General features: G+C 44.2%; 1 protein-coding gene across 1 annotated transcript; it reads left to right on the top strand.

The window, feature by feature from the left end:
• Positions 1-12,470: 12,470 nt before the first annotated feature.
• Positions 12,471-68,584, top strand: PYM1 (PYM homolog 1, exon junction complex associated factor). Its single transcript, XM_040425606.1, has 3 exons — positions 12,471-12,650; positions 61,046-61,139; positions 66,953-68,584. Exons 1-3 carry the CDS (start codon positions 12,518-12,520, stop codon positions 67,404-67,406), a joined length of 681 nt encoding a protein of 226 aa, XP_040281540.1. The 5' UTR covers positions 12,471-12,517; the 3' UTR covers positions 67,407-68,584.
• Positions 68,585-72,089: the final 3,505 nt, after the last annotated feature.

The following is a 72,089-nucleotide window of genomic DNA, read 5'->3' as shown; positions in this document are numbered from 1 at the left end:
GTCCTCTTGGGGGCCAGTACCAAAGGTGGATATGGCCATTTCCAAGCTTTCCAAGAGGACCATAGTACCATCGTACGACGGATCAAGTCTTCAGGATCCGATGGACCGCAAGGCTGATTGCGCCTTTAGGCACATTTATTCCTCTGCTTCGGCTTCTGCCTCGGTCGCAATAGCGTCCTCTGAAGTGGCGAACTTTCTCAAGACCAGGTTCGCACAAATTCAGTCTGACCTAGACCAGGGGGTCTCTAGGGATGACATCTTGGCCTCTTGTAAGACGGCCGATCTGGTCATTGATTTTTTTTGTGTGACGCTGCTCCACAACTAAAATTGGCTTTCAAGACCATGGCGCTCTCAGCCGCAGGCAGGCGTCCGCTCTGGCTAAAACCCTGGAAGGCTGATGCAACTTCCAAGCATAATCTCTGCGCCATGGCATATGAACCCGGCAGACTTTTTGGGACAGAGCTTGACCATATTATGGAGGGACTGTCGGATAAGAAGGGAAAGTCCCTCCCCCAACAGCCCTTTCATGGTCGGGGCAAAAGGTATAGGTCAAGGTGTGGACCTCAGCCCAAAGCCCAGAGAGATTGGAGCTCCCGTAGGGGGGGAAATCTTCCAGGGTCTCTAAGCCCCCCAAGAAATCTTCAACGCTCTGATTGCGAACCTCCTTGAGGCCCTTGGTACCATGCCGGTCTGACTGGATTCTCAGAGCTCCCCATATTCCCATAGGCGGTCGCCTGCAACACTTTCTAGAATCTTGGCAGACCCTTGGGTGCTCTCTATTATATCTCGGCGATATCTGGTAGACTTGGACAGTCCCCCATCGGACAAATTTGTTCTAACAAGACTGCTTCCGTCCAGCAAACAGAAGATTCTAGAGGACTATCTCCTGGAGTATCTTCGGAAAGGAGCCTTAGAGGAGGTGCCTCTTCAGGATCAGGGAGCAGGTATCTATTCCCCAGTTTTCCTGGTACCCAAGGTAACTGGAGACTGGAGGATGATCATAGATTTGAGATATTTCAATCAGTTCATCAAACGCAAACATTTCCAGATGGAAACTATCCAGTCAGTGACCAATCTTCTATTGCCAGGAGATTTCCTGGCAACCTTGGATCTCAAGGATGCTTACCTCCATATTCCCATCCATCCTGGGTCCAGAAGACTCTTAAAGATCGTGGTGCAAGTCAGGGGAGTCCTTAAACACTTTCAGTTTGTGGCCCTCCCATTTGGAATTTCTTTGGCCCCACACACATTTACTAAAGTGGTGGTTTCCGTGGTGGCAGCTCTAAGACTTCAGGGTCTGAGCATCATTCCATACCTGGACGACTGGCTCTTCAGAGCTCCTTCCCAAGCGATCCTGTCCCAACACAATCAGCGGGCTGTAGCCTTCCTCCACCAGCTAGGATGGATAATCAACTGGGACAAGTCCCAGCTCCTGCCAGCTACCTCAGTGAAGTTCCTGGGATTCGTGGTGGGCTCAGTGGAAATGACTATTCATCTTACTCCCTAAAGAAGGCTATCTGTTCAAGAGACAGCCCGCTCTCTCTTAGTACCTCGGAAGGCAACCATTCGTACTTTGATGAGAATGTTGGGACTAATGTCATCAACCACAGAGGCTGTTCCTTGGGCATTGTGGCACCTACGTCTACTACAATCGGAAGTACTAGCCAAGTGGAATCACAGTCCGGTGGGAGTAAATTCCGTGCACTCCCTGTCTTATCGTGCCCGGTCCTCCCTAAGATGGTGGACCCATCTGGAGGACAGCAGGTCCCTGATCCAACCCTCTTGGATAATACTTACCACAGATGCATCCCTAGTAGGCTGGGGAGCACATATTCTGAACAAAACAGTTCAAGGAACCTGGACATCTCAGGAGAAGTTATTGTCATCGAATCTCCTAGAAATCAGGGCGATCAAACTAGCCCTTATTAATTTCGCTCCCTGCATTCAAGGCAAAGGGGTGAAGGTACAATCAGACAGCATGACCGCTGTAATGTACATCAATAAGCAGGGAGGCATGAAGTCACAAAGTCTCCTGAGAGAGATAGGTGTGATATTAGATTGGGCAGAATTGAACCTCACCCATTTATTAGCCGTCCACATACGTGGCGTCCACAATATGATTGCAGATCGTCTGAGCCGAGGTATTCCAACCGGATAATGGTCTCTCCATCCAGACGTCTTCAAGGATATAACACTCAGGTGGGGCATGCCAGAGATCGATCTCATAGCAACAAGGTTCAACACCAAGGTGGAGAGGTATTGCTCCCTTTACAGGGAGGACAACCCGGTGGCAATAGATGCACTGTCCATCCCATGGAGGTTGGGGCTGGCCTATATCTTCCCTCCAATTTCCTTGATTCCAAGGGTATTGATGAAAATCAGGCAGGACCAAGGATCAGTCATCGCCATCCTTCCATACTGGTCAAAAAGAGCTTGGTTTACCCAACTCATTCAAATGAGTCGGGTTCAATTTTGGAGGCTTCCCCCAGAGAGAGTACTGGTGTCGGGGGACAATCAGATCTCAAATCTTCAAATGTTCAACCTGACAGCCTGGAGGTTGATCCGTCCCTTCCTAGAATAGAAGGGCTATCGGGGTCTGTCTTGAGAACCCTACAGCACTCTAGATCTGAGACTACTAACAGATCTTATTCAAGAATTTTGAAGATTTTTTCAAAGTGGTGTTCCAGTCGTCAACTTTTATCAACAGACGCTTCCGTGTCTACCATCCTACAGTTCCTGCAGGATGATCTGGACAAGGGGTTGTCACCGTCTACCCTCAGAGTGCAAACTTCTGCTATCTCGGCCTGTCTCAATAGGTCCATTTCTCAAGAACCCTTTATCCTGAATGGAGCTTTAAGGTTAAAGCCTACATTAATCAGACCTATCCCAATATGGGATTTAACGGTCGTGCTAGGGGGGTTATCATCCCCCCCCCCCCTTCGAGCCTTTAGAGGAGGTAGAATTCAAATTTCTTGCCTGGAAAATTACTTTTTTATTGGCTATCACTTCTGCAAAGCGAGTTGGGGAACTGCAAGCTTTTTCTGCTTTTGAGCCGTACACCAAATTCCTGCAAGACCGGGTGCTGCTCAAGTTCTTGCCTACCTTTTTTCCAAAGGTGCCTTCATTCAGCAACATCAACCAGGTAATTTCTCTTCCAATTTTGTCTCCACTCCCCTCCTCAGAAGAAAGAGGGCTTAATACCCTCGATGTCTCAGGATTTACCTGGAGCGGTCCAAGATATTTAGGAAAGATGAAAATCTCCTTATTCTTTTTTCCGGTACCCACAAGGGTAGGAAGGCCTCTAAGCCCTACATCAGTCGATGGATTAAAGAGGCAATTTGGGAGTCTTATGTGTCTCTGGGTTCTGAGCCACCTGAGTTTGTAATGGCCCACTCTACTCGAGCGGTGGCTACTTCCTTTGCAGAAAGAAGCTCGATTCCACTGGATGTCATCTGTAAACGAGCTTCCTGAAGTTCTCACTCCACATTTATCTCACACTATAGAGTGGATTCTAGAATAGATAGCAATTCCTCATTTGGCTGGACAGTGTTATCCTCCGCCAGGCATGAGGGCCCTCCCTTGGGGGTTTCTACTTGCTAAATCCCCATCTGTTAGGACGTAAGGGAATCGTTCATTTCTAACGATAATTTTTTTCCCTTAGTCCTAACAGTGGCACACAAATATCCCCCCTTAGTTATTTGCTGTTAAATTGTTTTACACTATTGTTGCTTATTTCTTCTTCTAACTACACAAGAGGACTGGGGGTGATCCCCCTCTTTATTGGAGGTGGGAGGATCTAGGTAATTATTTAATTATTAAGTGTCAATAAAATTTCCACCTGTCCTACCAGTCCACGGGGGGCGAAATACCCTATCTGTGCCACTGTTAGGACTAAGGGAAAACAAATTATCATTAGAAATTAACGATTCTTGTCCGCAATTGTAGACAAAAATAAGACATGCTCTATGCGGACCCATTCATGCGGTTGTGTGAATGAGCCTTTATGGTAAGGTCTCTACTGGAAGTTCTCTCAATGTACTTCAGGGCCAGTTTGTAGGCACACAGCTGGAATGAAGCTGAGAATCCAGATACAAATTTGCATTCTGGAGTCAGCGGTAGCAGTACTATTCATGTAGCGCTGCACTTAAAGGGGTTATCCCACAAAAAAATATTCTACAGTTTTAAAACCAGCTCCTGGAATAACCCCTTTAATAGAACTTGCAGGAGGTGACAGAATCACTTGAAGATGGCCAGAAGTAGGAGATATTTCTCTACCAATTCTTGATATATCCAGTGTACTTGATAGTGCACATACACAGTACATGTATGTCAGCCAAACCAGAAAATTTCAGTGGCTATCTAATGTGTATGGGGGTGTCCCGAACTTTCATGATGGCAGATGTCCTGATCCTTTGTTCCTGTTCGAGATATCCTGATGCCAGAGGTATATGTCAGGCATCTTATTTTCCTCTCCTCATTGAAAACACATGCATGTTTGGCTGAGTTTAGCTTGCACGCATATGGTGAATTCAGGACGAATAGCTGATACATATACTGTACCTCTATGGGCAGCTTTAGAATCGGTAGATGTCAGTTGTCCAAACCTAACAATTTTGACAGCTCTGATCAACTAATCAATCTAATGGCAGATTTAGAGGAAAGAATTAATGAGAATGGAGGCGCCTCCCACTGAGATGAATATGAGGGAAGTTTGGGGGAATAGCTGCTAACCAAACAAGTGTGACTGCCATCTGCCAACAAGTTTTAGACACAATTCTGAAATTTTATTACAAAAGTTTTTATTTGCTGTTGTTACATTTCTTGATAGTCTCTGAGCGCAACGTCCCATAATGAGCACTATTCCTACTAGAACAAACTGTCTTTTTATTGTAACCTATTACACTTTGAAGCCCTCTCCGCTATTTTCCATATATCATTAAAGGGGATGTCCCACGAAAAACATTCTCGTTTTCAAAGCAGCACCTGGATCTGAATACATTTGTAACTGCATGTAATTAAAGAATATGTAAAGCTACTGAGTTATTCAATACAATGTATCCGTATAGTGCCACTTCTTCTTTGACCTGCTCATTAAGAGGGCCGCACATGCTCAGTTTCATCCTTCAGCTGCCTCCTGAGCTGTGATAGGGAGAACATGGACACGCCCCCTTAGGTGCAGCAGAAAAGACACTCCCCTTGCGCTGCCAGTTTCATATAAATCTAGCGGAGCAATGAATGGGAAACTCTCTGGATCCATGTGAGGTACAGGTTTGTTACAAAGGTATTGTTGTGGCCTATATGATCTCTGATTTTCATTTTTTACATTATTCATGGGATAACCCCTTTAAATCTCTTAAAAGGATTTTCCGGGATTTTTATATTCATGGTGCATCCTTAGGATAAGTCAGCAATATGTGATTGCCGAAGGCTTAACCCTTAGGATACCAGCGCAGTACAGCTACAGCGCTCTGATCGGGCTGCAGGGGTCCTGCTGTATGCGCCGGCATCGGTGAAAACACTGATGCCGGCGCATTAACCATTTCACTGTCGTGGTCAGCGATGAACACAGCACGTGCGATATCCTGCCCGGTGCGGGCTGTCCATCGGGTCCCCGCGCTGCTGTGACGAGGAACCGATGGCTTGGACGGCAGCCCGATGCCTTCCTTAGGCATCGTGGCTGCCACTTGTGTCAACCTGTGAGATCCAGCCCCCTGGATCTCACAGGCAGGAAGCTGCAAGTGTATTACAGTGTGTAATATACTTACAGCCAATGCATTACAATACAAAAGTATTGTAATGCATTGTAAAGGGGATCAGACCCCCAAAAGTTGAAGTCCCAGAGTGGAACAAAAAATAAAGTTAAAAAAGAAGTAATAAAAATAAAGTTTTACAAAAAAATTTAGTTTAAAAAAAAACCATCCTTTTCCCAAAATAAAGTTAAAAAAATGGTACAAAAATAAGGGAAAAAGAGAAAAGTATACATATTAGGTATCGCCGCGTCCGTATTGACTGGCTCTATAAAACCATCACACGATCCACCCCGTCAGGTGAACGCCATAAAAAAAATATAAATAAAAAATAAATAAATAAAAACAGCCATTTTCTGGTCACCTTGCCTCACAAAAAGTGTAATACCAAGTGATCAAAAAAGCGTATTTAACCCAATCAAACTGTCATCTCATCCCGCAAAAAATGAGACCCTACCTAGGGTTGGACGATATCAAAAATATTCAGACGATAACGATATTAAAAAATTTATTGCGATAACGATATATATCGCGATAAATACCCGTTTTAAAGAAAAAAACACAAGGAGACGTTATACTGTATGGGGGGCCACAAGGAGACATTATACTGTATGGGGGCAGCCACAAGGAGACGTTACACTGTATGGGGGGCCACAAGGAGACGTTATACTGTATGGGGGCAGCCACAAGGAGACGTTATACTGTATGGGGGGCCACAAGGAGACGTTATACTGTATGGGGGCAGCCACAAGGAGACGTTATACTGTATGGGGGGGCCACAAGGAGACGTTATACTGTATGGGGGCAGCCACAAGGAGACGTTATACTGTATGGGGGGGCCACATGGAGACGTTACACTGTATGGGGGCAGCCTCAAGGAGACGTTACACTGTATGGGGGGCCACAAGGAGACGTTATACTGTATGGGGTCAGCCACAAGGAGACGTTATACTGTATGGGGGCAGCCACAAGGAGACGTTATACTGTATGGGGGGCCTCAAGGAGACATTATACTGTATGGGGGCAGCCACAAGGAGACACTATACTGTATGGGGGCAGCTACAAGGAGACGTTATACTGTATGGGGGGCCACAAGGAGACGTTATACTGTATGGGGGGCCACAAGGAGACGTTATACTGTATGGGGTCAGCCACAAAGAGACGTTATACTGTATGGGGGCAGCCACAAGGAGACGTTACACTGTATGGGGGGCCACAAGGAGACGTTATACTGTATGGGGGCAGCCACAAGAAGACGTTACACTGTATGGGGTAGCCACAAGGAGACGTTATACTGTATGGGGGCAGCCACAAGGAGACGTTATACTGTATGGTGGCAGCCACAAGGAGACATTATACTGTATGGGGCAGCCACAAGGAGATGTTATACTGTATGGGGGCAGTCACAAGGAGACGTTATACTGTATGGGGGGGCCACAAGGAGACGTTATACTGTATGGGGGGCAACAAGGAGACGTTATACTGTATGGGGGGCAACAAGGAGACGTTATACTGTATGGGGGCCACAAGGAGATGTTATACTGTATGGGGGCCACAAGGAGCGCAGCCGCAAGGAGACATTACATACAGTATGGGGGCAGCTGCGCCTGCAGCAGCCACAAAAGGTGACATTACTTAGTTAGAGTATGGGGCTGGGCAGCTGCCCCCCCCATGTCTTGTGGCCACATGTGTGATTGTGACTTGTCACCTGCCTGCTAGGCTGCCACCACCATAATTCCTTCTTGTTGGTCATGCTCATCATGTCATGGGGGAGCCGGGAGGTACTGGAGGGAGTCGAGGGACTCATGATGGCTCACTGCGGAACATGCAGCCACTAGCAGGCATGAAGGACTGAGTGGGCTGTGGGCCAAGACATATAACTGGGGTAATAGGCAGAGTGGACTGGAGTGACATTACAAACCTTTTACCACTCGCTGCTGTAGTATGTATGTACTGCGCTGCTCTAGTCTCAGCCTGGGGGCGTCACCTGATTCCGACGTTAGACGTCGGTCGGTGGGCGGAGACAGTCACAGCACATTCAGAGCAAGCAGGAGGAGCCGCTGGTAGATATAGATAATGATGGGGGAGGGCAGCGGCGCCGCGGACTCAGTTTTTAAAGCTATGACGTCACAAAATATACCGCGGTATTAGGAAACGGCGATATCGCCGTTTTTTTAATATCGCGGTATATCGAAAAACCGGTATATCGCCCAACCCTAACCCTACCTAAGACAATCGGCCAAAAAAAAAAAATGTCTCTCAGTAAATGACAACACAAAAACAAGATTTTATTCTGTTCAAAAAGGCTTTCACTGTGTAAAACAAAAAAAAAAATTAGACATATTGTCTGTAACAACCTGCTCTATAAAAATATCACATGATATGCCCCCTTAGGTGAATGCTGTAAAAAATAAATAGAAAAAACTATGTCAAAAATGTCTTATGAACACCAAAATGGTACCAATGGAAACATCACTTCATGCCGCAAAAAAATTAGACCCCACATATGACAATCACTTAAAAAATAAAACCAATGGCACACGCAAACCAATCCATCAAAAGCCATATGGCGCTCCTTCCCTTGGAGTCCTGCCATGTGCCCCCACAAGAGTTTACCACCACATATTCAGGAGAAAATGGTTAACTAATTATGAGGTGCTTTTTCTCCTGTTATCCCTTGTGAAAATGAAAAATTTAGGGCTAAAGCAACATTTTCTTGGAAGAAATGAAACTTTTCATTTTCATAGCCAAGTGTTTCCAAATTCTGTAAAACGCTTAGGGGTTCAAAGTGCTCAGTACCTCCTTTAATATATTCTTTAAGGGGTGTAGTTTCCAAAATGGGGGTCACTTTTTGAGGGTTTCCACTGTAGAGGTACATCAGGGTTTTTTCAAATATAAAATGGTGCCTAAAAACCATTCTAGCAAAATTTGCCTCCAAAATCCATATGGCGCTCCTTTCCTTCTGACCACTGCCACGTGCCCATAGGGCAGTTTACCGCCACATATGGGGTATTTCTGTAAACTGCAGAATCAGAGTAATGTATATTGAGGTTTATTTAGCTGTTAACCCTTGCTGTGTTGCAAGAAAAAAATGATTAACAAAAAATCTACCAAAAACGTGAAATTTTGAAATTTCACCTCCATTTTCCTTTAATTCTTGTGGAACACCTCAAGGGTTAACAAAGTTTGTAACATCAGTTTTAAATAATTTGAGGGGTGTAGTTTCTAAAATGGGGTCCCTCAAAATCACTTTATAACTGAATTAGTGCTTAAAAAAATGGTTTGGGAAATGTTGTTGAAAATGTGAAAAATAGCTTCTAAACTTCTAAGCCTTCAAACGTCTTAAAAAAATATGACATTTACAAAATGATGCCAACATAAAGCAGACATATGGGGAATGATTTGATATAGAAGAAAGACAGCTCACCACCTTGTAAATTCGCTTGCATGGGAAGGGATCGCTCCCACAATAAAATCAAAATAAATCCCAGCAGGCATATCGATCTTTTCTTCAATGCTTTATTCCATACACAGATTGATCCATACACAGGACACTTTTCGGCCCGTCCAGCCTTCCTCAACTGTTGAGGAAGGCTGGACGGGCCGAAACGCGTCCTGTGTATGGAATAAAGCATTGAAGAAAAGATCGATACGCCTGCTGGGATTTATTTTGATTTTATATGGGGAATGATGACTGATAACTATTTTATGAGGCATTACTATCTGTTTTAAAAGTAGAAAAATTCTAATTTAGAAAATTGTGAATTTTTCAAAATTTTTGGTAGATTTTGGATTATTATTTTATAAATAAAGGTGAAATATATCAAATCAAATTTACCACTGTCATGAAGTACAATGTGTCACGAGAAAATAATCTCAGAATGGAAAAATTTCAAGATTTGCTTCTAAACTTATAACGGCCCCAAAAAATAAAATGGCATTCACAAAATGATCCAAACATGAAGTAGACATATGGGGAATGTAAAGTAATAACTATTTTAGGAGGTATCAGTATCTGTTTTAAAAGCAGAGAAATTGAAATTTGTAAAGTTGCGAATTTTTCAAAATTTTTGGTAAATATTTTTAATTTTTTTAAATGAAATATTTTTGATTCAAATTTACCACTGTCATGAAGTACAATATGTGACGAGAAAACAATCTCAGAATGGCCTGGATAAGTAAAAGCGTTCTAGTTACTACCACATAAAGTGACACATGTCAGATTTGCAAAAATCAGCCTGGGATAAAAGTGGCTCGGTACTGAAAGGGTTAATACCGGCACCCTGCTAATCGGGGGTTCTGCAGTAGTTCATAACTACACTGCTCTGTCCACTGTATCGTCCGATCTGTTTGTTCTTATGGCCATGTGTTCCGAGAATGATCTGCCTGTGAAAGGCGCCCAGGATTCTACTGTGATAATGTATCTGCTATAGGCAGCTTGTACTTGGTAGAAGGGACTTTTGATCCTCTGTAATCTGGGAAAATTTGGCAGCAAGTCTTCAATTCTCCTGTAGCACTGAATCAGCAAAAATTAAGTATTACACATCGCCCATTCAAATTAATAGGGTCGTTCTGGAATAGTGACTAATGTCCATGGTGCTGAATGGTGTCAAATAAAAAACAAAACACTCACCTGGTCAAAGTGTTCCCGATCCAGCTCTGTTCTGCCGTCTCCGCCACTTCCGATCCCTGCCAGAATAGAAATGTTCCCTGCCAGCCAATCAATAACCTCTACAATGACCACTGAGGCTCACCTGGGTCACGTGCTGTCCCTGGCGCATCACCAAGGTCACTGATTGGCTGGCAGCAATGACATGCTCGTTGACGCACATCACAATTCCAGTCCAGTGGGGACTGAAAGCAGTGGAAAAGGGAGCTCAGCGAGGTGTCGGGAACACTTTTTTATTTTATTTTACACCACGTCTAGCCACATGGACATTAGTTCCCACTTGTGGTCATCAACTTCTTTATATGGTTGTCTGTATAAGGGCTCATGCACAGAAACGTATTTTCTTTCCGTGTCCGTCAGTTTTTTTTGGGGACCGTATGCGGAACCACTCATTTCAATGGGTCCGCAAAAGAAATGGAAGCTACTCCGTGCATTCTGTTTGTTTGTTCCACAAAAAAATAGAACATGTCCTATTACTGTCCACGTTACGGACAAGGATAGGACTGTTCTATCAGGGGCCAGCTGTTCCGTTCTGCAAAATACGGAATGCAAACGGACGTCATCCGTATTTTTTGCGAACCGCAAAATAGATACGGTCGTGTGCATGAGGCCTAAAGGTGGGTTCACACGTGGATTTTTAATGGCGTTTTTGTGCACTTTTTGGATGCATTTTTTTGAGTGTAAAAAATGGCAGCTCCAGATGTTAGCTGAAAGTCTAGTGCAGGGATGGCCAACCTGCGGCTCTCCAGCTGTTGCAAAACTACAACTCCCAGCATGCCCAGTCTGCCTACAGCTATCAACCTACAGCAGGGCATGGTGGGAGTTGTAGTTTTACAACAGCTGGAGAGCCACAGGTTGGCCAGCCCTGCTCTAGTGCATTATTATTATTTTGCTGCTGGTGCTTTCATTAATTAGGTGGCATTTTTTTTTTTGTTTCTTGTTTTTTGTGTTTTTCTAAAATATGCAGGACGCATTTTAACAGCTAGTCTATATGGAAAAAAATTCTCAAAAAAACATGTTATTAGATTAAAATGGCGCCAAAAAAGTGCATGATGTATGAAAAAAAAAGCATGAGTGATTTCTATAGTTTTTTTTTGTGGTGAAAAAGTCATGTGTGTGGGGGCCCTAATGCAGGCCAGGTCCTACAAAGAGACACAATCTATGTAACCGCTCTCCGGACCCTCAGTGCAGGACCCCCTATTAACACCCAAATAGGGTATATGACAGTGGGTTTTCTGAACCGGACAAGCTCTTTATGGAATACTTTTGAAGGATGTGGTGTACAGAAGAGAAAACTGGGCATTTTGTTAAGAGAGCATTCACCCGTCCGTATCCGTTTTGCAGTCCACAAATCGCAGATCTGCAAAATACCGTCACAGTCCATGTGCATCTCTTTTTGCCCAAAAAAATTAATAAATGCCTATTTTTGGCTGTAAAACGGACAAGAATATTACATGTTCTATAGTTTATGTCAAGGCCGCACAGAAGCGGACACCAGACGGATGACATCCGCATACAAATGAATGGGTCCCCGTGCGATCTGCATTTATGCGGACTGAAAATACGGTTGTGTGAATGCACCATTAATCTGGTACAATTTGAGCAATTTTCGACAACGCATTTTGCAGCATCCATGATAAAGGTTGCGTTATTTTATGTGACTGCCAAATGACAAAAGAGAACAGCGTCAGGCGATTTAGCTTTTTTCTGCATTTCTCTTCTGCCAAAAAATCTGACGCTAGTTGATATGTACCCAAAAATGAATGAAAACAGGCAGGAAAAAAAATAAGAAAAATCAATTTGAGCTCTTAAGGGGTTAATAACAGAGTGCCAAGAGGCGTAGACCGCCGTACCAAAGGAAAAATTAAAAAATAAAAATTGCCCAGTTCTCCATCTGATAAAGCAAAATGGCAGCACACTTCTACTTCTTGGTCCGCGCCCGTCTCCGTACCAGTGGGCGGGGCGCCGCCAGGCCACGTGATGTAAACAGCCGGTTTCTAGGTCGCGGCTGCGCACATTCCTGTTGTGCTCCAGTCGTCGCGTTTCCTCCGCAGTCTCATCCGAGCTCCTGAGAACAAGCCGCCGTTCTTCACTCACCGCCATGTCAGCGTATCGGGTTTCTCCTCCTCCTCCTTCTTTGACTCGACCCACCAATGACGTAATCGGCGCGGGTGTAGGAAGGAAACGTGGTGAGAGGACCAAGATGGCGACTCCCTATGTGACCGACGACTCCGGTGAGTGTAGCACCGCGAGAGGAAAGTCGTGCACGGCTGGCCCTCCGGTATGGTCTTCCGCCGGTAGCGCTGCGGCGTGTGATGAATGGTGTGAATGGGCGCGCATAGTGAGAGAGCATCCAGGCGGAGGATCATGTCCGGCAGTCGTGCTTCATATATAGTCCCTGCTCACTTCCAGCAATAGATGAGGCTGACAGCAGGACCCGCATGAGACGCTCATTGTAGCGTAAACATCGCGCTGTGACTCCGGACTAGAAGTCTGCAGCAGATCGGGCGATGAGATCAGCGGGTGGGATGTGGATTGTTGGTTCTGCTGTGGGATTTGGCAATAGATCTGCAGTGAGAACCTGCACCATTCCTACCGCAGACAGCACATGCTGGGGGACCGAACCCAACTGTGTGTTCTGCTGGGAGTAAGTGGGGGGTTGTGTAAATCCACATGTAAACACTTAGCATAAACCATGTTCACCAAATAACGGAATACCGGATCCACACTATTTATCCTAGTGATTTTTCCCCGTCAGGAAGGCTGGCCATTTACTATATAACAAAGAAAAAATGTGGGGGATTGGGTCAGCACAACCCGTATGTAGGTGCACATCACTATGGCAAAATACATATACAAACGGAAAATGCAAATGTGATCGCACACTACATCCAGCATTCTGCCCTGCCTCCATGCTGGTTGAGACATTGGTGTACATTTTGGCCAAAGCGTAATAAGCCACTCACCACGTCAAGGTCGTCTCATTTGAGTGGTCCCTAACACTAGTTCCCACCTGTTCATGGGCCAAGACAGCCACACAAAGTCCAGGGAATGCAGGTCAGCATGCAAGCCAAGCACACTCTGCTTTTAACCCCGTCTGGTGCCATTACAGCTTTCATCGGATCCAGGGATGCAAGTACCAACATGCACGCTGAGCCCACCATATACTTCTCCTGGAGCCAAATGGCTACTGGTAGGTTCTATATAAGCAGACTCAGTTTTATACTGACTTTAAAACCAGCCTATAAAATCTCACATGAACTCACCATACCCCTCACGGAATCCAAATGCGTAAAATTTATAAAACTGAGTCTGCTTATATAGAACCTACCAGTAGCCATTTGGCTCCAGGAGAAGTATATGGTGGGCTCAGCGTGCTTGTTGGTACTTGCATCCCTGGATCCGATGAAAGCTGTAATGGCACCGGACGGGGTTAAAAGCAGAGTGTGCTTGGCTTGCATGCTGACCTGCATTCCCTGGACTTTGTGTGGCTGTCATGGCCCATGAACAGGTAGGAACTACTGTTAGGGACCACTCAAATGAGGCGACCTTGACGTGGTGAGTGGCTTATTACGCTTTGGCCAAAATGTACACCAATGTCTCATCCAGCATGGAGGCAGGGCAGAATGCTGGATGTAGAGTGCGATCACATTTGCATTTTCCGTTTGTATATGTATTTCGCCATAGTGATGTGCACCTACATACGGGTTGTGCTGACCCAATCCCCCACATTTTTTCTTTGTAGTATATATTGGAGGCGTGGCGATCTCCTTGGAGTCATGCACACCTGACCAGTCAATCTGTCCTGGAGGGTGGTTTTAAAGTCAGTATAAAACTGAGTCTGCTTATATAGAACCTACCAGTAGCCATTTGGCTCCAGGAGAAGTATATGGTGGGCTCAGCATGCATGTTGGTACTTGCATCCCTGGATCCGATAAAAGCTGTAATAGCACTGGACGGGGTTAAAAGCAGAGTGTGCTTGGCTTGCATGCTGACCTGCATTTCCTGGACTTTGTGTGGCTGTCATGGCCCATGAACAGGTAGGAACTAGTGTTAGGGACCACTCATAGAGGCGACCTTGACGTGGTGAGTGGCTTACTACGCTTTGGCCAAAATGTACAGTCGTGGCCAAAAGTTTTGAGAATGACAAAAATATTAGTTTTCACAAAGTTTTCTGCTAAACTGCTTTTAGATCTTTGTTTCAGTTGTTTCTGTGATGTAGTGAAATATAATTACACGCACTTCATAAGTTTCAAAGGCTTTTATCGACAATTACATGACATTTATGCAAAGAGTCAGTATTTGCAGTGTTGGTCCTTCTTTTTCAGGACCTCTGCAATTCGACTGGGCATGCTCTCAATCAACTTCTGGGCCAATTCCTGACTGATAGCAACCCATTCTTTCATAATCACTTCTTGGAGTTTGTCAGAATTAGTGGGTTTTTGTTTGTCCACCCGCCTCTTGAGGATTGACCACAAGTTCTCAATGGGATTAAGATCTGGGGAGTTTCCAGGCCATGGACTCAAAATGTCAACGTTTTGGTCCCCGAGCCACTTAGTTATCACTTTTGCCTTATGGCACGGTGCTTCATCGTGCTGGAAAATGCATTGTTCTGCACCAAACTGTTGCATTGTTGGAAGAAGTTGCTGTTGGAGGGTGTTTTGGTACCATTCTTTATTCATGGCTGTGTTTTTGGGCAAAATTGTGAGTGAGCCCACTCCCTTGGATGAGAAGCAACCCCACACATGAATGGTCTCAGGATGCTTTACTGTTGACATGACACAGGACTGATGGTAGCGCTCACCTTTTCTTCTCCGGACAAGCCTTTATCCAGATGCCCCAAACAATCGGAAAGAGGCTTCATCAGAGAATATGACTTTTCCCCAGTCCTCAGCAGTCCATTCACCATACTTTCTGCAGAAGATCAATCTGTCCCTGATGTTTTTTTTGGGAGAGAAGTGGCTTCTTTGCTGCCCTTCTTGACACCAGGCCATCTTCCAAAAGTCTTCGCCTCACTGTGCGTGCAGATGCGCTCACACCTGCCTGCTGCCATTCCTGAGCAAGCTCTGCACTGGTGGCACTCCAATCCTGCAGCTGAATCCTCTTTATGAGACGATCCTGGCGCTTGCTGGACTTTCTTGGATGCCCTGAAGCCTTCTTAACAAGAATTGAACCTCTTTCCTTGAAGTTCTTGATGATCCTATAAATTGTTGATTGAGGTGCAATCTTAGTAGCCACAATACCCTTGCCTGTGAAGCCATTTTTATGCAACGCAATGATGGCTGCAAGCGTTTCTTTGCAGGTCACCATGGTTAACAATGGAAGAACAATGATTTCAAGCATGACCCTCCTTTTAACATGTCAAGTCTGCCATTTTAACCCAATCAGCCCGACATAATGATCTCCAGCCTTGTGCTCGTTAACAAGACGATTACTGAAATGATCTCAGCAGGTCCTTTAATGACAGCAATGAAATGCAGTGGAAAGTTTTTTTTAGGGGATTAAGTTTAATTTTCATGGCAAAGAATGACTATGCAATTCATCGGATCACTCTTCATAACATTCTGGAGTATTTGCAAATTTGCTATTATAAAAACTTAAGCACCAACTTTTCCAATTTCCAATATTTATGTAATTCTCAAAACTTTTGGCCACGACTGTACACTGTCTCATCCAGCATGGAGGCAGGGCAGAGTGCTGGATGTAGAGTGCGATCACATTTGCATTTTCCATTTACTATATAAAATGCCACATTTTTGGCAGCGTTTGCAATGGAAGCTCCTGATGTTTGAGCTACTTTCACACTAGTGTTTTTCTTTGCCGGCGCTGAGTTCCGTCCTAGGGGCTCAATACCGGAAAAGAACTGATCAGTTTTATCCTCATGCATTCTGAATGGGGAGCAATCCGTTCAGGATGCATCAGTTCAGTCTTTTTGACTGATCAGGACTGAGATAATACTGCAGCATGCTATGGTTTTTGTCTCTGGCCAAAAAAACTGAAGACTTTCCTAGGAATGTATTAGTGCCGGATCTGGCATTCAAAATACCGGAATGCCGAATCCGTCCAAAAAAAAGGGTAAAAATAAATAAATGCCGGAGCCATTTTTCCGGATGACACCGGAAAGACTGATCTGGCATTTCATTGCATTTTTAAGACTAATCAGGATCCTGATCAGTCTGATAAATGCAATCAGTTGGCATACGTTTTACCGGATCCGGCAGGCAGTTCCGGCAAAAGAACTGCTTGCCGGATCACTCTGCCGCACAATAGATTTGGAAAGCACATGTTTTGGGGGCTCTATAATTCAATGCAAATCTGCATGTGGTAAAACGTGCCAAAATCACTCAAAACTCAGTGTAAATGGGCCCTAAAACTTGTCTCATCAGAAGCAACCCATTTCTTGGAGCCCCATGTCAGGCAGACATTTACAGTGCAGTACATGGCGGGCGGCTCTCCGCTTTGGCTCATAGAAGGTTCCTGAGCATAGGCACCTGACATGTCCACGTGGCAGACCTAACAGCACGGGAGCGTGCACAGTCATTCGCAGAACTGGAGGTTCCCTGTACTGTAGATTTTGGAGTGGCAGGCAGGTCACACTGAGGTGTCCTCTTGAGCTCCTTGGACTTTATCAGCTTCCTTTGGCTTGTGATTATTTTAAAGACATACCATTGTAGTAGTACAGCACACGAGAGAGCTGATGACTGAATAAGGCCTCGTTTACAGTTCCGTTTTTCCACAGACAGCACACACACCCAGAGATTTAAATGTCTGTTCACACATCAGTATTTTTTTTAATGAGACATGCACTACTTTGGCCCGCATCACACAGACCAAACGCACCCATTGAAGTCCAGATGGCATTAGTTTTTCAAGGAATCATTGTGGATGATAGGTACGTGTCACCGAGGTTCCTGGCCTCGGTGGAGTAAGAGCAGGTTTTTATGTGTCTGCAGCAGTTGCTGTTTGACACCTTTAATACTTAGTATGGCTGTATAGCTGATCCGGGACAGTTCTTACTGGGAGTAGTCAAAGTGCTGGGTGGGTGACTACTCCCCATGTCCGAGGCTGGGTTTTGCCAGGCTTAAAAACCAGCCAGCACTGCCAGGTGGAGAGGATTACCTCCGTCTGGCAGTGGAGCTCAGGAGGTCTCTGTGTTGGGATCTGAGGTTTTGTGCCGGACTGGAGGGCTTAGACTCGTGTGCAGGGGGGACAGGCCCCCTAAAGCCTCCTGGGGACTACTGGAGGCAGAACTGCCAACAAGGTGACTTGTGCAATATGAACTTTGCAGTCTTTGGTGTTAATTCACACACAATGGAAAGTTACCTGCTGTTTTATGCAAGTGTGAAAAAACCCAGAATTTTGAGTTAAGAACTTGTATTTTACCTCTGTACTGCGCCCGCTTACCCTATCTACCAGAGCGAAACCCCACAGTAGACAGATAGGAAATGCTCTTGAAATTCAGCTGAGTGACATCCGTGGATTACTGATGACACACGGAGGGTAAAAACAGACACGGGCCATCCATGAATCCTTCACGGATATCTTCGCATGTTATATAAGGACACTTTTTTTCACGTATGTAATATTGAATCGGAAATATGAATGAGGCCTCCTCCATAAACGTACAGCTGAGAGGGGCTCTTTTATAAACCTGGTTTTACAAAAAGTTGCAAACTGCACATCTTTGTGCAAATGATGTTTTTACGCCCATTTCAGAAAAGGGGGATGGTCCATCAGATTTATCATCATTTATGCCAATTTCCTGGAGTAAATGATGACTGAAATCTACGCCAACTACGAACTCTCATATATTTCATTCTAGGCGCACAGACTCCTGGGGATATAAAGACCAGATATTAACACGTCATAAATTAAAGGGAACCTGTCGCCTACAAAACGCACATTAAACGGCCAGCAGTACCTCACAGATGATTTCATCTCGTTTCTAAAGGTGCTTTTGTCTTTCCTGATGCTGCGAATCCCTGGAAAAATAGGGCGTCACTGAGAATTGAAATGTAATCAAGTAGGCAATAGTAAACAATTATCACTGAGCAAGAAGGGTCTACTGTTTAAAACGTAACTTTTAATACTTAAAAAATAAAGTGGTCCCACTGGACACACAACATTAAATGTCAATAGTAATAATAATGTTTGCTACATTAGATCAGAGGGACATATAAATAAGGCCATTAGTGGAAGTATTCAGCTCCCATTGGTGTAATCCCTCACGGTTTATTGTATCGATCCGAAGGTGGAGCTGGTCACTCAAGTGTTTTGTCAGTCCTTTCCTCCTTTTCAGTACAGCATCTTCTTGAAGACCATATTCATTAAAGCTGAAGCTGCTTTTCCAAACGCCTCCACAACGGCACGATTCATAGGAGGATTACCCCGCCTCCCTCAGGGACAGGAAACAATGTGGAGATCTTTAAATAGCCCCCCCTTCCCCCCCCTTACCTGCTCCAGTTGTTTCCTGTCCCTCTGGGGATATGTGGAGATCCTCCTGCTGGAAAGGCTCCGGCAGGAATTTTCTTTATTAAAATTGACGCCCGGCTGAAGATACAGGTCTGCGACTAAAAAGCTGATTATTTTTATTTAATTTCCATGTATTTTGGTGTGCTGAAAACAAATAAAATATTAAACTCCTAGATGTCATGATTTGACACAAAATGCTAAATTGTCTTCAAATTATTATTATAATTTTTTTTATATTATGGGTTTTTAACCAAATTTAAAGTCCAAATTACTATTAATTCACATAGGTTGTCCGAGTTATATAAAAAAATATATAGCACTGTAAATCTGATGGTCAGCAATGTATACATAAGCTAAGCAAGTTTTAGGGAAAAAATTTTTTATTTCCTCATTTCCCTAGTTCTCTCCTTGGCCCTTTTTGTTATTTGCAGGTGAACAATCTCTGCCCCCCCCCCCCACCCCCCAATACAAGTGCTGCTCTGAGTGACATGTCTGACTACTGGGATACTCATGGTAGAAGGGGTTAATCTTTCCTGAAAAATCTGACTTTGAAGATGATACAAGACCAAAATTGTTTTCTTAGGAGGAGATGAATGATTTGGTAAGAGACTTGAATCTTCCCAAAGATGCCGCTGAGTTACTCGGATCAAGGCTGAAAAGCAGGAATTTATTGTTGCCAGGAGTGTCATCTTCATGGTTCAGACATCGTGAAAAGGAGTTCGTTCCTTACTTCGCCCAGGAAGACAAGTTGGTTTATTGCATCAATGTCGAAGGTCTGATGGGTCAATTTAAAATTCAATATGATTCAGAGCAATTGCGTCTTTTTATAGATTCTTCAAAATTAAGTCTCAAAGCAGTTTTACTCAAACAGTGTTTTTGAAGGAAACCTACGAGAACTTGGAATTGGTACTTCGTAAACTTAAATATGAAGACCATTGTTGGCTAGTGTGTGGTCTACTGCATGCCGCTCGGGCAACAAGCTGGGTATACCAAATACCCTTGTTTTCTGTGTCTATGGGACAGTCTAGACCGACAAAATCGCTGGACCAAGAAGAGTTGGCAGCCAAGGGGGCTAACAGTCGTTGAAACAAATGTCCTCCGAGAAACTTTGGTACCTTCCCATAAAGTTCTTCTACCACCTCTCCACATAAAATTGGTATTGATGAAGCAATTCGTAAAATCACTTACAAAAGATGGAGAATGCTTCAAATACTTGGTCACTAAGTTTCCAGGCCCGTCAGGCAAAATTGAAGGAAGGCGTGTTCGTCGGACCAGACATTAGAAGTCTTATCATTGATCAAGAGTTTGTCATGACGGATCCTCCAAAAAGAAGGGTGGATTGCATTTAAAGAAGTCGTACAGACATTTTTAGGCAATAATAAAGATCCTCACTACAAAAAGATCGCCGGACTAATGCTAAAACCATTTCAAGCTTTAGGTTGCCTGATGAGTTTGAAAGTGCATTTCCTCCTGTCCCACCTTGACTACTTTTCTGAAAATTTGGGAGCTGTGAGTGAGGAACAAGGTGAACGATTCCACCAAGACATTAAAGAGATGAAAAGGAGATACCAGGGAAAATGGAGTATTACAATGATGGCAGACTGTTGGATGCTTCAGAGAGACATTCCAGATGCTACTTACAAGCGTAGCCTCACAGGGAAGAAGAATTGAGATTAGTGTGTAGGTGAGCTCAGTTTAAAAAAGAATTTTCATGAAAAAATGTTATTTTTAGAAGTCTATTTCCATTTATTTTGAGGTATTGCCTTATTTAACATAGTTACCTAAATTGTCAAGAAACGTGATGTCCTATGACAAAATGGAGGTCCATTTTCGGATTCAGCGCACCAAAAAACATAAAGATTACGTGGAATAACCAAAACGGCTCTTGAAAACCTTTTTTTTTTTTTTTTTTTTTTGCAGACCTGTGAGATCGAAAAGTAAGGTGTGCTGGGCGGAGATCAGGGTCGCGGGACTCGCTGTGCGGTCCTTCCTGTATCTCTGGCACAAGACCTCCGGAGGAGGCAGCCCCGGGCAGCGTCCGTGCGTGGTATCGCGTTAGGACGAGCGGGTCACGTGTGCAAGCGAGATCTCTGAGCAAAAGCCGAGACTTCACAGGATGCCGATCTATGACGTACTTCCCCCTTAGGCAACGAGCGGTTTGTTTAAAAAGGGTTAAGTGATTTTCCAGCGTCCTTGCTAGAGGAGCAGCGCTGGTAACATGTCTGCACCAGGAGAATCTGGCAGCATCCGGAAGTCTGCAGACCCGATAAAATCCATCAGCCCGGTAAGCTCTCCTCCCCTGTGGGAGTTATATGAAGTTTCTTCTTTCTGTGGCTCACTGTGTGGTAGAACCAATCCTTTTTTCACCATGGGTAAGGGACTATTTAGAACAATTCTTTTTATGACCAAAGTCTGCCCTCTTCTAAATGCGCCTTTTTTCTAATATATTACCTAGATCAGGGAGTCGCAAAAGTCGGCTGAATCTTCTTAGCGTGTCAAAAAGTGTTCTATTTGTAAAAAAGGACTGCCTTCCGGTCATAAAAAACCCCTCTGTGTGAGATGTCTGGAGAAGATTGTAACTGAAGAATCTCCTTCCCTTCGGGATAATATTAGAAACATTATCAAAGAGGAAGTGAGCAGCGCTGTGGACCTTAATTTGGCATCCACATCTCAAAAACCATCCACCTCCATGTCTGTCAGGTCTGCCCCTTCATCAAAATCTTTCAATTTCAGAAGTGGAGTTACCTTCTGAGTCCGACTCTGAATCCTCTGAGGACGAGTCTGGTCATCCACTTTGTTCTATAGAGGACACTGATACCCTATTAAAAACTATAAGGGGGCGACCTTAAATTTTAGAAGACTCTATAAACAACCAAAATCCATTCAGGACCTTTTATGTTAAGAGGGTTGGGAGAAAAAAAACTGAATTAGTACTCACCAGTAATTCTTTTTCCATGAGATCACCACGACGGCAACACAAGGAGACTGACCCCCTGACCTCTGTAGGGGCAGGAAGCAGAGAAAGGTTTAAATACCCCCCTCCCACCACCAACACCAGTGATTCCAAAATACAAGAGTAGAAAGTTGGTGGAAACCCTGTGATTTTAGAACATCAGAATAAAACCAAAACAAAGGTAAAGTATTACTCCATAACAATCCCAAAAAGAACATAATGGGAGGAATTTATATGCCGTCGTGGTAATCTCATGGAAAAAGAATTACCGGTGAGCACTAATTCCGGTTTTCCATAGCATCACCACGGCGGCAACACAAGGAGATATACAAAATATGAACATGTGGGGTGGGGGGGGGGTTTGTGTGTAACAGCCTGAAGGACTTTTTGTCCAAAAGACATGTCTGATTCTTTGAAAAGGTCTAGTCTATAGTATTTAATAAAGGTATGGATACTAGACCAAGTAGCGGCTTTACAAATTTCCTCTAAGGAAACACCCGCTCTCTCCGCTTGGGAGGAAGACATCGCTCTGGTAGAGTGAGCCTTCAGATTACCTGGGCAAGAGAGATTCTGAATAGTATAGCAAGTAGTGATAGCGTTCTTAATCCATCTAGCGATTTGAGGATTTGGAAATTTTCTGTCCTGTTTTTGCCCCCAAACTGAACAGAGACAGTCGGACCTCCTAATCTCTTTTGTAGAGTCTATGTAGTCCAGTACAGCTCGTCTAGGGAATGGAAGGATAATTCTGTCGTCGGAAGGGTTATCATAGAAGGAGGGGAGCGTAATTTCCTGATCTTTGTGGAATTTAGACACTACCTTTGGCATGAATTCTGGGTCTAGCCTCAGGATTAATCTATCGTTTTTGACCTGTAGGTAAGGTTCCCTCATGGATAACGCTTCTAGTTCACTAATTCTTCTGGCGGAAGTGATGGCCACTAGGAAAGCCTGTCTTGAACTATTTTAGTTTCAGAGAGCAATGCATTTACTCAACGCTTCGAAGGGGGGACGTGATAATCCCGTGAGAACTAGGTTTTAGGTCCCAAGTAGGGATACGAGATTTTAACGTTGGACGTATTCTGGTAACCGCTCTCGTAAATTTTTTGATTTCATTTATGGTTCGCTAATTCAGTATCATAGAAACAACTTAAAGCAGATATTTGAACCCTGAGGGTAGCAGGTCTTGACCCCATATCAAAACCATTTTGTAAGAAATCTAGAATTGATTGTACATTAGGAGCGGATTTGTTAGGAGATGGTGATCCTGGCCAAGAACAACATTTCTTCCAGATCTTTAAATAAATGGCGAAGGTGACTTTCTTCCTGCAGGCCTTTAGAGTAGAGATTACTGGATCCGAAAGACCCTGTGATTTCAGGATCCAAGCTGTCAAATTTAGAAAGACCGGGTCCAGATGAAGAATTGGACCTTGATGTAGAAGGTCCCTCCTCTTTGGAAGGGGCTAAGGACCTTCGATGGCCATCTTCAGAATAACGGGAAACCAGCTCTTTTTCGGCCAACAAGGTGTTTTCTCCATCCTGATGGCTCTTCTGTACCACTTTTGGTATTATCGGAAGTGGCGGGAAGGGATAGTACAGCGCTTGGTCCCACGTGAAGGAGAAGGTGTCTAGGATCCACAGATTGTCCCTGGGGTCTAGGGAACAAAATGTTGGGACTTTTGAATTTTTCCGAGAGGCGAACAGGTCCACTTCCGGTGTGCCCCATTTGTCTATTATCATCTGGAAGATTTCTTCGTTCAAGGACCATTCCGATTGGTCTATCTTTTTCCTGCTTAAGTAGTCGGCTTCTATATTCAGGGATCCTTTTAGGTGAACCGCTGAAATGGATTTTATGTTTATTTCTGCCCAACTGAATATTTCCGAGGATAGTTTTAGCAGACTCATAGATTTTGTACCTCCTTGATGGTTTAGGTATTGTGTTGTCTAATAGTATTTTTAAATGATGACCCCGGAGCGGTCATTCTGCAATTCTTAGTTTCCCAAACCGCTCCCAGCCTCCCTGCTCTCGGTAATTCGACGAGTGACCCCTGATTGAACTGGGCCAAGGTCCCTGGTAATTTTTCTGACTTTCGACCCCCAGCCCCACTGGCCTGCATCTGTGGTGATTTGAGTGTGGGGTATCTTCTTCCATGTTACCCCTCTGGTCAAGTTTTCCTGGATCCTCCACCACTGAAGTGAGGATTTTATCCTCTGAGGTATGGTAACCATGTGATCTAACGAGAATTTTTTTTTTTTTGTCCGATACTCTGAGTACCCACATTTTGAAGAGGTCTGAAGTGAATTTGACACCATTGAACTGCTGGGATGCAGGAAGTGAGGACACCTAGGATATCTTGTCCCGAGGTAGACTGGTCAGCTGTTTCTGAGAGTCCAGGATAACTCCTAGGAACCTGATCTTGGTTGATGGTACAAGGTTCTATTTATTTTTAGAATTTTTTTTTTTTCCTGTTGACCATCCATCCCAGTCTGTCCAATGTTAGTAGAAACACTTCCAGGTCTTTCTGTAGTTGGGAAGGAGAATTGTTGGTTATTAAGAAATCGTCCAGATACGGAAAGATTGTTAATCCTTTTTCCCTCAGATATGCTACAACTTCTTCTATTATCAGTTTTGTGAACACCTAAGGTGCTGAGGATATGCCTAAAGGGAGAGAGGTAAATTGGTAGTGGAGAACAACTCCCCTGTGATCCTTTATTGCAAACCTCAGAAATTGCTGGGAATTGGGGTGTATCGGGACATGGTAGTAAGCGTCGCTTAATTCCACCGTGCACATCACTGATTCTCTCTGTAAGAGGGGAATGATTGAGTTTAATGTCTCCATACGAAACTTCTGATAAGAAATAAATTTGTTTAGGAGCTTCGTTTATGATGGTTCGAAAGGAACCCTCTTTCTTTTTCACCAGAAAGCGAGTCGAATAGAAACCTATCCCTCTATCCAATGGGGGTACCTCTGTTATTACGTGTTTGGATAATAATTCCTGAACCCCTTTGAAAATTGGACTTGGATATGTTGGAGTAGGGAGTATTGAGACTACAAATCTTTTTGGGGGGAGGAAAGAAAAGTGAATTCTGTAGCCTGTTTTGATGATCTTTAGCGCCCATGGGTTTGAAGAGATTTCCTCCCAGAAGGGAAACAATTCCTTCAATCTCCCCCCCCCCCCCCCCACTCTGGCGTCACAGATTTTTGTTATCTTTCTGGGATGGGGCGAGGAACCCTCTTCCTCCTTTGGGGTAACTATAACGCCCTGTTTTTCCTTTACCACTGTAAGGTCTGCTCTGATTAGAGGGGGCACAAAAGGAGTATTTCCTTTTGTAGGACTTTTCTTCTGGGAAACCCTTCTTTTTAGCCAAAGCTTTTTCAAGTATTTTATCCAACTCGGACCCAAATTATATAGATAGATAGATAGATAGATAGATATCTCTCCCCCCAAGAAAGGTATAGAACAAAGTCTCGATTTAGAGACCTTGTCTCCAGACCAACATTTGACCCATAGGGCTCCCCGAGCCGCATTTGAGAGTCCTGCGTCCTTAGCCACAACCCGAACAGACTCTGCGGAGGCATCAGCAAGAAATGCTGTGGCAGATTTTGAAAGTGGAAGCGCACCTAGGAGCTCCTCGTTATCGGACGCACGATTTCCTAACTCTGAAAGCCATACAAACATGGGTCTGGCTACAGAGGTAGCCGCTATGTTAGATTTTAAATTGTACATAGCCGCCTCCCAGGACCTGCGTAATAGACCATCAGCCTTCCTGTCCATAGGGTCTCTTAGTTGTGATGCGTCTTCAAAGGGTAGAGGTGTTTTTTTTTTTGTTTTGTTTTTTTTTGTTTTTTTTACTTTCGCTACCTGAGCATCTATTTTAGGAATCATATTAAATAGTTTGGCCTCCTCTTGATCAGAGTAGACACTGATATGCTCTGGAGATTCCTAGGCGTTTTTTCGGATCAGACCATCTAATATCAAACCTTTAATGTTTTCATTAATTGGGAAGACTTTAGTTTTTTTTCACACGCAGTCCACTGAACATTTCCTCCTGAACAGAAGGGGTTGGTAAGATTTCTTCTACCCCCATCGGTGCCCTGACTTCTTTGAGCAATTCTGGCATAACCTCTGAAGAAAAATAAAATCTTTTTCTACCTTCATGGATATCCCGTTCGGATTGTTTGTCCTCCCCCTCCTCCCATGCTTTGGAGGAAGAGGCACCGTCGAATTCATCTGACTCAGATCAAAAAGAATCCCCTGTTCTCTGGTGCTTGTGTGGGGGCTAAGCCTGAGGAGGGGTATCTTTGTGAAATCCGAACAGGGATGCCAAAGATGATTTGATTTCCTCCTGCATCATGGTTCTGAACTCATCCATTAAGGACGGTTGTTCGTCTCGTATAATCTTGGTAATACAATCACTGCATAACTTTCAGATAGTCGTCAGGCAGACGTTTAGGGCAGGAGATGCATTTTGTGGATTTTTTGGGCTTCCTCTGCGCTGCTTTAGAAATCTAAGGGCAGAGGAAAAGCCCCATTAGAAAGATAAAGAAACCCAAAAGGCCAGAACCAGAAAAAAATAACAGGATTAAATCTCCTTCACAGGGGGACTTATGGAAGGCGGCGCAGGGGCTTCTGTGTGCTCCGGTGCGGACATTCTGGAGGGATAGAGAACACACAACTCACCGCAACCAGGAACGCTAATGGAAGTAGAGAAATTCAAATTCGCTTCCGGTCCCGCCGAATATGCGCCGCCTTCGTCACTTTCGGTGATGTCATCCCGGCGCCGGAAGTGACCTAACTTTTATATAGCGCCCGCTGGCGCTGGGCGTGCAACCCAGCTGGAACTACTGGAGCCCAGGCGGGAGACAGCAGGCCCCAGATAAGACCGGAGCGAGGCCTCCCAATCCGCTCCCTGCCCAGCGTTAGTACGGGGACCGCGGGAGGGCAGGGAGCCACCATGTGGAAATGGTGTTCCAGGTGCGCATTATCTTCATCTCCCCGGCACGAGGCATACAAGGAGACCTTTCTCTGCCCCTGTCCTCTGTAGGGACAGAAAACACTGGTGTTGGTGGTGGGAGGGGGGTATTTAAACCTTTCTCTGCTTTCTGCCCCTCCAGAGGTCAGGGGTCAATCTCCTTGTGTTGCCATCGTGGTGATGCAGGGCTCCAGATGGCGACCAAAACGGTCGCCAATGCGCCTTAAAATTTGCAGATGGCGACAAGACTTTTTAGTCTTGTCGCCATTTGCGACTGTACCGCCGCGATCCTGCGCAGCCTACGTTCTCTTCACTAGCACACTGCACAGTGGAGAAGGAAGGAGTCCCTCCCTCTCCACTGTGACGCGGCCGCCACTACCACCAATGGGGATATAGCAGGGAGGAGGAGGGGAGGAGCTGTCGCCACTGCGCCACCAATGAATGTAAAACATAAGTATAGGCAGCGGTATCACAGACCCGGCACGCAGGGCATGCGATACGCGGCAATTAACCCCTCAGGTGCCCCAGATCGCATGCCCTGTTATTGAGGCCGGGTGCCGGGTCTGTGATACCGCTGCAGACAATTGTATAAAGGAGTTAGAGGACCTTTCGTGGGTCCAAAGAATATGAACTTATCAGCAGGCTGCATTGAGCGGCGCCCAGGGATCTAAGTGCACTTACTATTATTCCTGGGCGCCGCTCCGTTCGTCCGCTGTGGCCCCCGGTATTTTCAGCATTCAGAGGAAGGAGGAGGAGACGCCAGTGTGTCTCCGTCTCCCTGACAGCAGCGCTGTCCAATCACAGCTCAGAGCTCAGAGCCAGGGAGAAAAAAACCTCCCTGGCTCTGAGCTCTGCGCTGTGATTGGACAGCGCTGCTGTCAGGGAGAAGGAGAGACACTGGCGTCTCCTCCTCCTTCCTCTGAATGCTGAAAATACCGGGGGCCACAGCGGACGAACGGAGCGGCGCCCAGGAATAATAGTAAGTGCACTTAGATCCCTGGGCGCCGCTCTATGCAGCCTGCTACTAAGTACATATTCTTTGGACCCATGAAAGGTCCTCTTTAAACATTCATTGGTGGTGCAGTGCGCTCTCCCAAAGCCTCCCCCCCCCCCCCCCATTATCACTGGCCACAAGTCGTCCGTGTCCCCCCCCCATTGTTATCTGGTGGCCACAGGGTCCCATCCCCTTCATTGGTGGCAGTGGCAGATTACACTGCTGGGGCTCAGATCGTTACCATGGCAGCCAGGACGCTATTAAAGGCCTGGCTCCCATGTTCAGCTCCCTGCTGCTGTGTGCACAGAGCCCGGGGCAGCAGGGAGATGTGAGATCCTATTCACCCTCATAAATCTCTATCAGGGTGAGATCCTATTCACCCTGATAGATCTCTATCAGGGTGAATAGCACAAGGGCTGAAAAGATCCAGGTTCTAGTCCCTAAGGGAAGAAATGGTTATTAAATAAAAAGTACAAAAAAAAAAAAAAAAGGAAACCCCAAAATACTAAAGGTTTAAATGGCCCCCTTCCCAGTTTTACATATAAAATTTACAAACAATAAAGAATAAACATATTACATATCGCCACGTCCCAAAAAGTGTGAGCTATTAAGATATAAAAAAATATTTCCGCTCGGTGAAGGCCGTAACAGAAAAAAAAAACTCTAAACCACGCAATTCGCCATTTTTAGTCACCTTGTCCCCCAGAAAATGTCCCTGGATGTGAGAGGTATGTGGTGCTGTTTTTTCCTATATGTAGTGCTGGCTCACTACTGTCACCTGCGTCTCATCTTCTCAAAGTCCTTTTTTTGAAAATTATATACATTTAAAATTTGGCGACTAATTAATAAATGTAATTTGGCTCCTAAATTTTTTAGTTTAGGAGCCAATGGCTCCTGGTCATTTTTTGTTGTCTGGAGCACTGTGATGCTATGGAAAGAGAGAATTTTCCCCCTACATTTAAAGAGGACCTTTCACAGATTATGACAATGTAAACTAAGTAAAACAGACATGGAGAGCGGCGCCGGGGGATCTCACTGCACTTACTATTATCCCTGGGCGCCGCTCAGTTCTCCCGGTATAGGCTCCGGTATCTTCATATGTTCGGCTCAACTGGGTGGAGCCTGCCGGTGTCTCCTTCTCCCAGGCTGTATTGCTGGCCAATCGCAGCGCTCAGCTCATAGCCTGAGTTTTTTTTTTCTCTTGGGCTATGAGCTGAGCGCTGCGATTGGCCAGCAATACAGCCTGGGAGAAGGAGACACCGGCAGGCTCCACCCAGTTGAGCCGAACATATGAAGATACCGGAGCCTATACCGGGAGAACGGAGCTGCGCCCAGGGATAATAGTAAGTGCAGGGAGATCCCTGGGCGCCGCTCTCCATGTCTGTATGCTTAGTTTAGATTTTTTTATTCTAGTGAAAGGTCCTCTTTAAGACCAAGCGTAGCTGGCACTTACATGGCCAGATCCATTGGCCAGCACCTGAAACTACGGATACTGGAAGCCTGTGCTAGCATTTCTCCTGCGTTGTTGCTATCCGTGTGTGAAGAGTGGGAGAAGAGAGTTGCATTGACAATCCAACACAATGGGCAGCACATTGAACACATTTTATAAGTTGTCAGAAACTTGTAAATAACTCATGAAAGAATAAAGCTATGTTAAAACCAAGCACACCATTGTTTTTCTTGTGAAATTCCCAATGAGTTTGATGTGTCACATGACCCTCTTCCTATTGAAAAAACAAAAGTTGGATTCAAAATGGCCGACTTCCAAAGTATTTTTGGGCATGTTGTTGGACTCAAATCTTATGAAGACCTTTCTCCCAGAAGAAAAACTATCAAAGATCAACCAGGAAATTTCTCTATTTCGCAGCAGGAAAAAAAAGTGACTGTTCGAATGGTAATGAAGGTGCTGGGACTTGTCGTCTTCAATTCCAGCTGTAAAATGGGCACAAGCGCATTCTAAGACGCTGCAGGCATTCATGTTAAAGAATTGGGACAAAAGCATATCCTCCTTGGAAAAGAAGGTAAGAGTACCCCAGTATGTAAAAGACTCCTTAAATTGGTGGCAAAACAGAGGAAACCTTTGCAAGGGAGTATCTTGGCGACAAACAGGCACTATAACAATTACAACAGACGCCAGCAGATCTGGATGAGGGGCTCATTCAAACCTAAGTCAGTCCTCCTTGAATCTAAGAGAGCTATCTGCAGTTTGGGAGGCCTTAAGAGCACTTCTATCAGAAATAAAAGGAAAAGAAATAAACATTTTATCAGACAACATCACTGCGGTAACTTTCCTGAACAAACAGGGAGGTACAAAAAGTCAGTCCTTGGCGAAAGTATCAGAAATATTTCGATGGGCAGAAAAGAATAGACGTTCAATTACGGCAGTCCATATAAAAGAAAAGGACAACCAAGTCGCAGACTATCTAAGCTGAGATATCTTGAAGGAAGGGGAGTGGACTTTAAATCGACAGGTCTTTCTTCAGATAACAGAAAAGTGGTCTCTTCCAGACTTGGACCTATTTGCAACAAGACAAAACAGACAGATGGAGTAATTTGGTTTCCTATCCTACAAAGATAGCCCTTTATTCGTGGATGCACTCTCCCACCCTTGGCCAAACGAGACCCTGTATGTGTTTCCTCCGTTTGCCTTAATTCCCAACGTTCTGCAAAAAGTGTTACAGGAAAAATCCTGGCTAATCCTAGTAGCGCCGTACTGGCCGAGAAGGTCGTGGTTTCCCCTACTCTTCAACATGTCAGCAGGAGACTTCTGGATTCTACCGGATCTTCCAGACCTCCTTCATCAGGGCCTGGTTTTACACCCCAGGTCAACACATCTTCGACTGGCAGCTTGGAACCTGAGCGTGAATTGTTAAGAAAAGGCCTATCAGAGGCGGTAATTTCTACTATTCTATGCAGCCGGAAAACTATCACATCAAAAATTTACCATAGCGTCTGGAAAGCTTTTTTTTAAAGTTTGCAAAAAATAAGACTTCTGGCCCTTTTAATAATTCTATTTTAGATTTTCTGAAGGCCGGTTTAAACAAAGGTTTAAAAGTCAGCACCATTAAAGTCCAGATATCTGCCCTGAATGCTTTTCTACATACAAAGCTTAGCAGGTGTAGATCTCCTTAAAAGGGGCCCGGAGAAATGAACCGATGGTTAGATCCACGGTTCCTCCGTGGGATTTAAATTTTGTTTCATCTGCTCTAATAGCGTCCCCTTTTGAGCCGCTATCTGAAATCTCTTTGAAGTTACTATCATTTAAAAAAAATATAATCTTGTGGCAATCACTACAGCTAGGAGAGTGGGTGAATTACAGGCGTTCTCATGTAGGCCCCACTATCTAACTGTTAAAGATGCTAGTATTAAAACACTCTCCCTCTTTTTTGCGCAAGGTTGTCTCGAAATTCCACTGTCTTCAGGAAATCTCTCTACCATCATTCGGTTCTCCAACAGGTTGTCCAGAAGAGAAACGTTTTCATAATCTGGACATTCGGAGGGCGGTGTTAGCTTATCTTAAAGCAACATAAAATTTTAGGAGGATAGATAGACTTTTCATTCAATTTGCCGGGCCAAAGAAAGGACAGGCGGCAAGAAAGACAACCATTGGTAGATGGATCAGATCAGCAATTTTGTTCTGTTACAAATTGAATGATGTCTCTCCTCCAAAAGGACTTAAAAGCTCATTCAACGCGGTCAATCGCGGCTTCCTGGGCCGAGTCAGCAGATATGCCAGGCAGCCACCTGGTCTTTACCTTCCACCTTTTTCAAACATTATCAACTCTTTCCCCCCGAACACCCCCCCCCCCCCCCCGTTTATGTAATATCTTCTGGAGTCTGTTATTTTCTGACATTTTGTTCTAATTTTAATAAATACTATGTTGCATCCATTTCAGAGTTTCTCGGTTATTTTATAAGGGGTGGGGGCTATTTAAAGATCTCCACGTTGTTTCCTGTCCCTGGGGGATGCGGGGTAATTCTCCTATGAATCGTGCCGCTGTGGAGGCTGGAGGAAAAAACCAATTACTGGTAAGTAATTGCAATCTTTAGGCATATCAAGTATATCTGGGACTCTCGCCCTAACATACTAATGGTCCCTGCCTAAAAGTGGTTCATCGGGGGTCTCCTCTATTGAGAGCCATTGTGCTCAGCAGGATGTAGCCAGTAGATGCTCGCAGCCTCTCATTTCTAAATAAGCCATAGCTTTATATCCCCTGCCGATATTTATTTAGACTGGTGTGCATGTGAAAGCTCTGCACTGTCTGTCACGGGTAGTATTCGATCCCCGCTGTCAGTAGGCGTCTGCAGATATAGGAAGTTCCCCCTATTCCCAAAATAAAGATGCGGTACTAGGTGTCAAAGGTCGGGTGATTCAATTTACTGAAAAAAATATTTGTATTGCCCTGCAGGTGGTTAGTAAATTAGGGTCTTTAAATCAAGGGGGCTTCTGCTTTCTCATGTGCCTTTGTTTTCTTGTCATGTCAGATTCCAGACTGAAATCTCAAGTGTGCGCTGTGTCCTTGTCATTACCGAGCATGCGCATTGAGCCACTGAAAACAAGCTCACAGCAGCGGGGAACAGTGCGCAGGCATGCGTGAGATGTCAAGCCGCAATCTGACATGACAAAACAAAGAGCCATCAAACAAACACTCCGGGGCGGGAAAGATGCCACAGCGAGCTTGACCTCAAGCAAGAAAGGCGCTCTCCCCTTGACTTAAAGGCCCTACTTTACATACCGCCTGGGGGGCAATAAGTATTTTTTTTCGGCAGTTAGGGCTCATACATACGAGCACCGACCGTGGGGCAGCCGCATGCGGATCACGGACCCATTCACTTGAATGGTGTCTGCGATCCGCATCCGACAGTCCACACCGCAAAAAAAAAAGTGCGTGCACTAGGATTGTTTCGATATCAAAATTTTAATTCAGTTTCGATACCATAAACAAAGTATTGCATTATTCGATACCACGCAAAAAAAATAAAACTCCAAAAAAAGCTGAGTGCATTCCGCATTTTATGCATTGTCCGGCCCATAATCGAGCAGTCCTATCCTATTTTTGGGGGGGGACAAGGTGACAAAAAGGCGCGGGTTTTTATTAAAAATTTTTTACTCCGTTCACCGCATAGATTTTCGCATTTTGCAGAACGGCTGGCCCATGATAAAACAGTTCTATCCTTTTTCGTAATGCGGACAATAATGAGACACTTTATTTTTTGCAGAAAGGATGTGTACAAGGAAAGCACACAGTAATTTCAGTTTTTTTTGTGGCCCTATTGAAGTGAATAGCTCTGCATATGGGCTGCACAAAAAATGGATCGGACACAGACAAAAAATACGTTTGTGTGCAAAAGCATTCTCTGTTGGTGCTGGAGAGAGAGAGAGACCGCCGTAGAAAACGCTTGTCTTGATAAATGTCCCCTAGTGTCTTTATTTCAGTGGGGAGAGTGTATTGCCTGTGGAAACAAAGGATATCCGCTGTCACATTTCTGGGAGGGCTGGGAAAGGTCCGGGTCTACAACACTGTAACGGGACCTATCCATGGCAGCGTAAGTCTGTCCTGCTTCCTGCCTCCTCCCAAGCCTCATTGGGGAGCTGCTGTGGCCGGTCCATAGTAGTGCGGTGGCTGGCGTCCCACTTCAAAAGTGCCGGAGCGTGCTCCCGATGCGCGCCAGGGCGGCTTCTTCCGGCGCATTGAAGCTGTTTCCGGCAGTGCTGACCGGAAGGGGGAGGGCTCACCTGCCTCATGGATCAGGAGTTTTTTGGACCTGGTGTTAAAAGGAGCCGAGGCGCGTAATAAGTCGGCAGCAAGAGGGCACAGCCAGCCTTGGTGCGCACACAGTGCTGTGCAGGATCTGGAGCCTCCACGAAACATGTTGGAACCAGGTGACGCCGGACGCGCCGATCCCTTGGAGCACTCGAGGCCTTCAAGCCCGGTATTGGACTTGAGTGGGGAAGCTTGATTCTACGAATTGGTGAGATTGATCCTCTACTAATTAATTTGTATGTTTGTGTTTTTTTTTGTTTGTTTTTTTTGTAGGTAGCAAAAACACCTAAGAAATCTTCCGGCAAAACTAAACATAAAGAATGTGGAGGATGTAGAGTAGCGTTGTCAGCTTCATATGCTAAACCATTATGTCAAGCTTGTATAGCTAAGTTAGTCATGGAAGAATCCCATAGCTTATCTAAAACCATTAAGGCCTTGCTACGATCTGAAGTTAAGTCTTCCTTTAAATCCTTCAGTCGGGGCAGTTCAAAATCACCAGAAAGGCATACCTATAACGTGGACTCTGATTCTGATCTTTCTGGGGTAGATGAAGACCTAGAATCAGGTCAGGAATTATCTTCTGATTTTATGTCTTCAGATGAGGATTCAGCGGGGAAAGGGCTATTTACACCTGAAGATACTGAGCCTTTGTTAAAAGCCATAAAAACCACTATGCAATTGGAGGACGTAAAACAGCCTAAGACTATCGCTGACCAGGTTTTTGAGGGCCTTTGCCCTAAACGCCATAGTTTTCTCCGTTTTTAAGAACATAAGCACTGATTTAAGAAAGAATGGAAAAACCCTGACAGAATTTTTTTTATATGCTGAATTCTGTTAAGAGAAAATATCCATTTGAAGAATCAGTGGCGGGTGTATGGGACCGAGCTCCTTCTGTAGATGCCCCTGTAGCTAAGGCTGTTTAGGAGATTATTTAGATAAAAGAGCAGACATTTTATCTTAAACTTACTTGGGAATGTGCCTCTACAAGTCTCAGGCCGGCCATTGCCGCCTCTTGTGTCTCCAGGTCATTAAGGCTATGGTTGGGTCAACTAGAATCTCATATTAGAGACAAAACTCCTAGAGAGGACTTACTATCCTCCCTCCCAACCTTCCTCAAGGCAGCAGATTTCCTTGCAGACGCTTCTACTGATGTCCTTTTTTTCTGCCTAAGCAGCTGCCATGTCAAATGCAGCAAGCCGTGCGATTTTTGCTTAAATCATGGAAAGGGGATCAGGGGTCCAAGTCTAGACTTTGCTCTCTCCCATGTGAAGGATCTTTAGAGAGGGCCTCTGACAACAAGGGGTTTCCGGTTCCCCAGAAAATGATCATTACGTAGCGGTAATGTTGTTTTCCGGAGTAAATGACAGCACCAGGAGAGAGGGATCCACCTCCCAGGACAGGAAACCCACAGGTATAAATCTTCAGACGCCCCTCCTCCTCAGTGGAGACAAGGGACATCTTCAGTACATCCGGACCAGCTCCATCTCATGGTTTCGGTCATTATCCGAGTTTAGTATTATAGTTATTATATTTTTTTATTTTTTTTTTCTACTGCACACCCAGTGATGCAGGATCCAACACCAAAAAGAACAGAATGGAAGAGTAAGGTGGAACGGAAACAGGGGGGGAATTAAAGTGGTGCTGTCATGGACTCCGGAAAACAACATTACCGGTACGTAATGATCATTTATCCCTTCGTTCTATGACAGCACCAGGAGATATCCCAGAGTGAAAAATTAGGGGGGGGTCCACAGCCTGAAGGACTTTGCGTCCAAAGGAAAGATTAGACACTTCTGACAGGTTTAATCTATAGTGTCTGTAGAAGGTAGAAGCAGAAGACCACGTTACTCCTCTGCAAATGTCTTGTATAGAAACCTCTGCCTTTTCTGCCCAGGAAGTTGCTACTGCTCTTGTAGAATGGGCCGACCAGCCAGACGGGACAGGTTCCTGCATAGAAAGATATGCCAAAGAAATACCCTGCTTGATCCAACGGGCTAAAGTACTTTTACTAGCTGATTTCCCCTTATTCTGGCCTGGAAATAAGACAAACAATGAAGAGGACTTCCTCCAACTTTTTGTAGCCTCTAGGTACCGTAGGACACATTCTCTAACATCCAAAGAATGGAAATCTGCCTCTTCCTCGTTCCCCGGATTCTCATAGAAGGAAGAATCACTTCCTGACTTCTATGGAACTCCGATACTACTTTGGGTAAAAATGCTGGGTCTGGCCTAAGACCGACACAATCATCTTGGAAAATCGTATATGGAGGGCTAATGGAAAGAGCCTGAAGCTCATTAATTCTCCTGCCTGATGTAATAGCTACCAAAAAAATACATTTCAAGGTCAGGAACTTAATTGGCAGACAGTCTACAGGACTAAAGGGAGGTATAACCAAGGCCCTTAACACCAGATTAAGAGCCCAAGGAGGAGCTTTGAAATTCCTGGCAGGGAGACTCCTAGATATTGATTTACAAAACCTTATAATCCAAGGATGACACGCCAACCTGTAATCGAATAAAACACTGAGAACGGCCACCTGGACCTTGATAGTACTTAGTGCTAGGCCCTTCTCCACACCTCCCTGAAGAATATCCAAGATTTTACTCAACTGAAGAGGGTAGGATGTGCAAGGAGGGACTCCTAGAAACTTAAAAAAGGTAATTCAAGTTCTAGCATAGATATTAGTAGTCACCGGCTTCCTACTTAACAGCATGGTAGCAACCACCGATTCAGAAAGGCCTCTCTAGTAAAAGGCGCCGTTCAAAAGCCACGCCGTCAAATGGAGCCTTTTCATAGGGGGGTGGACAATAGGACCCTGAAAAAGATCTGGTATCTCTGGAAGGACCCAAGGATCTGCTACTGACATCACTCTCAGCCAATAGAACCACGCTCAACGTGGCCAGAAGGGAGCAATCATGATGATTCTGGCTTTGTCTTCCCTGACCTTCTTGAGAACCCTCGGTATCAACTGAAGTGGAGGGAAGCCATATAATAGACCCTGACTCCAAGGCTGAACCAAAGCGTCTATCGCATCTGGCCGATCCCTATGAGACAGGGAGTAGATTCTTTTTACCTTCCTGTTCTCCCTGGTGGCAAAGAGATCTACTTGAGGCATCCCCCATAACTTGACAATCTTGCTGAAAACAGAAGGGTTCAGAGACCATTCCCTCTGATCCAGAGATCGACGGCTTAGAAAATCGGCCTTCCAATTGTCCACACCTCTGATATGAAGGGCCGAGAGGGACAAAAATTTGAACCGCCAGGGACTGCAGGGACACGGACCGGGTACCACCCTGATGATTCAGATATGCTACGACCGAGGCATTGTCGGATAAAATTCTCACGTGTTGACCCCTGATCAGAGGGAGTAACTCCTGAAGGGCCAGAAAAACCGCCATAAGCTCTTTTAGATTTGAAGAACTGTCCAACATCCGGCAGTTCCACAATCCTTGAAGCAAGGTCTCTCCCACATGATCCCCCCACCCTACTGGGCTGGCGTCCGTGATAACTATAAGGGGATCTTCTATCCTCCATGGGACTCCCTGCCCCAGGTTCTCTAGTGACAGCCACCACTTCAGTGTCTGACAAGTCTGGGCTGATATCACTATACTGCTTTCCAGGTCCTCCATTTTTCCTGACCAGTTCCCCAAGATTTCCTCTTGGAGGGCTCTGTAATGGATCTGAGCCCATTGAACTGCCGGTATACAGGCGGTCAGAGTTCCCAGTACTGACATTCCCTTCCTTATGGACACACACGGATTGTTTATCAGGGTGTGAACCACTGACCTTTTTATAGTCTGAATTTTTTCTGAGGTTAGGAAGGATCTCTGAGACACTGAATCCAGTAAGAGTCTCAGGAACTGTTTCTTTTCTGGAATCGGCCTCGATTTTTCACTGTTCAGGATCCAGCCCAGGGTTGTCATGATTTCTACCACCTGTTGGACCTGAAATAAGCATCTCTGGTAAGACAGTGCGACAATCAGTCGTCCAAGTATGGGACAAACAGGATATCTCTTTCCCTGATATGGGCTGCCATCTCTGAGACTAACTTCGTAAAAATCCTTGGCGCCATCGAGATTCCGGAAGGTAATACCTGGAATTGAAAGTGCTTCAGCTCCCCCTGGAATCTTAAGGCCACTCTGAGATACTTCTGGTGCCCTGGAAAAATTGGAAGGCTATAGTAGGCATCTTTGATGTCTAAAACTGCCATAAAACAGTCTTTGTAAAGAAGCTGAGTTACCGTCTTTATAGTCTCAATTTTGAAGCGTTGGTATAACAGGTACTCGTTTAGAGACTTCAAGTTTTATTATCCACAAAAATGAGATAGGGGGCGGCACAGTCACACAAGCAATGAGTCAGCGTAAAGCAGTCAGTGCGGATCACAAGGCTGGCGAGGATGCATACACTCGGCGGTGCACAGCTGGGAACAGTAAATAGAGTATAACTGATACTGATACGAAGCAAATAAACAGCGGCACTCACCCATATGCAATCAAAAGCGGCAGCTTTATTCAAAGTGAAGTAAGGCAGGGGGCGGACAATTCAAGAGCACGCATCAAACAGCGGCGGCCGTTTCGTGCTACATGCGCTTTATCAGGCTGTGTGTCCTGATGAACACACAGCCTGATGAAGCGCATGTAGCGCGAAACGGCCGCCGCTGTTTGATGCGTGCTCTTGAATTGTCCGCCCCCTGCCTTACTTCACTTTGAATAAAGCTGCCGCTTTTGATTGCATATGGGTGAGTGCCGCTGTTCATTTGCTTCGTATCAGTATCAAGTTTTATTATAGTCCTGTATTCTCCACTTGGTTTTCTTACTAAAAACAGAGTAGAATAGTATCCTGTGCCCCTTTCCTCTTCCGGACACTGAATTAGTGCACCTTTTTGAATGAGTTTTGAAACCTACTTTTCTAAGGCAGTCTGAGTTGAATGATCTACTCGCGTAATTTTGAATCGTTGCGGAGGGAACTTTTTGAACTCTAGCTTGAATCCCTCTTCTAATGAACGCAGGATCCACACTCTGTTGGATATTTTGGACCAGGCTGGGAGAAAGGATTGTTATCTTCCTCCCACCCTGGCGTCATTGGGAGCTGTCTTTCTTAGGGGGGTCCCTGGATTGATCTTTGGACCTGGAGAATTTCCATCTGTCACTTCTATTTGCTGGACTCCTGTTCCTATCCCTATTTCCTCTGCCTCTCTGGGAAAAACGGTCCTGCTTACGAAAGGACGACTGAAAAGAAGACTGGAACCCCTTCTTTTTATCCCCTGCCTTCTCTAATATGTCGTCCAAGGAAGACCCAAACAAATATTTCCCCTCACAAGGGATACCACATAAGCGATTTTTTTTTTTTTTTTTTTTTTTTTGAGGCCACATCCTCACCAATTCTTGAGCCAAATAGCCCTACGAGCAGAATTAGCCATGGATGAAGCCCTAGCGGACAACCTAACTGCATCCGCAGAGGCGTCTGCCAAAAAATCGGCTGCTTTTCCAATCGCCTCGACCAATTCTAATAATTTATCTCTAGGGGTCTTATCCCAGATCTGCGTCTCCAGCTGTTTTATCCACAATATTTGTGCCCTAGCCGTTCAGGTGGAAGCTATATTAGGTTTAAAGGGCTTCTGTCACTCCACTAAACTCATATTTTTTATTTTTTTTTGTCTCCTTAAAATCCTTATGCTGCGATTTCTCAATATATAGGGCTATTACTCAGTTTGGTTCAGTAGTTATATAAAAAAACTGACTTTTATAATATGCTAATTACCTCTCTAGCAGCAGGTAGGGCGGCTACCTGCTGCTAGCAGCCGCATCCTCCATTCATAATGACGCCCCCTCCTCATGTTGATTGACAGGGCCAGCGGACGCGCTCGTTCTCTGACTGGCCCTGTCTGCGTTTTAAATCTCGCGCCGGTCTTCAGTTGGCACAAGCGCACTCAGTGGAGGACGCTCGCTCAGCCGCTCCATCCTCAGTGCGCCTGAGCCGGGTGTACATTTGACGTCATCGGCGCAGGCGCACTGAGGATGGAGCGGCCGAGCGAGTGTCCTCCACTGAGTGCGCCTGTGCCAACTGAAGACCGGCGCGAGATTTAAAACGCAGACAGGGCCAGTCAGAGAGCGAGCGCGTCCGCTGGCCCTGTCAATCAACATGAGGAGGGGGCGTCATTATGAATGGAGGATGCGGCTGCTAGCAGAAGGTAGCCGCCCTACCTGCTGCTAGAGAGGTAATTTGCATATTATAAAAGTCAGTTTTTTTTATATAACTACTGAACCAAACTGAGTAATAGCCCTATATATTGAGAAATCACAGCATAAGTAGAGTGACAGAAGCCCTTTAAAGGATGCACCTATGGATTCCCATGTTCTCCTTAAAAAGGTGTCAGCCTTTCTGTCCATCGGATCCTTAAGATTGCCCAAATCATCAAAGGGTAGGGATGACCTTCGGGACACTTTAGCTATGGGCACATCAATTTTGGGGCCCCTATCCCATAGAGAACATTCGCCTTCTTCAAACAGATATTTTCTTTTAATTACTGATGGGATAAATCTTTTTTTTATCCGGATGTTTCCACTCCATTCATCATGGCCCCTACATTCTTGTGGATAAAAAAGCTCTTCGTTTCTTAGTCTGCAGGCCCCCAAACATGATATCCTGAATCGAGCAAACCTCTTTTGCATTCTCCAGATTCATAGTTGCCCTGACTGCCTTGATTTAATTTTATCTACCTCCTGAACAGGAAAAAAAGGCCTACCACTGCATTCCTCATCTGAAGAAGATGTAACAGACTCCCTTTCACCGCTTTCAAGTTCGTCCTCTGAACTAGACAGGTCAGAATTTCCAATTGAAAAAGATGCGCTATCCTTGGCGCTCTTTCGCCTGCGTTCTTTATTTGACATAAGACTTAACTCTTCTCTGATCATTTTCTGGGTTTCTCGGTTATACCCTGGAAATTTAAACAAACAAAAAAATCACGATCTCTTAGAGAAAGAAGATAAATGTAGATCACTTTTCTTCAGGCCCATACCCATTCCTACCATAGGTGCAGGGGTGACTGGGTCCTTAGGGTTCTCTCCAGAACTCTCCATGCTGGAAATATCCCTATAGCCCTGGATCTGGAAGACCCCAGCAAAGATCACAGGGGAGACTGGCTGGATACTGGCTTTATCCCTAGAGCTGCACACGAACGCCGGGCAGAAGCTGTGTGCTGCTCTGGATGCTCTGCGCTCCTTCCTTTTCAAACTTGCCGCTCATTCGCTAAGCTCCGCCCCTTCCTGCATCCTGGATCTTCACTTCCTTGTTGTCTCTTCCGCTCTGCGCTCTCTGCCCACGCTGCACATGTCCTTGGGATGGCCGCTCCTGTTCAGGTACCGAGCGGGGAGGGTTGAAGGGAGGATAGAGGGCTTCCGCACCCGGTATTTCAGCCGTCAGTCTCCCTCCACAGTGTGTGGAGCGGGGTCACCCGGCGCACACCTTCTCCAGCCAGCCTGCAATGTCGAAAGGGAGAAACAAACCCCACTGAAAATAACAAACACCTGTAGGTTGTCCTCCTAGGACAGGAAACCACTGAGGGGCATCTGTGAAGATTTATACCTGTGGATCTTTTTTTTTTTTTTTTTAAAGCCCAGGAAAACGGACCAAAAGACAAACCGCAATGACGCCAGAAGTCAGGTGGGAGGAAGACTGTCTCAGTTCTTCCCAGCCTGGAGGTCCATTTTTTTTTTTTTCTCTTTTGGACAAAGGAGTAGTCTGTCCAGTCCCCAAGACAGAGAGGGGCAAAGTGTTCTATTCCCCTTTTTTTTTTTTTTTTTTTTTTTTTTTTTGGTGAAGAAACCAAATGGAACAGTCAGGGTTATTTTAAATCTGAAGAAACTGAACAAATCTCTGGTCTACTACAAGAAATTTTGAATTGAGACGATAAAAACAACTGTGACCCTCCTCTTCTAGGATTGCTGGATGGCAAGCCTGGATCTGTAGGATGTGTTACTATGTTCCAATCCATTCCTCCTCCCAAAAGTTTTTAAGAGCAGCAGTTTGGATTCAGAGGAAGTTGCTGCATCTCCAATACAGAGCGCTTCCCTTCGGTGTAGCGCAAGCTCCAAGAGTCTTCACCAAAGTGGTAGTGGAGTTAGCAGCTTTTTTAAGACAGTCAGGAAATACTCTGGTGCCCTATCTGGACAATTTTTTGATAGTCTCTCAGTAAAAAGAAGGGCTAGAAAAAGATATGAAATTCCTCTGCTCCACTTTAGAAAATCTAGGATGGATAATAGATCAAATCTGATTCCTTCTCAAGTTTGCATTTTTGGGGGGATTCAGTTGGACTTCTGTTTACAATTTTTTTTTCTTCCACCTCAAAGGAGAGATTCTATTATGGAACAATAATTATGGTCAGTCTTCCTGTCCTATCAGTGTATGTTCAGTGAAGCAATGGCGGTACTAGGGCCGATAACATCAGCAATCCCAGCAGTACCTTATGCACAGATCCACTCCAGAGATCTTCAAGAAGACTTCCTAAGATTGTAGGACGGCTCCCCTTATTCCTTGGATCAAAAATTCCACTTTTCCTCAAAGGCAAGATGCTCCCTGTTGTGGTGGACGGTACCAGAACATCTATCAGCAGGAGTTCCATGTACATTTCCAGACCATAATTACCACGGACGCCAGCCCTTGGGGTTGGGGAGCCCACTTCCAGAACAGATACTGGCAAGGGAGGTGGGATCTGATTCCGAGAAAAGCATCCTCCAATTTCAAGGAGTTAGAGGACCTTTCATCCAAACATTGTGAACTAAGTATCATGACATATACAGCGGCGCCCAGGGATCTCACTGCACTTACTATTATCCCTGGGTGCCGCTCCGTTCTCCTGTTATGTCCTCCGGTATGTTCGGGGACTTGGTTATAGTAGGCGAGTCTGTCCTTGTTCTGCTGGTGATGCCACTGATGGTGGCTCTTCCGGAAATAAAAAACAGGAAGATTGTGTTTTATTCAGACAATTCAACAGTAATGGCCTACATAAACCATAAAGGAGGAACAATAGTCTCTTCCCTCCTACATCTATGCCATGAGATCTTTTGCATAGCAGAAAGAAGAATGTTTTTCCTTTCAGTGGTACATCTGAAGGGGAAGGAGAATGTTATAGCGAACTTCCTCAGTCCAGTTTCCATAAAACAGGGAGAATGGTGTCTGAACAAAGCAATATTTTTGCAGATAGTCCAGAAGTACAGTTTTCCTACAGTGGACCTTTTCGCCTCAAGAGCCAACAGGAAGGTAGAATTTTTTTTTTTTTTCCTCCCTAAATCATTTGGACAGCCAATCAGCAGTGGACGGGTTAGTACAGGACTAGAGCCAAGAATTAGGGTACGCCTTCCCTACATTTTTCCTTATCCAACAAGTATTGAAGAAAATAGAGCGAGAGAGGAAGTCTCTGTTAATCTGATAGCTCCAAAGTGGCCCAAGAGGTCCTGGTATTTGAATCTTCTGAGGTTGGCAGTACAGCCTCCATTGTCCCTACCATTGAGAGACTATCTTCTTTACCAGGGTCCACTAGTTCATCCCAGCCCAGAAGTCCTTCCCTTTCAAAATCCATGCTGAAAGTCTGGTCAGGAAGGGGATTGTCGGACAATGTGGTTTCCACTTTGCTAAAAAGTAGGAAGGCGGTTACTTCTAAAAAAATATATATTTTAAAATATGGAATAGTTTTTCTACCTTTTTTGTAGGTCAGAACCCAGATCTCTTTAACTCTCCAGAAATACCAAGGATACTAGATTTCTTACAAGCAGGGCTAGATAGGAATCTTAAGGCTTCCACACTAAAGGTTCAGATAGCTGTTCTAAGTAATTTCTTTTAATAAAGGTTAGCTGATCATCCATGGATTAAAAGATTCTTGTCAGCAGCCTCCAGGTTACATTCTTCCTTAAGATCATGGTCTCCTCCCTGGGATTTGAATACTGTTCTTTCGGCCCTATCTCGGAAGCCGTTTGAAACATTAAGCAAAATCTCTATCAATATGCTTTTGTTTTAAAATGGCTTTCCTTCTAGCAATAACCTCGGCTAGACGGGTATCTGAGATTCAAGCTTTTTCTGCCTTCCCTCCCTATACCACGATTTTGAAGGATAAAGTGATCATTAGACTATGGCCGAATGCACACGGCCGTGCTCAGCGGCCGAGTGCGGTCCGTGGTATGCCGGCCTGGATTGCTGTTCAGAGCAGGAGCGCACGCCGTCATTGGTTGCTATGACGCCGTGCGCTTCATGCCGCCGCTGCGTTACAGTACTACACTCGTATAGTGTATTACTGTAGTGCGGCGGCATGAAGCACACGGCGTCATGGCAACCAATGACGCCGTGCGCTCCTGCTCTGAACAGGAATCCAGGTCGGCATACCACGGACTGCTCTCGGCCGCGGAACACAGCCGTGTGCATTCGGCCTAAGTCCATCTTTCCAGCCCAAGGTGGTCTCAGATTTTCACAGAAGTCGGCATATGATACTACCCCTCTTTTTGAAGAAAAGTTTAATTGCCTAGATGTCAGGAGGTGTCTAGTGTCTCCCACGTCATCTTGGAGGATAGATTAAAATCTCCTTATCCAGTTTCAGGGAAAGTGTAGGGGCCGCAAAGTTTCCACTAGTGTTATTGCTAGATGGGTAAAGAATGCTATTTCTCTTGCCTCTTGTGCAGAGAAGGCAGATGCTTATCCCCTAAAGTGAGGAAAATTGTCTTCTACCTCACAGGGTTTTTTGTTTTTTTTCCTCCGGATCAACTTGCTGAATGACAGGTCGAACTGGATGGACAAATGTATTTTTTTCGGCCTTATGTACTATGTTCCTTCTTGCCGCTCCTTGGAGCTCTTCCCATTCCCCCCCCCCCCTAGACATTACAGACCATCTTGATTCAGATGCGGTTTTTGAGAGGACAGTGCTACAAGCTATAGTCTCCCCCACCCTAAACTTTCTTTGTCTTTATAGTTTAGTCTCACATGGATGCCTTCATGGGTAATGGGAAAACAATAATTGCTCTTACCGGTAATTGTTTTTCTTGAAACCCCTGACGGCACCCATGCGACTAGGACCTCCTCATCCAGGACCGGGAAAAAAAATTAATAAATAACTGAAAACAACACATAATATGGTAAAGAGGAGAACCTTTCCGGTAACTCTTCGAATTTCCCATGGGAAAGAAGCTCTATCAACTATAATTATGTATGTATATTTTATACATACATATAGAATTATAGTTGATAGAGCTTCTTTCCCATGGGAAATTAGAAGAGTTACCGGAAAGGTTCTCTTCTTTACCATATTATGTGTTCAGTTATTTTTTTTTATTATTTTTTTTCCAATCCATCTTTCCTGGTGGTTGGCACACGTCTGGAAGTCGGTTTATTATAATCACTGAGGTGTGGTGGGGGTGTGAACCATTTTATCTCTTCAGGTTTCCTGTCCTGGATGAAGAGGACCTAGTCGCATGGGTGCCGTCATGGGTTTCCAGAAAAACAATTACAGGTAAGGGCAATTATTGTTTTCCGGTATTGAGTTCCGTCATAGGGGCTAAATACCGGGGGGAAAAAAAACGGTTCAGTTTTGTCCCCATTCATTGTCAATGGGGACAAAACGTAACTGAACGGAGTGCTCCAAAATGCATTCAGTTCTCATACCAGAGAGCAAACCGCAACATGTTGTAGTTTGCTTTCCGTCCTGGGATGTGGAGCAAGACGGATCCGTCATGATCCCCAATGCAAGTCATTGGGGATGGATAAATTTTCTCTAACACAATAGAAAACTGATCCGTACCCCATTGACTTTTAATGGAGTTCATGACGGATCCGTCTTGGCTGTGTTACAGATAATACAACCGGATCCGTTCCTAACGGATGCAGATGGTTGTATTATCAGTCACAGAACAGTTTTTGCTGAACCCTGCTAGTTTGAAAGTAGCCTTATTCAGACTGAAGTGCCTGATAAATAAATGATGTGCTCCTCGTTGGCTGTAGCGAGGAGTTCAATGAAATTCCATCCATGTAACATTACAGTACTATGCCTTTCAGAAATCAATATGCATACGGCACGAGACATTACATACAGTAGAGACCTCTTGCACGCTAGTGGTACAGAAAACATTGACAAGCGGAAAGGTAGATGTATTAGAAATAATTTGCAGAAAGCACTTGTGGTTGACACTCAGATGTCCATCAGGGCTCATGCACACGAATGTAACGGCTTAGTGCCCGTGCTGCAGGCCGCAAATAGCACGGGCACAGGCCGTCTGCACTCCGTTTACGGATGCAGATTAATTGACTTAAATGGGTCCGCTATCCACAAGATACAGCAACTTATATCTTTTTGCGTTGCTGAGGCATAGACGAGAAGCCCATAAAAGCGATTCGTTGTGCTTCTGTGGGCTTCCGATCCATGCCTCCGCTCCGCAAAAGATAGGTGAAGTCCGATATTCGGTTGTATGCTGCGGATTGCTGACCCATTGAAGTCAAAGGATCTGCATCTGCACCACAGCTAGTGCCCGTATATTGCGGACCCACCATTGTGGACCCACATTTACGCAATAGGGGCACTGAGCGCTTGTGTGCATGAGCCCTAAGGTTGTAGGGTTCTGCGTGTGCTACTAAGCAATGTCTCACACAGTGATGTAGTCGGGTGTCTGAGAAAATCACTAAAGTATAATTAGTATGGAAACTCCAGTCTCTACTGGAAGGCAGACCATATATTGCGTATTGCCAGTGCATGCTTGTTAGTGAGGACTTTCCAAAAGTAGATTAACAGGACCACAGACTGTTTAGGTGGATTTTGCACGCATTGGTTAAACGGCTATAACTGTTTGTTTATTTGTTGGCCTAATTTATTTATTTCTCCCGTGTTTTTTTTTTTTTTTTTAATACTCATTTCCCTATTTTTAGGGGTTACATTAGCCTAAAATTTAGACTTTATTTGGGTCATTTTATCAAACTGGTGTAAAGTAAAACTGGTTTGGTTGCCCATAGCAACCAATCAGATACCACCTTTCATTTTTGAGAATGCGATGGGCAACTAAGCCAGTTCTACTTTATACCAGTTTGATAAATGACCCCATAAGTTTGCTTTCATCATTGTCATTTATCAAAGTCAGTAGAATAACTCCCCCAATTTTAAAATTGTTGGCATTGCCGCGTCAGAGAAATGAAACTGTTAAATTATAAAAGTATTTGTCCCATATGGTGAACGCAGTAAGTGAACAAAAAAAAGTGGCAAATACGCATTTTTTGGTCACCTTGCTTGCCCCAATGGAATAAGAAGTGATCAAAATGTTATATATGCCACAAAATGGTTTCAATAAACACTATAGATCACCCTGCCAAAAAATTCACTTACACAGCTCCATAGTTGGAAATATTAAAAAGTTAGAGGTGGCAGAATATTGCAAAGCTTTTCTTTCAAAGTTGTGTTTATAAAGTACTGTGCAAAAGTTCTAGGTGTGGAAAAATGCTGCTCAGTAAGAACGCTTCCAAAAATAGACGTTTAAGGCTCCATTCACATGTCCACAAATGGGTCCGCATTCGTTCCGCAATTTTGCGGAACGGGTGCGGACCCATTCATTTTCTATGGGGACTGAATGGATGCGGACAGCACACAGTGTGCTGTCTGCATCCGCATTTGCGGAGCGCGGCCCCGTTACGATAACGGCAAAAGATAGAACATGTCCTATTGTCCGCAGCTTGCGGACAAGAATAGGTATTTCTATAGGGGTGCCGGGCGGGTGTGTTGCGGACCCGCAAATTGCGGATCCTCAACACACCACGGACGTGTGAATGGAGCCTAACAGTTTATCAGTTAACTAGACATTAAAGGATAACTGTCATATATATATATATATATATATATATATATATATATATATATATATTTTTTTTTTTTTGCTAAAGTGTAGGGCAAGTGATAGATAATAATTTTGCAATAGACTTTATTTAGCCAAAACGTTTATTTTTGGTAGAAAACTGGGGCTGAAATGGCCCTTAGCAGCACTCTTCAAAAGAGCGTTGCTAAGGGCCATCCGTCCATTAGAAAAGACGGGCTGTGCAGACGCTGTGCTTCTGACTCGTGCTTCCCTGGGAGACAGAAGGCTGGGCACAGGAGTCTTAGGAATTAAAATTACATTTATATTCCCCCTTTCTATGCAATCTAATGCTCCGTAACATTCACTGACCTGCGATCCCTGTTATAATAATTCATGTAGCAGCCGCCAGCTCACTGCGCACAGTGCTTCTACTTTCGGCGGCTGCTTCATGAATTATTATCGCAGGGATTGCAGGTCAGTGAATGTTACGGAGCATTAGATTGCATAGAAAGGGGGAATATAAATGTAATTTTAATTCCTAAGACTTCTAATGGACGGATGGCCCTTAGCAACGTTCTTTTGAAGAGTGCTGCTAAGGGCCATTTCAGCCCCAGTTTTCTACCAAAAATAAACGTTTTGGCTAAATAAAGTCTATTGCAAAATTATTATCTCACTTGCCCTACACTTTTTAGCAAAAAAAAATATGACGGTTATCCTTTAAGCACGTTACGATAACAGGCGCTAGAAAAGTAGTGCATAAACAGTAGGAACAGTCTATATTAAATGGCAAGGGAACTTGACCACATTGTATGGCTGAGACTGCTGGCACTCTGGCTGGTGGCACTGACTGGTGGTGCTGAGACAGCTGGCACTGTGGCTGGGGCTGAGTCCTGTCTGTGGCTGAGACTGCTGGCACTGTCTGATGGCTGTGACTCTGACTGGTGCGTGTGGCTGGGGCTGAGTGCTGCCTGCGGCTGGTGGCTGAGACTGTTTGCACTGACTGATGGCTGTGGCTGAGAGTGCTGGGACTGTGCAGCTGTGCGATGCAAGGACAGTAACGGTGGCAGTCCGACGTGGAGAGCACAACATAACCTGCGAGCGGCGGCAGTGATTGGCCAGCGTGTGGGTGGTGCGGGCGGCGCGTGGAGCGCCGTGTGATTTGTCAGTGCGCACTGGTGTTGGCGGCACGGCTGCGTGTGGGGTGGTGCTCTGGTGTGGGCAGCGCATGGAGCGCCGTTTGTTAATTGGTCGCCGCGCATGCCCAGTTCAATTATCGGCACAGACACGCAGCCCTGAGCGCGCACGCGGGGCTTTTATTATGTATAAAATGCAAAGTGAATGAACAAAATAGAAATCTAAATCAAATAAGTATATGTTCTGACCTGCCTTTACCTTTTAAAACCGCATCGGTTCTTCTAAGTACTTGCACAAAGTTTTTGAAGGAACTCGGCAGGGAGGTTGTTCCAAACATCTTGGAGAACTAACCACAGATCTTCTGTGGATGTAGGCTTGCTCAGATCCTGCGGATGTAGGCTTGTCCCCGATTCTGTCCCTTCATGTAATACTAGACAGTCTTGATGATAAGATCAGGTATGTGAGGGGGCCACCTCGTGACTTCTAGGACTCAATGTTCTTCTTTACGCTGAAGATAGTTCTTTAACCCCTTCCCGCATTATCACGTACATGTACGTGGAGGAATGTGGTGCCTTTCCACATTCCCACGTACATGTACGTGATGTGATCGGGCAGGTGCAGGAGCTGCACCCGCCCGATCCGCAGCACGTGCCCCGGCTGTTACCGATATCCGGGCCCCTTATGCATCTGCCGGCATCGATGTATGCGGTGATGCTGGCGGATTAACCCTTTCACATGCCGCGGTCAGTGCTGACCGCGGCATGTGTGGGGTTTACAGAGGGAGGGGGTTCCCTCTGACTCCATCGGCCCCCCACTCTGAGCTGGCAGGGGGCTGATGGTTGCCATGGCAGCCCCAATGCCTTCCACAGGCATCGGAGCCTGCCAGCTATGGAAGTCCAGGAGATCCTCTCCTAGGCAACTGTTGTACTGATTTGAAACTGTGGGATGTAAAAAAAGTGTCTTTTTCCCCCAAAATAAAGTTTAAAAAAAATAGGGAAAATAAGAAAAGTAGACCTATTGGGTATCGCTGTGTCCATATCGACCGGCTATATAAAAATATCACATGACCCAACCCCTCAGGTGAACAGTGTCAAAAAAATAAAATAAAAGCTGTGCTAAAATAAAAAACAGTTTCTTTGTCACCTTAATCACAAAATTTGCCCCTTACCTAAGACAATCGCCCCCCAAAAAAACTGTCATCTCATCTTGCAAAAATGATACCGTATCTAAGAGAGTCGCCCAAAAAATAAAAAATAAATATGGCTCTGACTATGGAGATACAAAAACATGATTATTTTTATTTATTTTTATTTATTAGATATTGCCACATCCGTAAGAACGTAAAAATATCACATCACCTAACCCCTCAGGTAAACACCATAAAAAAAAGTGTCAAAAAAGCCATTACATCACAAAGTGTAATTCCAATCGATCAAAAGGTCATATGCACCCTAAAATAGTACCAAACAGTCATCTCATACTAAAAAAAATGAGCCCCTACGTAAGAGTCGCCCAAAAAAAACTATGGCTTTCAGAATATGGAGACACTAAAAAATCAAATTTTATTATTTTTTTTTAAATGCTTTTATGTAAAACTGAAACAAACAACCAAAAAAAGAGTCTTATTTGGTATTGTCGTGTCCGTAACAACCTGCTCTATAAAAATACCGCGTGATCTAACCTGTGAGATGAACATTGTAAATAACAACAAATAAAAACTGTGCCAAAACAGCTATTTTTTGTTACCTTGCCTGACAAAAAGTGTAAGGGTACTTTTACACTAGCGTTAGAAGAATCCGGCAGGCAGTTGCGTTGCCGGAACTGCCTGCCGGATCCGGAAATCGGTATGCAAACGGGTATCATTTGGATTCGGATCCGTCTGACAAATGCATTGCAATACGGAATCCGTCTCTCCGGTGTCATCCGGAAAAACGGATCCAGTATTTATCTTTTTCACAGATTTATAAGTCTGCGCATGCGCAAATCGGAAAATCGGATCAGTTTTTCTGGAACATTTGGTACCGTATCCGGCATTAATACTTTTTAATGGAAATTTAATGCCGTATCCGGCAAGTGTTCCGGAATTTTGGCAAATACCGTAAAAGGGACTGAACTGAAGACATCCTAATGCATACTGAACGGATTGCTTTGCATTCAGAATGCATTGGGATAAAACGGATGTGTGTTTTTTTTTTCTGGTATTGAGCCCCTATGATGGAACTCAATACCGGAAAACTTTATTGCTAGTGTGAAAGTCCCCTAATATAGAGCAACCAAATATCACATGTACCCTAAAATAGTACCAACAAAACTGCCACCGTATCCAGTAGTTTCCAAAATGAGGTAAGTTTCTACTCTAGGGGTGCATCAGGGGGTCTTCAAATGTGACATGGCAACTTAAAATTATCCCAATGAAATCTGCCTTCCAAAAACCATATGGCGTTCCTTTTCTTCTGCTCTCTGCAGTTTAAGACCACATATGGGGTGTTTATGTAAACTACAGAATCAGGGCAATAAATATTGAGTTTTGTTTGGCTGTTAACCCTTGCTTTGTTACTGGAAAAAATGGATTAAAATGTACAATCTGCCAAAGTGAAATTTTTAAATTTCATCTCCATTTTACTTTAATTCTTGTGGAACACATAAAGGGTTAAGAAAGTTTGTAAAATAAGTTTTGAATACCTTGAGGGGTGTAGTTTCTAAAATGGGGCCATTTTTGGGTGGTTTCTATTATGTAAGCCTCACAAAGTGACTTCAGACCTGAACTGGTCCTTTTAAAAAGTGGGTTTTGGAAATTGTCATTTACAAAATGATCCAAACATGAAGTAGACATATGGGAAATGTAAAGTAATAACTATTTTAGGAGGTATCACTATCTGTTTTAAAAGCCGAGAAACAGAAATTTTGAAAATTGCGAATTTTTTTTAATTTTTTGGGTAAATTTGGTATTTTTCTTTTTATAAATAAAAATGAAATATTTTGACTCAAAATTTGCCACTGTCATGAAGTACAATATGTGATGAGAAAACAGTCTCAGAATGGCCCGGATAAGCAAAAGCGTTTAAAAGTTATCACCACAAAGTGACACTGGTCAGATTTGCAAAATGGCCTGGTCCAAGGTGAAAAATGGCTGTGTCCTGAAGGGGTTAAAGAGATATTCCGGTTATAACAAGTTATCCCATATCCACAGACTACCACTTATCAAATAGTTATCCCCTATGCTGTGGAATACCCCTTAAAGGGCTTCTGTCACCCCACAAAACTCATATTTTTTTTTTTTGGATAGTTACATTCCTTATAGCGCGATATAGGAGAATATAATCTTATCACTTTCATGCTGCCGTTTCTTTAGAAAACGAAGTTTTATAATATGTAAATCCGGTCTCTACCAGCAAGTAGGGCGTCTACTTGCTGGTAGCCGCAGCAGAAAACCGCCCCCTCGCCGAGTTGATTGACAGGGCCAGCCGTGATCTCCTCCTCCGGCCGGCCCTGTCAGTATTTCAAAAATCGCGCGCCTCTGTTCATTAGGCGCAGGCGCTCTGAGATGAGGAGGCTCGTCTCCTCAGAACTCCCTCAGTGCGCCTGCGCCGATGACATCACCGAAAGAGAAGACGTCATCGGCGCAGGCGCACTGAGGGAGTTCTGAGGAGACGAGCCTCCTCATCTCAGAGCGCCTGCGCCGAATGAACAGAGGCGCGCGATTTTTGAAATACTGACAGGGCCGGCCGGAGGAGGAGATCACGGCTGGCCCTGTCAATCAACACGGCGAGGGGGCGGTTTTCTGCTGCGGCTACCAGCAAGTAGACTCCCTACTTGCTGGTAGAGACCGGATTTACATATTATAAAACTTTGTTTTCTAAAGAAACGGCCGCATTAAAGTAAGTGATAAGATTATATTCTCCTATATCGCGCTATAAGGAATGTAACTATCCAAAAAAAATAAAAAATGAGTTTTGTGGGGTGACAGAAACCCTTTAAGGCCCGGAGGTTTTTTTTTTTTTTTTTTTTTTCGTTTTGCGCTCCCTGCCTTCCCAGCGCCATAACTTTTTTTATTTGTCCGTTCACATAGCCATATGAGGGCTTTTTTTTTGCGGGACAAGTTGTACTTTCCAACGCCACCATTTAATATTGCATATCATGTAGTGGGAACCGGGAACAAAAATTCCAAATGGGGTGAAATTGCAAAACAAAAGCAATTCCACCACAGATTTATGTTTTTTATTTTATTTACGAAGTTCGATGTGCGATCAAACTGACTGGTTACTTTTATTCTACAGGTCAGTATGAATCCGGCTATACCTTTTTTATATGTATAGTTTTTCTTGCGTTTTTGATGGTGATAAAAAAATATTAAAAGTGGGGAAAACAATAAGTTTTATTTTTGTCGCCATATTTTTACCCCTATAACTTTTCTGTAATTATGTTTATGTTGCTATGTGTGGGCTCATTTTTTGCGGGGCTATCTGAACTTTCATTGATGCCATTCTGGGGTGTGTATGACTTTTTGATCACTTTTTTTATAGAATTTTTTTGTAGAAAATGAAACTAACAAAAACGGCAAAACGGCCATTTGGATGCTTTTTTCCGTTTTGCTTTTTGCCGTATGGGGAATACGGTATATCTTTTATACTATATTTTTTTTTTCATTTACATATTTTTTTTGTTCTATTTTTTTTATTTTGGGAAAAGGGGGTGATTTGAATTTTTATGTGTTTTACTTTTTTATAGTTCCCATAGGGAACTATAACAATCAATTATCTGTTTGTTATTATCATAGACTCCAATGCACTTGCATTGGAATCTATGATGATTTTACTAGTTTCCTATGGAGCCCTATTACAGGTAAGGGCTCCATAGGAAATACTATGCAGCAGCCTCCTGTCATTCATAAAGACAGGGGCTGCTGCATACACGCTCCAGCTCCTCCGATCGCTACACAAGGAAGCCGGAGCGCAACCGAAAGTGTGCACTTCCGTTTTCAGCGCGCACAGATACCGTGGTCAGGATTGACCACGGCATCTGAGGGGTTAAATGTCCACGATTTGCCACGGGTGTCTGCTAGAAGAAGCAGGCGGCCATCCGCGGCTATGGCGCCCGCAACGGGCCGGAGCAGACGCCATCTTTAAACACCCACCCAGCACCGTATATGTACGGTGCTGGGCGTGAAAGGGTTAATGATACTGGCTGTATGTCTGGGGTTGTTGTCCTGCTGCAGAATAAATTTAAATTTAGACTATTAAGGGTGGGTTCACACTAGCGTTAGGGATTCTGTTATGGCTTTCCGTTATAACATGGTTATAACAGAAAATAACGGAATCCATAAGACGGAAGGACAGATCTGTTCTTCTGCCCATAGACTTGTATTATGACGGAATGCAAAACGGAAGCCTTTAAAAGGACTTTGTTTTCCGTCTTGCAAAACGGGACCCAAACAGATCCGTTTTGATTCTCATAGACTTCTATTAGGACGGAGAGCAAACGGAATGCCTTTTTAAAGGCTTCCGTTTTGCATTCCGTCATAATACAAGTCTATAGTCAGAAGAACGGATCCGTCCTTCCGTCTTATGGATTCCGTTATTTTCCGTTCTAACCATGTTAGAACTGAAAGCCATAACGGAATCCCTAACGCTAGTGTGAACCCACCCTAACGCTTGTATTTTTTAACATATTTTTACTTTGCAGCATTATTCCCATATCTGCCTAAAACTTCCGCACAGTATTAAATATTTGTGTAGATATTATTAAAACCTCACCAATTTTATCAGTGTTTAATCGTACTGACCCGTAGGCTCCATTCACGTGACCGTCTTTTTGCTCCTCAGCTGATCCACATTTTCTGTGGATCGGATGTGGACCCATTCTTTCCAATGGGTTCGCAAAAAAATTTGGAAAGCATACTGTGCTGTCTGCTTCCATATGTCAGTTCCACAAAAAAAATTAACATGTCCTATTCTTGTCTGTTTTGCAGACAAGATTCGGCATTGTCGCAATGGGTCCGACCCAAAAAAAAATGCATCACACTAACGTCATCCACGTTTTCGGAGGGATCTGAAAACGGACAAGAATAGGACAGGTGATATATTTTTATTTTTTTTGCAGACCATGGAACGGAGCAACTGATGCGGACAGCACTCCTTTTGCGGCCCTATTGAAGTGAAATGGGTCTGTATCCAAGCCGCAAAAACTGCAGCTCGGATTTACGCACAAAATAGAGCTTGCTGCGATTTTCACTCAACGCACAAGTGATCCGTGAAAATCACTGCTCATGTGAACAGCCCCATAGAAATTAATGGGTCCTGATTCAGTGCGGGTGCAATGCGTTTAACTCGTGTATTTCCGCTGCGCGGCACAAATCATTGAGCAGGCACCCTGGGACAAGTCCCGTGCCCGTTGTTTGGCTGTTAACCCTTGCTTTGTAACTGGAAAAAAATTATTAAAATGGAAAATCTGCCAAAAAAGTTAAATTTTGAAATTGTATCTCTATTTTCCATTAATTCTTGTGGAACAAGTTTGTAAAATCAGTTTTGAATACCTTGAGGGGTGTAGTTTCTAGAATGGGGGCATTTTTGGGTGGTTTCTATTATGTAAGCCTTACAAAGTGACTTCAGACCTGAACCGGTCCTTAAAAAGTGGGTTTTTGAAACTTTCGGAAAAATTTCAAGATTTGCTTCTAAACTTCTAAGCCTTGTACCGTCCCCAAAAAAAATGTGGGAAACAGTCCTCATCCCTGACCACCAGAACCAGGTAGCGCCTTGTCAGTACATGGCAGCCTCCCCTCTCCGCCACGCTGCTCCGATGTGTCATTCCCAAATTATCCAAACATGAAGTAGACATATGGGGAATGTAAACTAATAGCTATTTTTGTAGGTATTACTATGTATTATAGAAGTAGAGAAATTGAAACTTGGAAATTTGATAATTTTTTGTATTTGCTAATAAAGTTGGTATTTATTTATAAATAAAAATGAATTTTTTTGACTCCATTTTACCACTGTCATGAAGTACAATATGTGACGAAAAAACTATCTCAGAATGGCCTGGATAAGTCAAAGCGTTTTTAAAGTTATCACCACATAAAGTGACACTGGTCAGATTTGCAAAAAACGGCCTGGTCCTTAAGGTGAAAATGAGCCCGGTCCTTAAGGGGTTAAGGTAACATGTCATTTTTACCACACTGAACGCCATAAAAATGAAACCCATAAAACAATGACACGGTTGCATTTTTTTCAAATTCACCCTATTACATTTTTTTTTTCTAGCTTCCAAATGCATTGTATGGAATATCTAATGGTGGCATTATAAAAGTTCTCCAGCAAAAAAATAAAAATAAAATTCAGATGGAAGAATAAGTTATGGCTTTTGGAAGTTGGGGAGTAAATAATGGAAACGCGAACATGGAAGAGGCCTGCAATGGGAAATGGCGAGCGTTAACCAGTAACAGTGGGTCGCTCAGTTAAATATTTTGCCCCCTGTAACGGCAGGTCCATAAGCCCATTAGGCTGAGTTTACATTTGTCGGAGGCTCTATTAGGGGTCCCCAGAATAGGTTCCATCAAAAGTGCCAGATGAAATCAGACCCCATGACAAATAATGGAATGCCTGATGCATTGTTGGCAACGGTCCTGAATTTGCAGGCACTGTCCCTAATTTTCAGAAACTGATCTGGTCTCTCCTGGACCAAAAATGGACAGGGCATAGGTAAGACCTCCCAGAAATGGTCAGGCCCCCGTGGTTTTGGGCATTCCTAGGTTGGGTCTATTTGTCTCTCTAATTTAAAGGGCATCTGTCAGCAGATTTGTACCTATGAAACTGGTTGAACCTATTACATGTGCACTTGGCAGCTGAAGGCATCAGTGTTGGTCCCATGATTATATGTGCCCGCATTGATGAGAAAAATGAAGATTTTATATATGCAAATGAGCCTCTAGGCGCAATGGGGGCGTTGCCTTTACACCTAGAGGCTCTGTTCTCTCTGCAGCGCCCTCTCCACTGTGTTTACACTGTCTGGCCCTGTCAAACGAAGTGCAGAGAGCAGAGCCTCAAGGAGTAAAGGCCCCTCCCATCGTTGCTCCTAGAGGCTCATTTGCATATAGTAAAATATCATTTTTCTCAGCCATGTGGACACATATGAACATGGGACCAACACAGATGTCTTCAGCTGCCAAGTGCACATGGAACAGGTCAGCCAGTGTCATAGGTACAAACAACTGCAGTGTTGGGAAGTATGCTGTTGGAGAGCGAAGTCTTAGCCAGAATGGCATGTGTACACATAACGGCCGGCCAGTCCCCACACTGGAGGGTGGGGGGCACTCCCTTCATACAGCAGATTCATGACTATTTGTCCACCATTGATCGCCCCAATCAGTTCTGCACGGGTCTCCCGTTCTGTCAGGATCCGCGGACTTAGATTCAGGAGGGGAGCCTGCAGGGTCACGCTGGACCTCCCTTTGTCAGCACTCCTTCCTGAAACTAATCAATCTCGGCTGCCCCCACTCGTCATCTCAGACTGACGAGACACCTTGCATTACATAACTCCTAAATACACGCTACAACTGCAAGCATTCACAGGGTTAATAACTCAATCTAGGTAACGCTTCTTCTATGGTCATGGAATTGTTAGAACACAAGAAGGCTCTTATTAAAGTGAAGTTTTAATATAAAAAAGGACAGCGTGTACAAAAAATAGGGTTATCATAGAAAATAAAAAATAAAATACCCAGACATATAAACATAGTGCAAAATAGCAGTTTGTAAAATAAAAGGGATAGAAACAGAACTTAATACGTCACGGGACGTTAAAGTCCGGTTGCCTGGGGAAGCAGAAATATCAGTCAGTCCATCAAACTTTTCTCCCTGCATGTGTTAAAGGGTCAGTATCCTCCACCTGTGATGTCAGAGGAGGCCAGGGAGTAATGACCTTTTATGACCGTGTTTACTACCACTTGCTGGAAACCAAGTCTGCCTCAAAATCTTTGTATGGAAATATCTTTTTGGATATTCACCTTAGCAATTTCATCTTACCTCCATCCACTCCGTCTGAATGTCCCGCACACGTGCGTACTAAACATGGCGGAGGTAATGGCAGGATAGCTGTAGTTATCTAATTGCTCCCTGTTATTGAGCGGAGATGGATTTGGTTTTGATACCAGGGAAGCATATACATGGCCTGAGTTCTCAGGAGGAAGCATGTGGCTCAAATATGGATTTGTCCACTTATTTCTTTGATGTATATTGCCAGATAGGGGTTTCTTGGTTGACCTCAGTGGAAAGAACACTAGCCTTCTACTGACCCCTCTAATGGTTCTGGTCTTCACACTTTATGATAGGGGTCTGGATCCTAACTTATTTTTATTGCTGCAATCTCTGGCCTGGACGGACATGGAAGAGGTGATGACCCCCTACAGGAATGTAAAGGGAGGGGTTGCCTACTCCTAACAATTTTGATGTCTGGTTCCCACTATCACCACAGTACAAATCTGCTGACAGATGCCCTTTAATAACTGCAGTGTTGGGAAGTATGCTGACGGAGAGAGAAGTCTTAGCCAAAATGGCATGTGTACACATAACGGCCGGCCAGTCACCACACTGGAGGGTGGGGGGCACTCCCTTCATACACCATATTCTTTGATCGCCCCAATTGGCTAAACCGCATAGTATTTTTAGGATTGGAATATGGAGCTTTAATTGTGATATTCTGCTCTTTCACAGGGCAGCATATTCACCTGACAGCTTGGCTTTAACCCCTTAGTGTCCACCAGTACCCCTTTTTACAACTGTCACTAAGAGACCTTAGGCTGCCTTTTTATGGCGCCCGAATTTAAGTTCTGCACGGGTCTCCCGTGCAGCGGAGCTTGGCTCTCCCATGAGAGCCACATTCCTTTTCTAACAGACCAGTAGGTGTGCCACTCTGGGCCATTTAACTTCTTACATGCCACACGTAATGGGATCCATTTGATTTTTGTTTAGGAAAACATTTTTTTGGTGGACAAAAAAAGAATAATCCTGCACGCATACTATTGCATACAATTTTTGCCAATTTCTGTGAAGGACCCTCCGACGCAGAGGTGAACATACCTTCATTTACATGTGTGGTCAATGAATTGGTCATTTCAATGACTTTACAAAGGACCAGGGGACATTATTTGCATGTAGAGGAAAGGCAATATAGACCTCAATACAGGAAAACATTCTTTACAGTTAGAGCAAACTGTGGAATGCCCTTCCTCCGACATATAGACACTGTCAACATTTAAAAAGGACAAGAGGCTTATAGAATAGCAAACGGCATCGGGGGTTATAATTAAAGGGGTTGTGCAGTGATTTTATATGGATGACCTAACCTCAGGATAGGTCATTAATATCTGATCGGAGTGGGTGCCGAATATCCGACGTTCAGCTCTTTGAGGAGGAGGCAATGTTGTTCATTACACTGCCCATTTGTCTCGGAAGTGAGTGTAATGAATGTAGAGAGTACTTGTAATTGCACCATGCCACCGCTGCAAGAAAGATGACGTGCAGAGTAATGAAGGGGAAGGAGCGCTGCCTCCTTGTCAAACAGCTGATCAGTGGAGGTGCCAGGTATGTGACTCCCACCAATAAGAGATTGATGACTTATCCTGAGGATTGGTCATCCAGTATAAAACCCCCGCACAACCTCTTTATGCTAACAATGTCTATAATTGATCTTAAAATGTTGAGTTTGATGGACATATCTTTTTTATCAACCTGTGTAATTATGTAATTGGCTATGAAAGCATGGCAGTACCTAGACACTTGGAGGGAATATGCTGAAGTGGGGTTTCCCTTGTATTTTCTGACACAATGATAAAATCACAAAGTCCAATACCAATATATGCCTGTCCTACAGTGTACAGGTGGCCTCTAAACAACTGCCTTGGTAAAAATATTTTTAGTAGGCCCCAGAAAAACTCTTTAGGCTTTCTTCACACAATGCCTATTAAGCACCTAACAGTAGTGGTGTGTGTAGGGGAGGACGCTTTAAATCTTTATATTTCAGGTTCTGTAGAGGATGGAGATATATAAAGGCAATATAAGCTTTAAAACCAGACCAGAATCACATAATCTCCTCTACGTCGGAAAATATAGCCTTTCCAAATTTGGTCAGGAGTGACAGCTGCTGAAAGTGAATGCATGTTTCAACTGCTTTTACTCTAGGCCTGATTTCTAAAGGCTGTATCATCCGATCTAGAGAAGATTATGCTGTGATTCTTGGGTCTTGTTTTAAAGCTTAGATTGCAAGCTTTCAAACAAGATTAGATCCTTATCTCTGTCTTCTACGGAGCCCAAGGCTTATGAAGGCTCAATCAAGCTGGCTGTGATCTCAGGAGAGGGGGCAGTGGGGGGAGCTGACAGCCTGCCGTATAGGGGAGAAAAAAAAAACATTCTCTCTCATGATAACCATTAGCACTAGAGAGGGATCTCGTATGTTATTTTTGTTGTTGTCAGAAAAGTAAAAATGTTCAGTGTCTTGGTTTATTATGCCTGAAGTGTAACATAATAAAAACTAAATAAATTTGACATCATCATACTGACCCACAGAATAAAGTTACCATTATTTATACCAAACTGAAAATGCGTAAAAATAAATCTGTGTTAAAATACATTTTGTACCCCAGAACGGTGTAAAAAACAAAACAAAAAAAACTTACAAATCGTCCCACAAAGTTCAAGGGCTACTATAGCTAATTTGAAGATAAAATAAAAATCTTATGACCACTTGACCATAACTAGGAGAAATGTTACTTTTCCTTTTAAAGGGAATGTGTCATCAGTAAATGTTCTACTGTTTAAAGAGGACCTTTCATCTGGCAAAAATTGTGAACTAAGTGTCATGATCTGTACAGCGGCGCCCAGGGATCTCACTGCACTTACTATTATCCCAGGGCGCCGCTCCGTTCTCCCGCTATGTCCTCCGGTATTTTCGGTCACTGGGTTATAGTAGGCGGAGACTTAGGGGACTTGGTTATAGTAGGAGGAGACTGCCCTTGTTCTCCTGGGCGTCTTCCTCTCCCACACTGTAGCGCTGGCCAATCACAGCGCAGAGCTCACAGCCTGGGAGGTGTTTTTTTCCTCCCAGGCTGAGCCCTGCACTGCGATTGGCCAGGAGAACAAGGGCAGTCTCCTCCTACTATAACCAAGTGACCGAACATACCGGAGGACATAGCGGCAGAACGGAGCGGCGCCCAGGGATAATAGTAAGTGCAGTGAGATCCCTGGGTGCCGCTGTATATGTCATGATACTTAGAGGACCTTTCATCTGGCAAAAAATTGTGAACTAAGTCCTATTTTTATGTAAAATATATTTTTAAAGGGCTTCTGTCACCAGAATGTGCGCAGATCAGCAGAAGCTAGCAATCTTGGTCTCATCCCCATCTGTGGCTTTATTTCTAAAAACCTGATCTTTTTATATACACAAATGAGCGTCTAGGAGCAACAATACAAACATTTTTGGGGAGTGCTTCTTTAAGTTATAGGTGTTATCTTACAATACATCTTTTTATTTTCGTAAAGGAAAGTACATAGCAGCTACCCAGCGTCCTGATGGAACCTGGAGGAAGCCGAGAAAAGTGAAAGAGGGATACGTGCCTCAAGAGGAAGTTCCTGTGTATGTATCTGTCATTATGTATCCAGTATGATGCATTTGCTGTACGATGTTCTGCATTGGTGAACTGGAATAAACGCGAAGTATCGGTGTTCCAGTTTAACCCCTTGCTGATGCTATATGTGGCGGTGGCTCAGGAGTTTTACACAGCTATCCGTGATCAGAGACCACTCCAATCATGGACATTTAAAGACTTTGTCCCATAACAACAACTATCCACAGAATAGAATGTGTCTGATCAGCGGAAGTCCACCTGCTAGGGTGCCCGTGATTCCCCATGTGAATGGAGCGGCAACAACAATTTATCCCCTATCCTCAGAATAGAATGTGTCTGATCAGCGGAAGTCCACCTGCTAGGAGGCCCGTGATTCCCCATGTGAATGGAGCGGCAGACGCGCACATCTGTTCCATTCAGGTCTGTTGGGCTGCTGGAGATACCCGAGAAGTTGTCCTCCCATAGAGTTGAATGGAGCAGCAGCTCCATATGTGTGTATCTGCTGCTCCATTCAGACACCCTTCCCCCTCATGGCAAGATCGGTTACGGGAAGTTCCAGGGCCTAATCGGAACAAAGTGTTGCTATCTATGGCAGAATTGCTATTGTATTGCTGTCTATGGTAGAAGCGATCCAATGTTCACACGTTCACAAACCTTAGTGGTACTGGGCTAAAAAAAATAAAGATTTCTTTTAAATATGTATAGGGAAAAATGCTTCAAATCACCTCCCCTTTCCCCATTTTACAAATAAAATGAACATAATTAGTATTGCCATGAGCATTTGTCTGAAAATGCTCGTACTGTTAGGTTTGTTTCACGAATCGAGGACAAGACAGTCAGTGTTTCATCCGTGAAGTTGACAGTGAAGGGTCTGTTGTTGGTCCATATGTCTTTTGTGAAGTGTGGGCAAGCTTTGTCTTGTACATTCGGATACATATTAAAATTTACATCAGACATCTGTACCTTATATTTACTCCACCCCTATTATTAAGAGGCGTGATTGTTAATATTTGGCACTTCGGACGCCATCAGACAACACTTATAGGCCAGCATATAAAACATCAGTCTTAATATCCCCCTATGTATGGAAGGCTGGTTTCACACTAGCGCTTTTAGATCCAGCATGGAAAAGCCTGCAGGATCTTTCTGCTTTCCAGCATTGCCAGAAGCTACCACACTGCCGTCCAGCTCTATTAACTATAATGGAGACTGACCAAGATCTTGCTGCAATCCGGGAAATATGCAGAGAATCGACAGGGCTAATAGAGCGGTTTAAGTCTGACCAGTTCTCTGCATGTTTTCACGGCTTATGGCCACATCTCTGCTGGTCTCCATTATACAGTTGCAAGAAAAAGTATGTGAACCCTTTGGAATGCTATGGATTTCTGCACAAATTGGTCATAAAATGTGATCTGATCTTCATCTAAGTCACAACAATAGACAATCACAGTCTGCTTAAACTAATAAAACACAAATAATTAAATGTTACCATGTTGTTTTTATTGAACACACCATGTAAACATTCACAGTGCAGGTGGAAAAAGTATGTGAACCCCTAGACTAATGACATCTCCAAGAGCTAATTGGAGTGAGGTGTCAGCCAACTGGAGTCCAATCAATGAGATGAGATTGGAGGTGTTGGTTACAGCTGCCCGGCCCTATAAAAAACACACACCAGTTCTGGGTTTGCTTTTCACAAGAAGCATTGCCTGATGTGAATGATGCCTCGCACAAAAGAGCTCTCAGAAGACCTATGATGAAGAATTGTTGACTTGCATAAAGCTGGAAAGGGTCTAAAAGTATCTCCAAAAGCCTTGCTGTTCATCAGTCCACGGTAAGACAAATTGTCTATAAATGGAGATAGTTCAGCATTGCTGCTACTCTCCCTAGGAGTGGCCGTCCTGTAAAGATGACTGCAAGAGCACAGCGTAGACTGCTCAATGAGGTGAAGAAGAATCCTAGAGTGTCAGCTAAAGACTAACAAAAGTCTCTGTCATATGCTAACATCCCTGTTAGCGAATCTACGATATGTAAAACACTAAACAAGAATGGATTTCATGGGAGGATACCACAGAGGAAGCCACTGCTGTCCAAAAAAGACATTGCTGCACTTTTACAGTTTGCACAAGAGCACCTGGATGTTCAACAGCAGTACTGGCAAAATATTCTGTGGACAGATAAAACCAAAGTGGAGTTGTTTGGAAGAAACACACAACACTATGTGTGGAGAAAAAGAGGCACACCAACATCAAAACCTCATCCCAACTGTGAAGTGTGGTGGTGGGGGCATCATGGTTTGGGGCTGCTTTGCCTCGTCAGGGCCTGGACGGATTGCTATCATCGAAGGAAAATCGAATTCCCAAGTTTATCAAGACATTTTGCAGGAGAACTTAAGGCCATCTGTCCACCAGCTGAAGCTCAACAGAAGATGGGTGTTGCAACAAGACAACGACCCAAAGCATAGAAGTAAATCAACAACAGAATGGCTTAAACAGAAGAAAATACGCCTTCTTGAGTGGCCCAGTCAGAGTCCTGACCTCAACCCGATCTGAGATGCTGTGGCATGACCTCAAGAAAGCAATTCACACCAGACATCTCAAGAATATTTCTGAACTGAAACAGTTCTGTAAAGAGGAATGGTCAAGAATTACTCCTGACCGTTGTGCACGTCTGATCTGCAACTACAGGAAATGTTTGGTTGAAGTTATTGCTGCCAAAGGAGGTTCAACCAGTTATTAAATCCAAGGGTTCACATACTTTTTCCACCTGCACTGTGAATTTTTACATGGTGTGTTCAATAAAAACATGGTAACATTTAATTCTTTGTGTTTTTTTATTAGTTTAAGCAGACTGTGATTGTCTATTGTTGTGACTTAGATGAAGATCAGATCACATTTTATGACCAATTTGTGCAGAAATCCATATCATTCCAAAGGGTTCACATACTTTTTCTTGCAACTGTAGTTGGGCCTCTTTCACACGGGTGTTGCGGATTGGGGCCGGATAGGATGCGGGTGCGTGGCGGGGAAATCGTGCGAGTGAGCACACAATTTCAGTCAGTTTTGACAGCGATTGCGTTGCGTGGTTAAGTTTTTTCCGCGCGAATGCAATGTGTTTTGCACGCGCGTGAGAAAAAACTGAATGTGGTAGCCAGACCCGAACTTCTTCAATGAAGTTCGGGTTTGGGTCAGTTGTAGTGTAGATTTTATAATTTTCCCTTATAACATGGTTATAAGGGAAATTAATAGCATAGCATTCTTTAATACAGAATGCTTAGTAGAAGGTCCATTGAGGGTTAAAAATTTTTTTAACTCCCCTCCTACATAGCTGCCGGTCTCTGCTCTTTCTTCAGGACCTGTGGTGACGTCACTGAGCTCATCGCATGGTCCATCACCACGGTATTGGACCATGTGATGTGACGTCACCACAGGTCCTTTAGCCGGCAGCTCATGATTAAAGAAGTAAGAAGAGATCGGTAACTACGCAATCAAGTGGAGGAGACGAGTTAATATTATATAATTTGTATTTATTTTTTACCCCTCGAACCACATTTTACTAAGCATTCTGTATTGATAATGCTATTATTTTCCCTTATAACAATGTTATAAGGGAAAATAATCAAGATTGGGTCCCCATCCCGATCGTCACCTAGCAACCATGCGTGAAAATCTCAACGCATCCGCACTTGCTTGCGATTTTCACGCAGCCCTATTCACTTATATGGGGCCTGCGTTGCGTGAAAAACACACAAAATAGAGCATGCTGCGATTTTCACGCAACGCACAAGTGATGTGTGAAAATCACCGCTCATGTGCACAGCCCTATAGAAATGAATGGGTCCGGATTCAGTGCGGGTGCAATGCGTTCAGCTCACGCATTGCACCCGCGTGGAAATCTCACCCGTGTGAAAGGGGCCTTAATGGGGCCAGCAGGTATCGGGTAGCGTCCGGCAGTGACGTATCCAAGAACCTTTGGCAGGCTTCAGCCTGCCGGTGATGTCTAAGAGCTCTTTCACACTTGCGTTCTAATCTTCAGGCATAGAGTTCCGTCGTCGGGGATCTATGCCGGAAGAATCCTGATCAGTTTAATCCTAATGCATTCTGAATGGAGAGAAATCCGTTCAGGATGTCTTCAGTTCCGGACCGGAACGTTTTTTGGCCGGAGAAAATACCGCAGCATGCTGCGCTTTTTGCTCTGGCCAAAAATCCTGAACACTTGCCGCATCGACTGATCCGGAATTAATGCCTATTGAAAGGCATTAATCCGGATCCGGCCTTAAGCTAAACGTCGTTTTGACGTTTAGCTTTTTCTGAATGGTTCCCATGGCTGCCAAGACGCTAAAGTCCTGGCAGCCATGGTAAAGTGTAGTGGGGAGCGGGGGAGCAGTATACTTACCGTCCGTGCGGCTCCCCGGGCGACGTCAGGGCGCCCCACGCGCATGGATGACGTGATCGCATGGACACGTCATCCATGCGCATGGGGTGCTCTGACGTCATTCTGGAGCGCCCCGGGAGCCGCACGGACTGTAAGTATACTGCTTCCCCGCTCCCCACTACTACTATGGCAACCAGGACTTTAATATCGGATCAGTCTTCAAATGCTTTCAGTTCACTTGCGTTTTTCCGGATCCGGCGTGTAATTCCGGCAAATGGAGTACACGCCGGATCCGGACAACGCAAGTGTGAAAGGGCCCTAATGCTAGTGTGAACTTAGCCTAATTGTAATTTTGGCAAGCATTTTTTTCTCCTTTTAGAAAACACACATATACATACACACCAACATTTTTAATATGTAAAGGTCTACCTGTGATATCGAAAACTTCTATTCTTAGAATAGAAAAACTACTTCTAATAGAATTCTGTTACAATATATTGGGACAGCATTATCAAAAGTCGGACCTGGTATTTACGGATTTAACTGGGTTGTACAGGCAGTTTTATATTGATTAGATTGGCAGGGTTCCGAAACCAGACACCCCTGCCGATCAGCTGTTTGAAGAGGAGGCGGCACTCCATGCGAGCTCTACTTCCTCTATATTATACTGCTCGTCACAGAAGCGCGCAGTGTAATGACAAGTACTCGCTCTAGGCAACTTGTAATTTACACTATGCCACTGGTACATGGCGACGACGTGTAATGTCAAACAGCTGATCGGCGAGTGTGTCTGGTGTCAGACCCCCAGCCATCTGATATTGATCTGTTCTGAGGATAGGTCATCAATATAAACAGGCTGCACAGCCCCTTTAAGCTTAAACAATATTAAAGCGGTTGTATCAGATGAGAGAAACTCGTCTGCTTTCCTCCATTGGGCAACTGCTCCACTCTTGTCCATAGAGTGTGTCTAGTCCAGGGTCACTGAGCTGTCACAGAACTTGTGATATGTTGTGATTGGTGGGGATCTGAGTGCTGAGACCCCCATCAATCACTAGAACAAGGAGAGGGCAATGCTCGCATAGTGCGCTCTTTCCTTGCTGCAGAAAGAAGCAAGACTTTCTCTTGAGTCCATCTTGCTTCCTTTCCTGCAGTGAGGAGAGAGTGCACTATACAAGCAATTCTCTCTCTCTCCTCATTCTAGCAATCATTGGTGATCTCAACACAGACCCCCACCGATCAAAACCTTTGATATGTCTGACATGCCAAAAGTTTTTTGTGAAAGCTCGGTGACCCTTTAAGTGAATGTCTGAAGTTTATCCTCCTCTCGTACAACCCCTATAGTTTATAAAACACATGGAAGTGCAAATACGTTCTGCACTTCTACATTTTTTTAAATATATATAATTAATGCATTTCTACTTGTCTTGTTTGAACTGTGTTCTTGTAGATATGAAAACAAGTATGTCAAGTTCTTCAAAAGTAAACCCTCACTTCCCCCTGGACTTAGCCACGTTGAGCCAACTGCTAAAAAAACTCAACAGTCCAACAAGCCAGACACAGAAACCCCTCTATCTAAAACAGCCAAGAGGAAAATGAAGCGCAAAGAGAAAAAGAATCAGGAGAAAGGAGAGCGAGAGGCGGTGGAGGAGGCCAGACAAGACATTGAGAAGATTAGCATTTCAGAAACAGAGGTGAAAAATGACAAATCGAATAGTGAAAACGCTGCTGCCGAGAAGACAAAGAAACTGAAGAACCTGCGTAAGAAGCTTCGACAAGTGGAGGACCTACAGCAGAAAATGGACTCTGGAGAGATAAAGCAGCCTTCCAAAGAGCAGTTAGAAAAGCTGGCTAGGAGGAAAGCACTAGAGGAAGAGATAGAGGACCTGGAACTGGACTTGTAGAAGAGAAGGCATCCATCATTGGCTAAACTGCCACAGGACATCTTAGGAGTTTTATGTTTTCTTTGTTTCCCATTCATGTCCCATTGTAGTTTGCGAGGGAATGCGGTTTCTGCTTTCCCAAAGGACATCTAATATTGAGGATCTGATTTCGAGCTCATTAGCACCTAGGCGAGAAAGATACTATCTACACAGAAATGTGAACAGACTATCATGTTTAGGTATCGGAAGACCACATTTCATCGACTTTCATGTTACAGTTGTGCACAACTTATCACGTCAGGCCCATCCAGGTTTTTTTTTTGTTCTCTCTAGGTTTGTCAGATTGTCTGTGGATTGTGGAGTGCTGAACTTTGGACACTATACAAAAGGAAAGCAATAATTAAAGTACATTATGTATCTTCTATATCATATGTATAATTTACCTACTTACAATACTTCTGTTACTGGTTTGTTGAGTGGAATGTTTTAGGAGAAAAATAATGTCTTAAAACAGGTTGTCACATGTTAAGCCATAATGACATCAAGGAGGATATATGCTTTTATGCATGAGCAATAATGAAGTCTGTTGGTGGATGAATATACAGATACACATTTTATTTTTTTATGTATATATTTTTTATTTTTTTTTGCCAATGTTTGTTTTGTAAAATTGATCATTTTCCTACAATATTTTAACTGAACGGATACTTAAAGGGATGTTCCCCCACTGATCCTGAGAACACGGGGTCTAAGGTCCTTTTGGCTTTTTATAGTAATATGCCATAACATTCTATGGTGGGAAAACCCCATTAAGTAATGGTTAAACGGGTTCTCTGGGTTAACAAATATCGATGACCTATCCTTAAGGTAGGTCATCAGATTAGTAGGTGTCTGCCACCCAGCACCTCCACCGATCAGTTGTTTTACATAGTATCTGTGTAGTGGTTGTACCAAGGTAAAGCGGCTCGGCTCTCCTTCAAGTGAATGGGAGATAAGCTGCAGTACTCTGGTGCTGGAACCTTCTGCTACTGCTTTGTACACTGCAGCAGCCCAAAACAGCTGATCGGTGGGGGTGTAGGTTGTGGTCCGACAACCAATCTGATATTGATGATCTATCTGGGATAGGTCATCAATATCTGTAACCCAGAGACCCCCTATAAAAACTTTGAACACCTTCAGGGGCAATTTTTAATGATTGCATTTAAAGAGGACCTTTCACTTGTATAAACTATGTGAACTAAGTATGCTGCCATGGAGAGCGGCGCCCGGGGATCTCACTGCACTTACTATTATCCCCGGGCGCCGCTCCGTTCTCCCGTTATGCCCTCCGGTACCTTTGCTCTGTAAGTTATAGTAGGCGGTGTCTGCCCTTGTCCTGTGGGCGTCTCCTCCTCCTAGGCTGCAGCGCTGGCCAATCGCAGCGCACAGCTCACAGCCTGGGAGGTTTTTTTCTCCCAGGCTGTGAGCTGTGCGCTGCGATTGGCCAGCGCTGCAGCCTAGGAGAAGGAGACGCCCACAGGACAAGGGCAGACACCGCCTACTATAACTTACAGAGCAAAGGTACCGGAGGGCATAACGGGAGAACGGAGCGGCGCCCGGGGATAATAGTAAGTGCAGTGAGATCCCCGGGCGCCGCTCTATATGGCAGCATACTCAGTTCACATAGTTTATACAAGTGAAAGGTCCTCTTTAACTCCTTTTGGGCTAAAAATAATTCTTTTTTTCATCAGGTTTTGTCATAAAGGGTTAAGTATTAGCCTAGCTGTGAACATCTTAATTTTTACTTCCACTTTGTGCCTCATAAACACTTATTCAAGCCACATTCTAATTAGTAAGATAAGAACTGAGCTATGAGTGTTTATGAGCTGTCAGGAGATTACAGATAAGCTTCACATGAGCCTGGTACTAGAGAATCTCGACCCTTTTACAGAGAGAGGGGCTAAACATTTTTAATAAAGACCAATTGAAAAAAATGATTTTAGCTTGAGTACAATACAATAAAAACTAAAATTTCCCCCCGAAGGTGTCCATAACCTTTAAGTAGCGGATGAGGCTTCTTCCTTGCAGTTAGGAATGCCCATATATCAAATTGCTCTGTTCAGCCCACTTCAACACGTCCCACTACAGGGTATTTGTTTCCTGAGCCTATAAAACGCCATGATCCAGAGTTCAACTTTGCATCTGTTAACAAGCATACAAATGTCCTATCTTCTATCACGTAAGGCTGGGAAAAAAGTTTCTGTAGTCCGTGAGTCCATAAGTAAATGTACCGTTGGTCAGCAATATAACTACCCGTCCCCTGACCAATCTGGTGGGCATCATCTATTTTTTTTTTTTCTTTCTTTTCTTTCTTTGTCAGGTGTGGTGGTGTCCTGTGCACAGATTTTCTATCCTCTTGGAAGCCCGAGCTCTTCAGACTGTAGTACTCGTTACTTTGTCCCCCGTTGTCCATACAATCATATTCAGCAACAGTAATGCAGGAAGTTCAGGAACAGTAACATGAGTCCTGCAAGGTTTTGTGAAGGAATTGCATTGTAAGGAAGCTGATTGTAGCAAAGTTGGGTTTTATAATGTACAGACCATTTCTTACAAATTCCTTGTTTTAAGTGATTGTTTAATAAAGTTACGAGGTGATGTATCCATACAGCTGGAGTACATACACTGTGTCCGTAATTTAGGATTGAGTATCTGTTATGTGCGGCCTTTACTATTGTCCTATGTCCTGTTACTCTTGACCCCACGTTTTTGTGTTGGGGGAGATCACCATTACATTTATAAGGACTGTATTGTACGGTTTGTTGTATTACTATTTTCTTTTTTTTTATAACTTAGAAGGTGTAATAAACATGTTGCACCAAAGAATTTCCTGAATGTTTATTGTGTTACACATTACGTAATAAAACACTAGGGGGAGCTAAATGTTTTGAATAGGAGCAGGCTTGGACTTTTGAGTTTTTTATTATTCTTACAGAGAAACCGCAGCAAGAATTGACGCCGCTTCTTTTTCAATTTATTGTACTTTTATAGAAATGGATAAGGCTATTTTCAAACCAGCGTTTTGAATTCCGTTTGAGATCCATTTCAGGGATCTCACAAGCGGTCCAAAACGGATCAGTTCAGCCCTAATGCATTCTGAATGGATAAGGATCCGCTCAGAATGCATCAGTTTGCCTCCGTTGTCTGCTCTGCACACAATTGAAGTCAATGGAGACAGATCCGTCTGATGGCTCGGTCTGAGGCAGATCCGTTTCCATGGACTTTCAACATCTGAGAATGTATGTCACCTGTCCCTGCAAACACAGTGGCCATCTTGGATGCACAAGTCACAAACAGGTATGTATAGAAAAGTTCTCTTTCTCTCATATATATTCATATATTTATTCCTATAATCTTTCTATCTGTCATGGGGGCATATATTGGTGCTTGGGCAGATGTCACCGAAGTGGTGTGGGGGTAATGGCAAGAGGGGGGTGTTTGGGTCATTGATCATGGGCCTGATTATTGCAGGGGTGGGAAAGATGTCAGATTTCAGAGCAGTGTGGCTGATGGAAGGGCGTGGGGGTTAGGTGTGCGGGGGGTGGTTTGGGCAGATGGCTCAGCGGTCGGGCTGATAGCAATTTTGGGGCATGAACGACACACTTTGGTTTGGTAAGTGAATAGTGGCCAGATTATTGCACGTGTGGGGTGGGGCAAATATGGCACCGATTGGGGGCAGATTGACAACAGCTGTGGCCGATCACAGGGGGGTGGGGTGCGAATAGTTGTGCGGTTATGAAATAGGGGGCTGATTATTGCAAGGTTGGGGGGGGGGGCTAGGTTAGAAGGCAATTTTGGGTGTGAACGACAGACTTTGGTCATGAATAGGGGCCAGATTATTGCACGTGTGGGGTGGGTCAAATATGGCACCGATTGGGGGCAGATTGATGGCAGGGGGGCGGAAGAGGCACTGATTTGGTGCACTATTCATGTGGGCAGATTATGGCAGGGGGAGTAGTTTATGGTAAGGGGGGCAGATGGCAATGGTGTGTCTGTCGGCATTTGGGCAGTTTGTGGTATTGTGGGGACTGGATGGCACTTGGAGTGGGGCAGATGGTTAAGGTGGAGGCAAATGACAATGCAATGCAGCCAATGGCACTGAGGTGGGGAATCCAAAAACAATTGCATGTATGTTTTATTATAATTTTTTATTTTATTTTTTAGCATCTACAAGCCCCAAAAAAATAAAAATAAATTTGGGATATCTATGTCAATTATGTTTCGCATGTTAAAATATACCGTATTTTTCGCCCTATAAGACGCTCTGGCCCATAAGACGCACCTAGGTTTTTGGGGAGGAAAATAAGAAAAAATGTTTTTTTAACCAAAAGGTGTGTTTGGTGGGTTTGGAACTAATGGTGGTCTGTGGATGGCACTATTACTGGGGATCTGTGGATGACGGACACTGTTATGGGGGTATCTGTGGATGACGGACACTGTTATGGGGGGGATCTGTGGATGACTGACACTGTTATGGGGGGGATCTGTGGATGACTGACACTGTTATGGGGGGATCTGTGGATGACGGACACTGTTATGGGGGGGATCTGTGGATGACGGACACTGTTATGGGGGGGATCTGTGGATGATGGACACTGTTATGGGGGGGATCTGTGGATGACGGACACTGTTATCTGTGGATGACGGACACTGTTATGGGGGGGATCT

This window comes from Bufo bufo, chromosome 3, assembly GCF_905171765.1.
Source record: "Bufo bufo chromosome 3, aBufBuf1.1, whole genome shotgun sequence".
Classification (NCBI taxonomy): Eukaryota; Metazoa; Chordata; class Amphibia; order Anura; family Bufonidae; genus Bufo; species Bufo bufo.
This window is presented reverse-complemented; position numbering and strand designations above follow the sequence as displayed.

What these genes read in the sequence shown, in the direction of transcription:
- PYM1 (XM_040425606.1), top strand. Translation starts at nt 12,518, where the DNA reads ATGTCAGCGTATCGGGTTTCTCCTCCTCCTCCTTCTTTGACTCGACCC. An exon ending in CTATGTGACCGACGACTCCG is followed by an intron (nt 12,651 to 61,045) that starts GTGAGTGTAGCA and finishes ATTTTCGTAAAG; the next exon opens with GAAAGTACATAGCAGCTACC. An exon ending in CCTCAAGAGGAAGTTCCTGT is followed by an intron (nt 61,140 to 66,952) that starts GTATGTATCTGT and finishes GTGTTCTTGTAG; the next exon opens with ATATGAAAACAAGTATGTCA.